This window comes from Octopus sinensis, linkage group LG1 (assembly GCF_006345805.1).
Source record: "Octopus sinensis linkage group LG1, ASM634580v1, whole genome shotgun sequence".
Lineage (NCBI taxonomy): Eukaryota > Metazoa > Mollusca > Cephalopoda > Octopoda > Octopodidae > Octopus > Octopus sinensis.
In genome coordinates this window covers 71494270-71566358 of record NC_042997.1, presented here as the reverse complement: position 1 = coordinate 71566358, position 72089 = coordinate 71494270, and the positions used below count along the sequence as shown (strand labels likewise).

Genomic DNA, 72089 nt, shown 5'->3' with positions numbered 1-72089 from the left:
GATATCAGATGGACGTGAGATGTGTGCTAAAAATAACAGCTAAATCCTTAAATCATTTTTGTTTTTGTGTAATCGTATGAATTCTTGTCTGTGGAACACAAATTTGTAAAAATTTTCTGAAAATACAAAAAAGAAAAAAAAAATCGAGGGGTTATATGGAGTGCTTAAACCAGAATTCTGTCCATAGTTCCACTATAGGTAAGTATTGCGACAGTTTGAGAGACAAACGTGTCTATCAGGTTATAAAGTCCCTATTCATTTTCCGTGTTTATGGAAATTACGAAAGTAATGTTCGATCAACTGAATTACTCGCTGATCGAAGTTGCGTTTAAGTCACTGAACATTTCTTAGGCATGTGAACCCTTAACGCAATTCTCAGATGGAATTTGTGTGATATAGTGTGACAAGGCTGGACGTTTAGATTACAGGTAGGTATTACCAAAGTACAAAACTATGAACACCACGAGTGGACAAGGGAACTTCTATGTGGCTACTCAATCTGCAAGAATTGTTTTCCAAATTCTCTCCAATTGCACCTTTAAGTTTAAAGAAGAGAAATATATTGAATAACATAGTTCTAAATATCTTAACGGCGAAAGATAAAATAAAAGGGACGACCACTGTTTGGTACGCCTTTGACCACAGGTTTGCTCGATTAGAGCTGGCTCGCAGTTAAATAACAACGACAACTATATTCAAAATACCTAACTTTAAAAAAAGTTTACGAAAACTAAACATTACACTAATTTATAAGTTATGTTATTTTAACATCTCGAAAGCACAAAAAAGTAAAACAACACAAAAGTTAGTATTAAAGGCATCCAACCAAATAGTTTAAGAGAAGAAAAAAATATTAGGAAAGAGATTTTAAAAATACATGGAAGCAATTATTCGAATATATATATATATATAAACATGAAGTTTAGAGCAAATATATAAACGCAAGTATATATCTAAAATGTCAAGAGAGAGAGAGCGGAGGAGGAAGTCAATAAACACTACAGTGAGTATACCTAATGACATCGACTATAGTTGCGGTAGTTTAATAAGTTATCTTACATCTATAACTTTATAATGTATCCAAGTGTCAGCCAAATGTCAATCAATATTAAAGTTTTGTTCTTAATTGGAGATAAAGTGATAACGTCACGCAGCTTCCCATTTTGGTTTGTTGATGAAATCTTCAGAAAAGTTTCAAAACTCCGGAAATATCAGTTTTAAGTTTTAATTTCAACTGTTTCGAAATATTTTTGTAATGTTATTGTAAAACATAATTGTCTTGCTGGACTTACAAACTTTTGAAAAGAATAAAAGTTATGCTTTAAAAATATATAAAACCAATTAGTCGGAAACATCCGGAAGTTTTCGTTTTAAAGGGAGGTTACTTGTCTCAAGACATCACGAAGCTTCATACTACAGCAGGTTTTACTACTGGTTTCTTTATTAAATTTTGTTTATTAATTGAATTTTCATTAAGTGTTTACTCATCAAGTCATTTATTCATTCGTTTTGTTATCCTCTTACAATAAACTAACGATCATTTGATGGTTCTTTCTAAAATGTTTGTGTTCAATTTTGCTCTTAAGTTTGTGAGAGTTATTTCCCCTCCTGAAACTTTTCTTTTAGAACATTGTTATTTTGTAAGATTTTGCTGGCAAATTCTTAAATTAGCTTAAACATTTATTTACATGAAAGAAAATTACTGGAGAACTTTTCTTCCAAATCTTTCCGTTAAAACTATATTGAAACCATTTGTGAAGAATTTTTTTTTTTTTACTACAGCAACTGGTCGCGCACCACAAGGTTCAACGGAACCTATTGAAGCAAGCCAGCACACCCGCAGCATTACCACGGGCGAGGCTAAGGCGTTGGGAAAGCCAAGCGCCTTCATGGGCATCACCTAACTCCTCGGTGAGACGAGTTGCCAACGTTGACAAGAACTTCGCAGTTAGTAGCTCATTCCCTCCGAACGTCTCAAATGCCACAGGTTGGAAGAGATAGTTTACTGTCAAGTCCCGACACTTCGTTATGTTTTTGAGAAGTATACATCTCACTGTAAGAAGTCATTTAGTGTTAAAATTTTGATGGGGACGATATTAAACAATGAAAGGCTGCAGATTAAAAGATACATAAATTCATATCCTGCCACAACACGAAATTGTGATTGTGACAAAGACAACCAACAAAACCCATTTGTTTGCTTTTGTTTTAATTTTGTAGTTTGTGGAATATAGAATAGTAGTATCGGTTGAGCAGTGAACAAAATGCTGAGCAGTATTTCATTACTACTATTATGTTCTGAGTTCAAATACTGTCAGCATCGACTTGCTTCGCTTCTTAACAGATCGACAAATTAAATATCAGTTAAATGGATGGTTTGATTAAATTCAAGTCTCAGTCTACTGCAGACACACCGTTCGATTGCAAACATTTTATTCTACATCCTTCAGCTTACCAAGGCTGAAAGGTGTTATATTAGTTAGTGGCTAGATATATGTGATAAACTAAATATGAGATGAGTTTTTCTGTTTTTTTTTATTATTGTTAAAACTCTCATACGTCGCCTTCAATCAGAATTAAACTGTACCATGATGACTTGGTATTCCTAGATAGTTAAATGAACTGGGGCAATATGGAAACACAGTGACTGCCTGCAATGAAGTTGAACTCATGATCTATGAGCATGTAACTCAATTTTTTATCCACTCGGCTATTTCATCTCAGATTTTCCAGTTGAATAATGGTTTCTGATTTAGGGTCAGTTTTGAATGGTGGGGTTAATTGATGCCATCGATCCTTGGACTTGACTGGTTTCATTACTTTATCGATCCCCCACGAAACGGTGGAAAGCAAAGTTGACTTCGGCAGGATTTGAACTCAGAAGGTAAAGATCGAATGTCACAAGAAACATTAACGATGCGTTAACGATTTTGTCAGCTCGTCGTCTTTGCTTGTTAGATAATTAGGAAATATATCTCATGTAGACAAGCGTCAACATCTGTGAGAGATCGTTCTCTCATATGCTCAATGCTGTAAATTGTAGAAGATAATCAGTAGCAATAGAAGTTTGTAAAAGTATAGGACTTATTGCGTTTTATTTAAAAATTTAGCCATTTTTATTTGTATTGATTTTATTTATTATGTAGCAAAATTATTTGTTGAAAGTCTCGTTAGACTTTTCCAAATATGTTAAAACTTAAATAATATTAGAACACCAATATACTGCGAAGTATATAAGTATTTAGAAATTACTTATATAAAAAATACATTTAAGAAATCTGGAATCTCACAATCACATATTGATAGAGTGATTTTTGTCGGTGCGTAATGAACTTATGATAGACTATTGCTAAGTAGCTATCAGACTTAATTGGCAACTGGAACCAAGACTCAGATTCAATGGAAGAGTTAACCATGACAAAATAGTGTCTCAAGACTAATACTAAGTCCTGAAGTAGTTTCATATTGTTAGGTGTCTTGCTCGATGAGTTATGAATTCAGTGAAGAAAACTCGACTAGAAAAACAAAATACTTGCTGATTGTGCAATGTTTCTATTCTTTAATATGATTTTCCTCAACTATAATTTGAATCATACTTAGGATGCATGAAAGGAATATGACTGTGCGCCAGTTCTTAGCAGGTACTTCATTTTGTCTATCTTGGAAGTTTGAAAGGCAAAGTTGGCTACGACAGGATTTGAACAGAAGTTGAAGGGCCGTAACAAGAATAAAAGAAGAAATGCACTCACATATTCAAATCCTTCCTATTCGTTAAAGTTTTCGTTTAGAACATATATTTCTTCTGTTAAGAAACAGAAAGGAAGTAGTTGTGTATCTACTTGTTAAAGTTATTCCTTTGTGTGAGGTCTATAATCCATTTGGTCATGTTTATACACCTTGAATTATTTGTTGAAGCACTTTTTCGCTTTATCTGTCTCACAAATGTCACCCCACACGAGAGCAGTCTTAGATTTAAATTATTCACTGAATGCTAATCATGTGATATATTATGAATCCTTCAACCATGCATGATACCTATTTACATTGAGATGAAATGGTTATTTGAGAGTGAAATGTCATCTATATGAACAGAACACAATTCTAATAAAGAGGGTTAGGGTCCGCGCTTCGGGCGATCAATTAGGCCAGAAAACTAGCCTTTGTGTGTAGGAGTAAATTTCTAAATAACTGAGATGAGTTAAGCATTATCTTTAGAGATATGTCAGTTATCTAAGAGCGCTCTCACTCCCAGAATAGAACTAAAGGTTACTGTTTCGAATCCAATTTGACACTTTGTATGTATTCTGGAGTAAGATACCCGATAATAATCGGAGATCAAACCAATTGAAACTTCGTGTCAGTGTAAATATCGAAGACTATTATTTCTGTCCAAAGTTACTTGCCGGGCAAGTTTCTGTTTTATGAAAGAACAGTAGTTGTCAACGTAATGAAAGTGTCCCCTCTTCAAGCCACCGATATTGTCTAAGAAAAGGCAAAGACCCATTTAATCTGGACGTAGTGTCATCGCAGATATTGCTGTAAGGAGGCAAAGAACCAACTGGTATTGCCCTACGTTCTGATAGACTACCTTGAACCAACACTTTATACATCAACATTGAAGAGATGAAAAACAAAATTGGCCTCGACAGAATTTGAGCGCAAAGCGTTGAGAGCTGAAATTAATACCGCGATGCATTTTGCCTCTCATTGTATCGGCTTTGCCAATTTGTTGTGAAATAGCAGAGTCATTTAAATATCGTATAAAATACATTGTGGTATTTGTTCCGGACCTTCAAATTCCATAGAAGTCAACCATGTCTTTCATTTCCAAAGGTCAAGTTAACAGTCCTAAAAATCACAAGCTGATTAAAACATAAATTGATCATATTTAAAAATTCATTGCAAAAACAAAACAAACGTCAGCTACCGCTGTGAGCAGGATTTGAACCTGCGCGGGCATTACCCATTGGATTTCGAGTCCAACGCCTTAACCACTCGGCCATCACAGCAAGATTAATAGAAGCCCAAAATATATTATTGATAAAAAGAAAGAGAGACAGTATTTCTAAAAAGGTGCAGCATAACTTTATTTTCAGTGAATAATTTATCTGATTTCTATGACAGCTGTCAGTACTTGTAACTAATAAAAAGTCTTCCTCTATTTCTGCAAACTTATATTTGAAACAATAAATGGATGATTCATTAATCAAGGAATACTTTTTATAACCAAGACAAGAAATACTATGATTACGTTAATATAAAACCTATGGCACGGGTATAGCTGGATGATTGAAGAAATCCTACTCACGATTATGAGATCCTGGATTCGATCCTACTACGCGATATGTTGCGTAATGTCTTCTACCATCGTCTGGAGTCAACTTAAATCTCAAAAGAGAAATCTTAGTAGACAAAAATGCTGGGTCCCGTCTGTTGGGCTGTACCGGTAATTTAATGGTCGAACATTGACACGTCACTAGCGTAGCACATCACTAGCGTCTACCCCGGCACTCTTATGAAGGACGTACCACTTTTAGGTCTGCTGTTGGTAATATGTATTTTTGTGGGGGCCCGGGGATGGCAAACTGAAATGCCTCCACGGGTGGCACACACTCTAACTACGCTAGTGTGACACAAACTGTATCATGTTAACTCTACCTGAATATTATGTTAAAGATAAAAATATCGGTAGAATACTCAACCACAATAACTCAATTAAGAAGGTGGTTCCATTGATTGAACATTTGTACTTTATAAAACATGACATAACAATTTGATACAAATACATTGGTGCACAAAGATTTTTGATTAAAGAAGAAAACAGATGGATTGATTTGCCCGAAATTTTACAGAAACACTCAAATAGTAATTTTAATAAAGGTTTTTTTTTATTAATTGATGCTACACAGCCCAAATTACAATATACAACTTAAGAAATATTGTTTTTGCCTTTCTTGGCAACTAAGCAAAATTGTCAATCATTCGGTGAATATTTTTGCCAGAAAATGTTAGAATAATTTAATTCAGTATTTTCAAATTTTGGCCACAAGACCACGAAGTTCGGGAAAGGAAGTAAGTCGATTGCATCGACCCAAGTGCTCAACTTTTACTTATCTTACCGACCCTGAAAGGATGAAATGCAAAGTCGACCTCGGTAGCATTTGAACTCGGAATATAAAGCAGAACGAAATGCCGTTAAGCATTTTGCCCGGCGTGCTAACGAGTCTACAAGCTCACCATCTTATTTTTACTCAGTATTTGGTAGTACTTCACAGTTTAGTAAACCCATTATCCTCTTTAGATTATATTTTCATTCGTTTGAAGCTGCTGAAGAAGTACTTTATAAAACATGACATAACAAGAAAAACTGTCAAGATATCAGCGAATTTGTTGAAGATCATTCTTGTAATCAATTGCAACAAAATTTGCTTCATTTGCACGTGAACTTTAAAGGTGTATGGTTCGTGACAAACTTTATTTTTTATCTTTGAAAGATCCATAGTAACATAATAATGTGGTACAACAAGTTTTTAGTACTAAATCATCTAAGCATCAGTGTTTATTATAATATAACAAAGGAAATAATGTTGTCTTGGTAATGAAAGAGTGATTCTGTTTCCACTAACCATTAACCAGATAGATATGCGATGGTAGTCTTAGGCAGTTTGATCCAGCAGCACTTCCGTTGCTTACTCAGTAAAACTTGTAATCAACAAGGCACCATTTTGCTGTTCATGTAACTCTAACTTCCATAAATTAAAAAAATATCATGTGACTTGGATATTTTCATGTAACTTTTCATGCATCTTTCACAACGTCTTTAATATTTTCTTCATTTCGCCACTTAATAGAGACGTGTAACTGTCCTTCTCCCCGTTATACCAGCAGTTTCTCTCTAGAAGTATCTGCCAAGGCCGCTTGAATTTGACACCAAAATCGCATGTAGCATTCAATTATGCAGTCATTCGTGGATCTTGACCACATATCAAATCAATAATGTCTATGAGATGTGAGATAAATGTGCTATCACGTTTTTACGTCTTCGTACATACAAGCCAGTGGAAGTTAATTAATATTCACATTATCGTTATTTTCATCACTTGAAGTATTTTCAGATTCAGAGGAGACCAGGCTCTGTAGAGACTCGATGTTTTTGTTTTTGAGATAGTCTAATTGTCCACTGTCAACAAAACTGTTCACGATGATAGTTTTTGGAAGTTGTATGGATCATAGATATATTGCTTTCTCCATTATCACTCTTTAATTGTTCATCTGAAATAGGTGACGGTGAGTATTAAAAAAACAAAGATGACAAAACAAAAAGAACTCCGCCTGCTACAATTTTTCGGTATTGATGTAAAAGTCACAATCTGACCGGCATTAACAGTCCTTATATGTTTCTTTGCAATCAGTCTCTCTGTCATCTAACGTTTTGCACATTTGATACATGGACGATGAGACCGTGTGCGTACTTCTTTCTTTTTTATTTTTACATGATTTAATGTACTCAGTTTAGATTTAGTGTCCAACAAGAACAGAGCATGCTCTGAAAGAGTGCTCCAAATAACACTGGTCGACGCCACTGTAGATTAAATGTATTTCAGAGTGAATGTAATCACTTTTCCATCGCTAGAAGTCGTGTGATGTTATATCAATAACTAAATGCCGAAAAATTAGAGCGGAAACGAATAAAGTGCAACAAGGAAGTTAACTGGGGTTAAGGGAATACATTTTCTGCTCTAGGGGTGAAAAAAATAAGGAAATCTAATGAGGACAAAATTAAGAAACATAGGCGCAGGCGTGGCAATGTGGTAAGAAGCTTGCTTCCAAACCACATCGTCTCGGGCTCAGTCCCACAGTGTGAAACCTTGGGCAAGTGTTTTATGCTATAGCCTCGAGCCAACCAAAGCCTTGTAAATCGATTTTGTAAACGGAAACTGTAAGCAGCTCTTTGCATAAGTATGTATGTATGTATGCATGTGTGTGTGTGTGTGTATGTATGTATGTATGTATGTATGTATGTGTGTGTGTGCGTGCGTGTGTGTGTGTGCGTGCGTGTGTGTGTGTGCGCGCATGCGTGTACGAGGTGTGCTGAAAAGTTCCTGGTTTAGGGTAAAAGAAAATACAGGAGGATCAGTTAACTAGGATTTTATTCAACATATTCCCTGCTCAGATTCACACTATTATTGCAGCGGTCCTTCAGTTTTTCTAAGCCCTGTAAAAGAACTTAGAAGGTTGGGTTGCCGGGTAGGCCTTTCGCAATACCTTTAAAGCCTGGAACTTTTCAGCACGCCCTCGTATAAGTGTGCGATTTTTGTGTCTGTATTTGTTTTCCCCACTACCACTTTATAACCAGTGCTGGTGTGTTTACGTCCCCGTAACTTAGCGACTAGGCAAAAACGACCGATAGAATAAATACGTGGCTTCAAAAAATAAGTTCTGGGGTCCATTTGTTCGACTAAAACCCTTCAAGGTGATGCCCCAACATGGCCACAGTTAAATGACTGCAACAAGTAAAAGATAGAAGATAAACTTTTTTTTACGAAAAACATCTGTTGCTTATAATTAGCCTGTAATTTGTCATCATTAATTCATTTACGTCGGCATTGTTCTATTTCTTTCTTCTTGCTTTGATCAAATCACATTGCTATTTTGCCGGAATTTGAGAAGGCAGCTGCTTCTGTCCTTCCCTGTTTGTACCTTCATGTACAGAGCAAATTAATTACTGAATTATTATTGATCTAATTCTCGGATTTCTGGTTCAGTAAATATTTTCCCATTTAATGTACGACAGATGCGAATCCGATATTTCATACGCTTTTACTTCATTTCAGTCTGTGTAATTTCGTGTCAAATATTACCTGACCATCGTTAGCCCAGCATGATCTTTTCGAACACACTTTGATTATAATAATCAGTCAATGAATAGAAATTACTTGCAAGTTAATCTGTCGTCTCAGCTGAAATATTGAGAGTTCGTATTTTTCTCAACGGTACTACATTTTGTTCAAGTCAGAGCTTTAAAAAGATAGAGTTAATTCTCATTCCTTAAATCCAAGAGATTGAGGCTGGTTAGTATTAAAAGTCTTTTCAAGCACTTCTCGAGTGAGTTGGAAAACAATAAAAGATGAAGTTTAGGATTGAGTTGAATTTTTGAAGTTGAGTGGACGAAGTGAAGGAAACTCGGAGTGGAAAGTATAGCACGATGTATGTATTACAAGTGGGGAGAAAGCTGATTAGGGTTTTTAATGGACACAAGTAAGAATAGAAAGAGGAGCTAGTACAGTTATCAGTTACAGAGCAAAGAGAGAGAGAGAGAGAGAGAGAGAGAGAGAGAGAGGGGGGGGGAGAGAGAGAGAGGGGGGGGGAGAGAGAGAGCAAGAGAGAGATAAAAGAAAGAGACAGAGAGTGAAAAAGAAAGAAAGAAAGAGAAAGAGGAGAGCGAGGAATGATAAAGCAGAATAAGCAAATATTTAATGCATGGAAAGATAGATATTTTGAGAAAAAACATCGCTTGTTTCCCCCGCGTGTACGGATTACAAATACGGACGTATCATAAGGAAATCTTCATCATACTATTGAATATATTATTTATTGATGTTAAAAATATTTGTATTCAACATAGCATAATTTGTCAAGTTCGATCGAATCAAATAAAGAGTCCATTTCTATTTTAGCGACATCAATTACACATCACTAAATAACAATGAACATAATAAATTAGTCCCCTCGAGTCCCCTCGAAGTGCAAGAAGAAATTGCCGCCAAAGTTCCATACCACTTTTAAAAGGGATGGATAAATTTAATCTCGAAAGAATAGAGTGATATTATTTGTCTTTGGTAGTTTTGGCACGATCAGGTTTGACTCGGAATACATATTGCTAATGTCCCCACTTTTTTTTTAAATGGGCGTCGCATGTTCTAAGTCTTTCATGCTCAACATTGAAAAACACAGGGACTACTCGAAATGGCTTCTATGTGGTTATCTAACCAGTTAGAAATAGCAACTAAACTTTCTCAAATCATACCCCACAGCCAAGGGAAGACAAATTATTTAACTCAAAATTCAGCACAGTTTGCGCCTGAAATAATTAATGACATTCCTCTAGTTTACATCTAGAAAAAAAAAAAACAAAGAAAAAACAGCTCCGCCTGTACCCATCTCACAAAAATCTACCAAGATGGTAGAGAACAAGCCTGGTACTTTAAACATAGAGCTAATTAGAACATGGTATTTTACTCCTTGCATAATCACTCAGTATCACTCCATATCTCAGCTGGTATAATGTCCTTTCGCAGTACTTAATTTCACTCGAAACGATTCGCGATAGCCAGTTCGTGTATGCACTGAAGTCCAGTACATCTTAGTCCACCGCCCTCCCCAAAAAGTCAGGTCAAGTTTCACTGATTTAAATAGCAAAAATATCACCTAAACATAATGAATCTAGTATCGTTTCGGCAGCAAATCTTTCCAAAGTAATTTTTATTTTATGTTTACATCAGAAGGGAAAGGAGACTCCGACCGTGAGGAGAAGGTATCCTCAAAACGAAAACCAGATCCCGAATGCTTACAATAGCGTGCACTCCGCTAAAGTTACCAAGGTGACAGGTGGTTTTAAATTGGGCGACATTTTGAACCAAACCTACATTCACGCGAAGAACATATTAATCAACTTATGTGAAACAGCTGGGGGTGGGGGAGGGGCATCAAAGTCACATATACGAAGGTCCCATTGAAATATATTCGGAGGCATGAAAATTACATTTCAAAGTAAATGATACTATAAAATCAAATGACTGCGAAGTAAATTAATCACACCGTTGACAGAAACTGAACTCGTGTGAATAGCCCATCGGTGCGCATTTTTACGAGGAAATAATTGTTTTACTTGACCAAACACAAATGTTATTTCGTAAAGCCTCTCAATCTGAATAATCTTACAAAGGCGGTGCTTTATTTTGTTAGTTACTATACTAGAATTTAATTATAGAAAATAAAAAAGATATTACGCTGCAGACAGGATTCGAACCTGTGCGGGAATAACCCATTGGATTTCGAGTCCAACGCCTTAACCACTCGGCCACCACAGCTCAGTGGCTGAAAAATGTGTCTTACTATAGTAAAGTAGTTAGTATCTGTTGCACAAGTCAGACTTTATCACGTGCGTGTGTGAGACGCGCGCGTATGTCTATCAGTGTGTGTGTGCGTGTGCGTGTGTGTGTGTGTGTGTGTGTGTGTGTGTGTGTGTATACTATATCGGAGCATGGCAAAGAGGTTGATACATCCGCTTCTAAATCACGAAGTTTCAAGTTCAATCCTATTGTGCAGTAATTTAATAAACTGTTTTCGTCTATAGCCTCGTAACTGAATTTGAAGACAGACCAGTAGTTCCCAACCATTTTTTACTTATGGACTCCTTTAATTCCTTGTTTACTCCACTGGACACTCATAGCCATTCGGGTTTTTAAAAACTCCTGTTATATTTTTATAATTAGATATTATTTGGAATTGCAAAATAAAAAAAATTGTTAAAATACTTTGTGTATTGTACAAGTATAACCAATTTGTTGCACATAAATTTTACCAACAAAATCTTACACGAACCCCTAATAGTCATATGGATCCTTAAGGGTCATATGGGCCTCTAAGAGTCTTATGGACCACCGTGCCTATACACAATCCGTGTGTATAGGCACTGCGGAACTGCAGTACCGACTATTTCCACACGATATTATTGATAAGGTTCAATATAATGAGTCCCTTTTTCTTTATTTCTTTCTTTATACTTGTACATTGTATAATCCTTAAGCTTAATGTCAGTAACCATCCCCTAGTTTATGAAAAAGATACACTAGTCCTTGTATAGAACTGTGCGCTTCACAGTTCCAGCGAGGCGGTGTTTGGCTGTTGTGTGCATGCTCACATGTCCGAGATCGGAAGCCGCACGCTAGGGAGAGACAGTACTGTTGTTCACGCAGTGCCGACCCTGGTGTGCTGGTGAAAGGTAGTGTTTCTTTTTGACTCCATGTGTGTTGTGCTTAAAAAACTTGTTTATATTCTTGAATGTGATAAAGTGTAGAATTATATTATTATCCTGCTTCCAGCTACAGTGATGCTGCCAGCATTTGAAAAATAGGGTAGATTTACCCCCCCCCCTCCATTTTATGATTTAGTGGGGATTTTTGAAAACCAAGGGGTAATTCGCGGAAGTGTTCAGTGAACAAATTAAACACACTACCCGGCAGTGGCTAAAACGCGAACCGATCAAGTTTATGCATAAATTTCCTTTTTATATGTTTGTTTTACACAATATTAAAACAGCAGCTGAAAATTTTCTGAAGCAGCACCCCCACTAATTTTATCTACGAGCCGCCACTGAATGGGATAGACCAATAATTAAAATGGCTAATATTCTTTTCTACTCTAGACATAAAGTCCGAAATTTTGGGGGAGGGGGCTAGTCGATTAGATCGACCCCAGTACACAACTGGCACTTAATTTATAGACCCTGAAAGGATGAAAGGCAAAGTCGACCTCGGCGGAATTTGAACCCAGGACGTAAAGAGAGACGAAATACCTATTTCTTTACTACCCACAAGGGGCTAAACACAGAGAGGACAAACAAGGACAGACAAACGGATTAAGTCGATTATATCGACCCCAGTGCGTAACTGGCACTTAATTTATCAACCCTGAAAGGATAAAAGGCAAAGTCAACCTCGGCGGAATTTGAACTCAGAACACAAAGACAGACGAAATACCACTAAGCATCTCGACCGGCGTGCTAACATTTCTGCCAGCTCGCCGCCTTAAAATGGCTGCTACTGTCACACATATTTTGACTGAAGAATAGGTTAACAACTATAATTAAGGTGGCATGCTGGCATAATATATAGACTGTCAGGTAGGATACTTTGAGGTATCCATTTCTCTGCGCTCAGAGCTCAAATCCCACCGAGGTATCTTTGCCTGTTATCTCGTTGGGTTTATTAAAAAAATAGGGCAAATTTTGTAGAAGGTTCTTCTTTTTCTCTGAAAAAACAAAAGACAAAAAAATAAACTGTCAGGTGAGGTCAAATTTGGAGAATGATGAACTCAAGCAGGTTTAGATTCTCAAAGTACGTTATATCTCCCGATTACATTTCTATGACTACACATGGAATATTCAGCCACTTACACAGTAATTAGTTACTAACACTGCAATAAGTTCATCTCCAATAACTATTAACCTTTTACAAAGCTGAAATGCTACAACACAGACATACTTCACTGCATCCCAAGACAGATCATATATGTAACGGTTGTCATATATGTAACGGTTAAAATTGATGTGTAAACAATATTGTGATATGTTGGAGGCACCTGGTGTGACGATAGAAATGTGTTGTTATAATTGGATGTTGTCAGATGTGAAAGATAGACAATGCATGAATTTTTAATAAAGTATTTATTTACCGTTACGTTTGAAATACCTTGCCTCGACGGGCAAGTTGTGATACATCCAAAAGCATGCGAAGTAAAATTTGAGTTTGGGTTCTCTTCATTGTTGAGTAGTAGTTGCTGAGACAGATGGAATGATGTTGTAAGAGAACAGAATTAGAGCTAGTGAGAGAGTGTGGGACGTTGTCTTTCTTTTTCCCTCTGGCTGTTTTGTCTGCCTGCTTCCATGATTCTAGTGGTCGATTCACTAACTGATGTTAGCTCTCTCTCAACTCGCGAGTTTGTTACCAAGGTGACTAACTGATTTTTGCTTGGGGTATGCTTGCTTATATAAAGATCCAGAAGGATAGATATATCATTGAGAACAATAGATTTAGTCGGTGGTCTTGTTATCTATTCTAGCTTTTGGTGAAGTAGAAGAGATTAGAAAGGGTCAAGTGGTGAAGACAATATTTCGGCCTAGCTAAAGGCATCTGGAAAATGTAAAACTGCTGTCAGAGAAAAACCATTGTTCCATCGTGGGAAAAGTTCTGTAGCAGTGTTAATTTAATCCACTTCATGCATGCAAGATTCGCTACACACACACACATACATACACGCACACACACATATATATATATATGTAGCGAATCTTGCATATATATAGTTTTTTATTCTTTTACTTCTTTCAGTTATTTGACTGCTGCCATACTGGAGCACCACTTTTAGTCGAACAAATCGACTACAGGACTTATTTTTGTAAGCCTAGTACTTATTCTATCGGCCTCTTTTGCCAAACCGCTAAGTTTCAGGGACATAAACACACTAACATCGGTTGCCAAGCGATGGCGGGGGTGGGGTGGACAAACACACACACATACACACGCACACATATATATACACGACAGGATTCTTTCACTTTCCGTCTATTAAGTCCACTCACAAGGCTTTGGTCGGCCCTAGGCTATAGCAAAAGACACTTGCCCTAGGTGCCACACAGTGGGACTGAACCCATATATTTATATATGTGTATGTATGTATGTATGTATGTATGTATGTATGTATGTGTGCGTGTGTGCGTGCGCGTGTAAGTGCAACCAGTATTGGCTTGTTTACGTCCCCGTAGCTTAGACGTTCGAAAAAAGAGACCGATAAAATAACTACCAGATTTTAAAGATAAGTACAGTGAGCTGTTCATCTAAAAACTTTCAACAATGACAACGCACGGGGACACCGCCCATTTGATTTCAAATTCATTGCCTCCACCTCCCGGTCACTACAGAAACTGCGATAAGCAGGCGATATCTATAACTAAGTGAATATCATTAAGGCCGATCATTTGCGGTCATATGCTTACGGAATAGATCTTACCGGTGTTATTGATAATTACTTATTAAAAAAAAATACATATATATATATATAAATATAGCAGTACCTATTCATAGCTGCTGTGGTGGCCGAGTGGTTAAGGCGTTGGACTTGAAATCCAATGGGCAATCCTCGCGCAGGTTCGAATCCTGCCCACAGCGTATCTTTTAAAGTGTGTTTTTATATTTATTAATATCACTTACCTAGTTCGTAACCTTTTTTTATTAGAAGATGGAACGCAAAAGGTACAGTATAATTGCTGGAAACCACAACCCCAAATCAGACAACTAACATATATAATAAAAGGAAACCACTGTATTTACTTGCGTAGGGGTATGTAAACTGCATGTAAACTCAATGTTGTTACAGTATGTCAACTTTATCTTCTTTCAGATTAACTGTATAATCTCTCTATATAAAATCCTCGATGTGTATGTGTGTGGTTCCTCTATGTACGGCCAAGCCACTGGATCAATTTGTACCAAATTTGGCATGAAGGTTTTTCATTACACGGGGAAGGTTTTCGGGGGTGGTCAAATTTTGGCCCTTGCTCATTTAGGGGGCTGTAGCCGCCTCACTGTACGACCCTTCCGATTATTTTTTCGGCGGTATAATTTCACTTTTCATAACGCTATAGTTTCACATTTATTCTTACCGTGTGTGTGTGTGTGTGTGTGTGTGTGTGTGTGTGTGTGTGTGTGTGTGTGTGTGTGTGTGTGTGTGTGTGTTTCCTCTATGCACGGCCAAACCACTGGATCAACCTGTACCAAATTTGGCTGTATGGAAAATACGTCGGTTTTGCTTTTTCGCTTTTTAATTGTGATAATGAAACAAGAGGTTTAAAGAAAAAGAAACAATACGGTTTCTAAATAATGAAAGGTATTCGTTCATACGAACACTTGCCTATACACTGTAGGATATCTTTCAGTTTATACGATAAACTTTATAAATTTCAAAGTTCAATATTCCTGTGACGTAAGTTAGAGATATCAACATGAGTTATTAAAATAATTGTTCGTGGAATGAACTTGATAAAATTAGCTGGAGTACACTCAATCTTTCATATTTAAATCAAATGTGACTAGTTCTACTTGGATATTGGTCCTACCTCAGATTCGAATCGAATCTACAATTTTCCCCTAGCCATACGGCCTATTGTTCTACACAGCCAAACCGCTGGATCAATCAATATCTATAAAGCTGAAATGCGAAAAAGTTGTTTGATTGCTTGGTTGTTTGTCTCATTTTGGGATGGGAACGGTTTAAAATGGGGTCAGATGGCGCCAAAATTTACAGGGACATGCAAAAAGAGGTGAGGAAGCGACTGGACTAGGCTAGAAACCCCTATCTCAAAACCTGTGGTTACTAGGGCAACAAAATCCAGAATTTGACAAGTGTTTGTCGTTTCACCCATTCAGATATCACCTGTCTTCCTCGATCTCTCTCTTTCCTTCCTTCGCTCCACAACGACGTTTGACAACTTCCACTCTCATTCCCTCTCCGCCTTCGCCGTCTCTCTGTCACTCTTTCTCTCACCACCTCTCTCACTGTACGTCTGTCTGTATCTATAGAGAGAAAGCGTTGACAGCCGCAAAAGTTTAAATATTCCCGCCACAGGTCTTTTAGAACGGTGTAAATTATCATCGCCCACCACCACCACCACCACCGCTCAATCATAACAGATATAATTAATCAGATATATTGTGTTAATTTATATATATATATATATACACACGTATATATATATATATATACACACGTATATATATATACTAGCAGCATAGCCCGGCGTTGCCCGGGTATGTAAGAGCCCCTAGTAGGCAACGACTAATCCCAATCTAGTCCTTTCCCTCTAGGGAACGAAGGCGCATGTGTAGGTTGCAATGTCTTCTCTTCACTCGAATACTTCTGTGTATACGCTGTTCCTAGCTGTCCCTTTGGGCGATAAAAAGGTCGAGTTGTGTCCCCTAGACAGAAAATGTGTTGCATATAAAAAGCTTAGATTCTCGACCCCATGTCGAATTTATCGATTTTGTTCAGAACTGTGGGAACTTTTCAAAATTTTCGCTGCGTTAGTTTTGAATTATGACATTGGGCTATGTGTGTGTCAAGTTTCATCAGAATCAGTTGAAAGCCGTGGTCAGGGTGAGGGTACAACCTGACAGACACACAGACACACACACAGACAAACTGCCGTTTATATATAGAGAGATATATATACACGTATATATATATATATACACGTATATATATATATATATATATATAGGTGTATATGTATATATGTATATGTGTATATATATGTCTATATATATGTGTATATATAGATGTATATGTATAGATGTATATATATCTATAGGTTTATATGTATATATGTAAATGTATGTGTATTTTTTCAATGTGTACAAATAACACGAAAAAATAAATAAATAGTTACCAGGGTAGCAAAGAATTCACATAAGTACCAAGGATGTTACAGCCTACTTATAAATGTAGAAATTCAAGGGTTTAGTAAAATGTTTTTGTATAACAGATAGTGTGTAGTTAAATTCAGGTGTTATTCAAATATTTATACTTCCGAAATATGTTTCGGAGAAAACATTGGTATTATTCCAGGATGTAGAACGATGCGATCTTCTCATCAGGAGCAAAAAGAGAAACAAAATACATCAATAAGCCATTTTCACCGAATGTGATTACTGCGTATATGATGAAGGGAACGCTGGCAAGCTCTTAAAAAAATGTTAATAGATTTAATGTCAAATGCAATTTAGAGAAAGAGGAGGAGAACGAAAGAAATTAGCAGAAAACTAAGAGTGGAGAAATATAGTGCGATAGATGAAAGGAAATAAAGCTTAAAGGTGTGGAAATAGATATATTTAGTGGAAATGAAATGTAAGAAGACAGTTAAAGGTCGAATTTTATAGATTTATAGAAATTACTTATAGGAACTAAAGGTATGTTTTTACTAATGTTTGCAACGATACACGCGTTCTTTAAATGTGTTTACAAGAGAATTATCTGAGAACAGGATGAGAGAGTGTTCTTCGTTACAGAGCGGGCAAGAAGATTTACATTTATCACATGGAAAGGACCTAGAAAGAATATTCCATTCCAAATCAAATTGATTATGTTCCTTCAGAGACCAAATTAATATACTAAGCCTAGCATTGTTGCGTTTATTGCTATTTCTAAATGTACAGTAATGTTTAGATATTCTTTTGGATAACTGAGATGAAGAACTACCTATGTAAAAAAAAAAAAAAAAAAAAAAAAAAAGACGCCAGAATCCGAAGTAATTTTACATTGATAAACAGAGTTTCTAGTCTTAGAATTACTGCTAAAGAAACGAATGCGATTGGAATTTATATCAGAAATATTAATATTATTGTTATTATTGTTCAAAGAATGGTTAGCGTTAATAATATCACTGTTATTATTTTAATTAAGTGGTTTTGTATTAGACAACTTATTGTTATGCGAAGAGATGATTTGTGAAAGGTTTTTGGTGTTTAAAAACCCTATTCTGAATCAGTGTGAATTGATAATAGAATGGTATCTTGAATTTTTCACGAAACTGGTAAGGGAGGTTGGATTTAATCTGCATACCATATGGAATTATCAACCAAACTGTTTTACTGGGACATGCCTTCTTATTAGGGTAATTATCTTTAAAAGTCCTACATGTACTTTTATAACGAAAAGAGGGTCTTAAAGAACGGTTATCTCCCTTACGCTGCAAAATTACAGTTTTCGATTTATTGTTGTTATTCGAACTAAAATTTATATTGTTATTACTGTTATGACGTGTTTTCATGTCCTGGTTAATAGAGGTAGAATTAATGTCAATGGGGTTAATATCGGTAATTTTTCTTTATAGCCTGCTTTAAGTAATTCAGCTTTATCGTTGAAGATATCAACATTAGCAGATAATCTAGGAAGTCTAAGTGAAATATTTCAAGCCTCAAAATTACTGAATGTCTGATTTTGATTTGTAGTGTTGCTGTTATCATTGCTGTTGTTGTCACTGTCCTCATTCTTATTGCTGCTAACGTGAATCTATTTATGAATAATTACTGAAAGAGCTAATATATTTTTAATTAGTTGAGGGTTTACAGTAAGGGAAATATGAATCTTTATATAAGTTGGCTTTAGTTATATCATCGTCGAAAACAATGCTTAGGCCCATGCTTTGGAAAAATTTAACTAACCTGTTTTTAACACTAGTTTTTGGTTAAAAACATTTTATAGGTAGAATAAACAATCGTTACGATATAGACCTCCATTGATGTTTGGGAATTGGTCAGCTAACTCATGAAGGATACATATATATACTGTCCAAATACACATACACACATATATATATATATATATATATATATATATATATATATATATATATATGTATATATATGTAGTTATATATATACATAAACATACATACATATAAATATATATATTAGACCGAATGAGATAGCAAATCCAAGGCTGAGAGGAGTTTTCAGGACATTTATAAGGAAATAGTCTTACAGCTGTTTCTGGAATATTATGGATATCTTTTCATCAGAGACGGTGTGAGAAAATATTTGAGTTGGAATTATGATGGAAAAGATCGGGAATATAGAGGGAAATATGAGAATGAAAGTAGAAATAAGATATGGAAAATTTTCGAAGTAACGCCGACATTTTATTTGCTGCTGACAAAAAACTGCGCTTGCCCGGTGGATTTGAAAAATTATAATGTATAAGCACGGGGCACATGCTGGATTGCCTCGTACTTATATGTTGATGAAAACTTCGCCTAGAAAATTATTTTATTTGCTAATAAAAGTCAGAAACCATGGTCCAGGAGATAGATGGTAAAAGTTTTTATTCTTCATTCCCTTCGAAGTTTATCCCTAATAGCGGTTTGGATTTTGGCTGTTCCTTCTAGCGTGTCAGGAATTCTATGACGGATACCTCTTATGTGTTTAGATGTACACTGTATTTATACATATGTATGTATATTTATATATAGCTTACCATAATCTCTTTGGTTCAAACGCAGGCAACCTACATATTATAGGGTATCATTGATTGGGATGCTTCAAACATTTAGAGCACAGAATTTACTTATGTATTCATTGTTATTAAAATATATGATAACAGAACCATAAACCTATATTTAGTGCGTCGGGCAAAATGCGTAGCAGCATTCTTGAGTTCAAATTCTGCCGAGATTGACTTTGCTTTTCATCTTTACGGGGTCGTAAATAACTCAAGTGCTTACTTTATGAGCATGTTATTTTCAACAGCTGCGTAGACTGCTTTTTCCAGTGCTTCACTTCATGCCAAAATATGTTGCAATTGCCAAACTTAATCTAGTTTGGGACACCTCAGCACAAATAAAATAATAGTGGTCTTCTCCGGTGGCAGGTGTGTTACCTGGATCATCCTAGTTTGAAACAAGTTCATCATATTCACTTTGTCATGATACGGACTCATGTCATTCGTGACCTACAGCGTTAAAGCTGACCTGAACTATTTAGTAAGAGCAAGGCTTAAGCTAATCGTATGGAAAAGTATACAACAAATAACATGAAAGTTCTGAAATGGTTGTTGACCGCAAGATTCAGTATTATTTTGCATCGTTTCGCGGAGTTCTAGCAGATTTATCGTCTGATGGGTCGCAGTCAAAATTCAAACAAAATTTTATATGCTGCCACTGCCATTGTAATCGGCTTCATGACACACGACCATAAAGTTGGATTCGATAGAAGTAATTCAGAAATATCTGAGCTTCAAGACATCAAGCATAAATTACACAGGGAATTTATCGACCTTAATTTCAGTTGAAAGGAACGTTAGAAAGTTTAAATCGATTTTGCAAAGAGAACTAAAGGTAATGACGAACATGTAATGGTTGTTTATATACAGATTTTCAAATAGCTTTTGAGGGAAAAAAAAAATGACTCCAAGACGATTTACAACTTGTTCAAACATGTATTATTTTTCTCTTGCCAACAAATGAGTGCTCCTCTCTTCTCTACATATGTTATACTGGAAGATGTATTTCATTGAACCTTTTTCAAATCTATCCATAATAGGTAAGAACATTCAAGAAAACCATGTTACCGAAAGAAAAAAAAATGGATCATAATCTTAAAGGAAGTCAGAAAATGCTATTAAACAGATCAACCCAGGAAACTACCCACCCCCACACAAATGATTAAACAAAAGCTGACATTATTAAATATGGAAGGAATGCTTGTATGTGTATGACCGTATGTCTTATGTGCTTATGTTTACGTTTGTGAGTGCTTTCGTATGTGCGTATCTTGTTGTTGCATACAAGCGTCCCTTCTCTCAATTTCTCTCCTCTCACAATCACTATTTATATTTTACTCTCTTCTTTCTATCATTTATCTCTCTTTCTCTTTATATCTTCTCTTTGTTATCCTTCCTCTGACTATTTTAGCAACACACACACACACACACGATTTATTATAATAAAGCTAAAGAGAACGAAATATTTATCTTAATATACTCTTTTGTAATGTTTCTATCACGACATAATATTTTTTTTTCTCAAAAGATTTACCTAAGTATTTTTATTCCACATTTTCAATGCTTCAGTAGACATATCACTGAAATTATACGAACTTAAGATACTATTTATTATATCCAGACAGATTGGTAAATGAAGAACGAAATTAATCTACAATCACCAAGCACATTTGAGAGTTTTAAAATTTCACGAAGCACAAATCTTAATAATTAAATCCTGATACCCATTTCAATATTGGCGTATAAATGCATAGTTCAATAGAACACACAAACTTCTATAGGTAGTGTATATGTAAGATTGCATAGCAAAACAAACATATCTATTAAACAAGCTGTACTTAAATGAGCTTTAGGTAAAAGGTACCATTGCAAACCTGCCTGATAATCTGAAAATGCAGGTTTATCTCTTGACTGAACGTCGGCAATAATTCGTGCAACATATAGTTGTCATTTCCACACATCTCACATTACGATGCTCATTGTTGGTGCGTTGGCCATATATGCATACATTAGCTATGACTCGAATAAGCTCACCCTCTCACGTACACCGTTCAAACACAGGAGAATAAGTGAAGTAAACGAGAGTTTACGAAAGGGAAAAAATTATTTATTTATAAGTTTTAACTGTTTGTTAGTGATGGCTATAAATATCAGGTGAATCTGATATTTTCAGAATAGTTTCTCCTCTTGGGGAATAATTAGCTATAACTTGCTGTCTTTGGCTCGAAGTATGGCTTTCACAATGTCAAAATGTGATACCATAATGGTAGTCGTAAGTTCATTTATACCTTAGCACATATGATTTGTTAGTCTTGAAGTAAATCTTCTCAATCTTCGCTAAGCTTTTTATTGAAAAGCCTCAAAATTACTGAATGTCTGATTTTGATTTGTAGTGTAGCTGTTATCATTGCTGTTGTTGACACTGTCCTCATTCTTATTGCTGCTAACGTGAATCTATGAAGTATCAGAGGTTGGTGTGTTTGCCACTGTTATGAAGCCGTTAAACAATTCGTTTGTTTCATTACTGGGCAATGTATCCATATGAGTGTTTAAAGGGTAATCAGCAGGTAATGGCTTATCAACTATAGATCTATAGAAAGATGACTGGGTTGAATTTGACATCTGCACGATTTCTGTGGAGTTAGATTTTGGTGCTTCATTATTTGAACAATGATAATACATGGGGATGTTTGAATGCTCAAATTCATTGTCATTGAAGTTATATTTTCCAGCTACAAAATTACCATCCGTTTGCCCGATTTCCGAATGGCCAAAATAGCTAGATGGATATACACAAAGGTTTGGGTAGCTGAGGTACTGTCTTGGTGGACAAAATAATTGTGGTCCAACTGGTGCAATCTGTTTATGAACAGAACACTCGTTTGCTTGGTATACAGGTAATGAATATGGACACATATGCATAGGTGGTTCCTGCTCCACGTAATTTTTGTTGCTTGCATTAACCACAGGAATTAATCCTTTAGTTTAAAAGAAAAAGAAAATATTAAAAAAAATAATACAAAGAAACAAAAATCTATTTCTCATTCATATTTGTTATCGATATTTTAATCAATAAGCATGATTTGAACTTAAACGGTCGAAAATATCAAAATCCCCACTATAAATTACCTTGAAAGTTTCAAACCGATGAAAACAGATCTAACATAGTTACATGCGAATTGAATATTTCTGTATTATTGGTTGCCTTGACTAATCATACATGCACATACTTTCTACTCAGAATCTTATCCTTCCAAGGCGGCGAGCTGGCAGAATCGTTTGTCGTTGTTTTTGAGTAGAAAGTGTGTACGCTACATGTGAGTTCCGTTATTGTTAACCTGTTATTTCTTGAATTGTTGAATTATTATTATTACTTGAATTTGTTGGAAATTTTATTTGTCTTCCCCATTTATGGGCGAAGTTGCGAAGAACATTACTACGAAGAATAGACAATTGCAAACAGGCAGTTATGCTGCAGTGACTGGCAAAAGCCTGTCAGCGGAGCTACTGCAGGTCCATGAAATAGAAGTCAAAGACAAGGACTTCAAGAAATACAACACCTTGTTGAGAAAGGAGGGAGACAGTCTCAGACTGACGCCTCCCAAAGAAGTTATTGAGAATACGGAAAAGAGAACTATCATCTATAGAACGCTAAACATAGCGTCGGAGAAAGTAGAGATAGCAGCCGTAGAAGCGGTAGAGGGATGTTTGAAAGAGGTGACAGAATCGACTACCTTCTACACCAGAGGACGGAAGTTCGGCACGATAGAGGTGCGCTTCGCAAACGAAAATGAAGCAAAAAAGCACTCCACTGTAGCCTTGAAATCAGCGGAGTGGGCAATACTACCTACTTACTGTAGCAAACGTGCGACCAGAGTAAGGATAGGTAGAATGCCCCCTGAAATTGACGAGGCATGGCTGGTGGCAGCCATACTCTATCATACAGAGGAAGAAGCAGAAGTTTTTAAAATGTCAAAGACTACGGAGATGAACTGATAGGGATACGGGCTAGAATCAATAGTCCATATAAGGCTGCCAGACCTCCACAAGATTGTGGAAGAGCTGGTGTTGCCAGACGAGACCAGATTAAGGATTGTTGTGGAGGTTAGACTTCCAATATGTTTTGCGTGTGGATTAAGGGGACACATGAAGGCCAAGTGTCCCCAGAAACACGAGGAGGAAATAATAGAAACAGAAATCCAAGAAGAGAGTACAGTTGTAGCAGAGGAGAAAATGGACGAGTAATTTAGGGTGGTGAAAAGAAAAAAGAATTTAGAATCACCACCTAAAAGCCCCAAGGAAAAAAAAAAGAAAAAGAAACGAAGAAGAGAAGAAAGAAAAGAAAAATCAAATGAAAAAATCAAGTAAAATGCGAACTCAGGAACCGTTGCCTTCAACCAGTAAGGAAGAAGAAGCACGACAGAAGAATGAAAATGAGACAGCGAATTTGAGACAGAGAAAATTGTGTCAGACGACACAATAAGAATTAACCGCATAATCCAACAGTAGGCCTCTGATATGTCTCATAACCATTACCGCACTTGTCCCCACGAAATTTCAAATCTTTCCTGGGTACCCTGTATCTATCATCGTTCAGGAACCGACCAAATAAGCACTAGATGAGCATTAAAGTTGATAAAGTTGACTGTATCGTGTCATTACATGTCTTCGCCACGTGTTAACTAATGATTTATGTCAATAAATCATTGAAATACTTACGGATTTCTGGATTTAAAATGCCACTTTGTATAGGTTTCGAGTTTGTTGAGACAGTGGTGGTCAGTCGACTGGGAATGGAATGATCTTTGAAGTTTTTCTTGTATTCAAGAAGTGTTATTTCGTCACTCTCTGCAGTTCCAGTCATTTCTAATCGAGGTTCTTTACGGATAGCATATTGTAGATGTGTATCTGAAAGTGTTTGGCACGTTATTTTATATAGCATACTATAAATAGGATTCGAAGAAACAAATAAAAATTAATGCGTTTGATTAACAATGGAAAGCTTATTCAAAGATCGCTCAGAAGAAAGATAATTTTCAGTTTATTACTGGTATTTTATTTTTTACCAATGACAAAGTAACTCCGACAGGATTGGCATGTAAATTCCTAATGAGTATATAGTCTTGTTCAATACTATTTTGGGTATTAGAACCTTTGGTTTGACTTTAATGAACATATAAAGCTTGTATATTAGATGAAAGGCGGTTGGAAGTATACTGTTAATACCTATATTAGGAAATTGGCTGTGCTTTGGAAATTTTTTTCTGCATAACTCATTACGGAATACTGATTTATCAAAATAAAGCGCCGGGTAAAATTATTAGCGGCATTTTGTCTGACTTTATGTTCTGAGTTGAAATACCACCGAGGTCGACTTTGCCTTTCATCCTTTCGATAAAACAAGTAGCAGTTGAACACTTGGGTTGATGTAATCAACTTACGCGCTCCCTCGAAATTGCTGGTCTGGTGTCAAAATTTGAAACCAATTCGTTTTAGTCATTAGTATGTATTATTATATCGATATTTATGTATTTAAAAATACACTTCAGCCGCAACCCGTTTCAATTTTTAATGTAGGAACCAACAAGGGAACTTTTAACTGGTTGTTGATACTTTTAAGGAAAAAATAAAGTGATTCAGATAATTTCTTATTACATTCTAAGATTAGTATAACTAGTATATTCTTCTGCTTATTAGAAAGACAGTGAAGTATAATTCTATATTGTTTTTTATAGAGGAGGGACACATTGGATAATGTAATTCTAGGTATACTATGCCTAAAAAAATTGATCATCATGTTTGGAACACCCGGGTTAACAATTTTTGTTTTAATTTGTTAAAAAATACGATACCGAAAGGTAAAATTGTAATGCCTCAGTAGAGACATCACTGATTACTTTTTGTTGTAATTTTATGAAAAAATAAAGCGATTCATATAATTTTATATCACATTCTGTCAGCCCAGATTAACACTTATTAACAATTATGTACAAGAAAAACTTAAGCGTTTTTGCCTCTGGAATAAAAGCAGCGCTGGTGATGAAAAGCAAACTTATGTTTTATATTCTCAATGTAAGAAATCATTTACTCACATGTTAACCCCTGGAAATATTACTTAAAGGCATTAACCCCCACTCCATACACATATGATTTTGATTTTTCCAGTTTCAGCTTATGAGCTGTGGCCATGCTGGGGCACCGCCATTTTGCTGGGGCACCGCCATATATAAAAATGTCATTAATTATTTTATGGGATACAAAATAATTATAGCATAATTAGTAAAGGATCTCACCATTTGTCTCCAGGTACTTAGAACTTGTAGTTCCATCCATTTCGTAATTAGGTCTCTTGACTGGTGACGTTGCAACATTTGCCGAACTATTATTGGACACACTTTTTGTATCGAGCCGTTGTACTTGTTCTTCATGGCTAGACAAATGGAATTAGTGTGTGTGTATGTATATATATATATATATATATATATATATATATATATATATATATAAGAGAGAGAGAGAGAAAGAGAGAGAGGATAAACAATAAGAAAAAAGAATAAGAATAACGGCTTCTAACTCGTATGCGAAGTAAATTGTTTAACAATGGCTAAAGCTCAAGGGAGGATTTGAACTTAGCACTGAAACATGAGATGATCCTGCATCTATATTCTTAATTCGATATGAATTGTATTTATTCATGGTATTCATTTTCAACTAAATTGGGTAGCATCCACAGAAGTTTTCATATCATGTTCAGAGATATTAACAGTTTGTATCTTTCTGTCTCATAGTTAAAATAGATTGTATAACGTTCATGCGATTATACACTATTAGTTCATTCATTAGTAGACCGACTTCATATTCAGTCAGCTATCTGCAACTCATTAGTGAACTAAGGCTCGTAAAAGATCTGAAACGCAACATGGTAGCAGATGACTTGAAATCCCGATCCATGAACTAGAACGCTAATAACTATTTCGCCGCTGCGCTAGAGCATGTTTATCTTCGTCTTTTTTTCCAACAAACACATTAATAGCTTTTTGTATACTTGTGCGATTTACCTTGATAGATTGAAATCCTTCGACCAAACCCTCCTCCTGAAATAAGACGGCAGAAATTGAACTAGGACATGCATGTCACAAAAGTACTCAGTTTTACTCTTGATAGTTCTTACAGTCGTGACATACGCTATTTACTGACAAGTAAACTGGGCCATTGAGATTTAAGAATCTTTCAGAGCAGAAACCGCACAAGATCAATGGAAAGATACGAACTACCTTCTTTATGAATTATGTCCGATACAGCTGTGGCTTTCAGAGAATGTTATTGGATGTAAGTACAATGAAAAAAAAAGCGACAGGAAACAGCAAAAATACCCAAATTCGGAGACTGGAGTTAGTTTATTCGACGTGTAATCTTGATCTTTATTTGTTTTGATAACTTTTTGCACCGGAGCCGTTGTTTCTCTGGATGATGCCATATTCGGCTGATTACATTTCATTATATTCTCTTTCACTACGTAGTCTTTACTGAGAATATTTGTAATCTGCAATGAAAATAAACGACTTGAATCCATACAAATTTACAAACTACGAAGGCGATTATGCGAATAAGTTCATACAATGTCATTAATGCAGTACTTTTGAACAATGTGCATCCACCTTGCTGCACCATACTCAATACAATTGTGTACCATATTGAATGAGGTACATGGTGAGCTAATCAGTATAAGCAATAGTTACATGAAACAGTTTTAGGATGTACACTTGATACTATTGAAGTTCTTTAAAATATATTTCGTATGTCTTAGAAGTAATGAGAAGAGTGGCTTCCTGGAAATAGCATTGTAGCACCAGATGAGTATCTTTATTGTTTAGATATACAGTCTCTGTGACTACGTTATTCAAATGCATTCGTTAGAAAAGTGTTATTTGAAAGAGTTCTGACTGCTATCTCTAGCAGATCAAACAAGAGCAAAATGTTCCCTCTTTTTTCCAGTCACAGAAGTGATTGGACAGTCATTTCAATGGTGTATCAGCAAACTTGAAGATTGCAGAGTGAAACTATTAGAAGTTCAAGTTTCTAATGCTGGTTTGTTTTTGACTGAGTGCGAATACCCTAAATATTTAGGAATGAAAGAAATGAAATACACGTTAAGTGTTATGAATTTGCCAATGGCATAAAAATATCTTTGGGTAGTTGAACTCCTGATTGATACCAGATAGCAAATTTGTACCCTGTCATTAGAGTTTTATTTGTGGTCAAGATAATATTTTCAGTATCCGGGAACACCTAAATAAATAAATCCAAAAACTGTCACAAGTGTATTTGTAAACTACACGGTAGCAGAGTTATGGAATTCAGAAATATTTTGTTGGCTTACTGGTTTTTTCAAGGAAGTCACATCCAGCAGGGTAGCGTCATGGACCTGAGTAAGATTTATCCTATCGACTCAGCACTAACAAATCTGTATTTCAGCACTTACCGAACTCTGTTAGCGCTATAGTCGAAGGAAACTTGAGCCAGCTGACAATCGAAGCCAAACCAAATTCTAGAATTCATCAGAAGCTACTGCTTGTTCTATCTTCAATCTAAAACATCATATATTTTCCAGAGGTGATGGATACCTCGACACTATTCTAATAGTTTTAGAGTAATAGAAGTAATCGCGTCATTCAGAGAAGTTATTGTTGACAACAAACTAGTCATAATGAAGGCATTAACTTAACAGTAATATACTGAAATTGGTCAATTAGCTGTTTGTTACAACACAAATAGTCTTAACAACTTATTGAAGAGCAGCTTTCATGCATGGGCTGCTACAACTGATGAAGAGAAAAAACACTGAAATGCAGCGAAAGTGAACTCGATTCATTAAAAGATCCCAACCAACCTCAATTTTTTTACCCATGTGTAATATGTAGCAGAAAGGCAGAATAGCCTAATCAGTTATTTTTTAATACATTGCTTCATTAATAATTTGATATATAGAAACATTAATAAAAAAATTTTTAAATAAGCAGATTATGATTTTTTTTTACCTGAGACTGTAATTCTTGTGGTAAGATAGTGTTGACTACTTTTATGTAACTAACACCTAATTCTAAAATGGACGCCATGTCAGTTTTCCTGCCTCTTACGTATGGTAGTAGTACTCTTAATTGACTACAGCTTTCTTTAATGCGTTCTCTGGAAATGAATGAATAAATACGTTAATAAAATCCAAAGCGATGAATTAACGGTTTAGTACTACATACAAATCTAAGACGGTACTGCTCTAATGCATGGATATCAAATTCTTAGATCGTATGCCAAAATAGAACTTTTAGTTGTTTGGTAACGACTCATTTACCAACTTGTTACAACTAAGTAACATACTCACTTCCATCTGTCTTAAGAGTAACTACTAAAACTGCCTGAGCTGGTAACATGTCCATCACATATAGGCAGGTCCACCTGACTCACTTCCATCTTCTCCACTTGTCATCAATAGTGGGTCCCACTACTCAAGGTCCACATTGATTGCTTTGCATAAACCTCCATATGAAGCAAATCATCCTTCTGGAAACTATTTGCCAACATTTCCCGCCAAGGAGACTGAAATGGAACACATTTCAAGCTAAACATCAGCCTGAGCAAACAAGAGCAAGATGTTTCCTCTTTTCAATGGTCATTTCAATGGTGTATCAGCAAACTTGAAGATTGCAGGGTGAAACTATTAGAAGTTCAAGTTCCTAATGCTGGTTTGTTTTGACTGAGTTCGAATACCCTAAATGCACTTTGTCCTACGAAGAAGGCAACGTGAAAAGAGTCATTCTGGAGAATCGTACATTATATGAGGCAAAAAGAAAACTTTCAGTGGTGTTCAGAATTACATATTATTATATATCGTCCAGATTGTTAATGTTTAATCCAATGATAGAGAGGTCGTCTCCAGGCAATATATGGGAAATATTGTTCAGGAAATTAGTTTGAGGTCAAATTTCTCAGTTCATTTCGTTGATGATTCATTTGACAATTATTGTGGTGAAATGGATAAAGGGAAATCTTATTCTAGATATGATGCCAAGTAAATTCTCTAACAAGAAAAACTGGACTTGGCACACTAAACTAATGATTCACACATCAAATTCAACACGTTCAGTTAAGATGTCCTTTAGTATATATTTAAGTCAAAGAATACAGTTAAGGGATTGCATTCGACGCCGACGTTGTACAATGTTTACAACAAAATATGAACCTTCTGGCTGACTGTCTGGTAATGTATTAACTCAACTATCAATGCTCACTCTTAACGAGTAATGATTAAGGATACCACATAAAACTGCAAACAATGTTCTACGTACCGACGTAACTTTTCCTTGGCTGTATGATCATGTCCGTTAGAAATGTTTGGAGATTTCAACTGAGCAGTGACTGTAGTTATATTTGTTTGGTCTAGCCTGATAGCATATTGGTCGTAATCACGGATATGAGGCGGAATTCCTTCATTGCCATCAACACTGAAACCAGTTTGAAAAGAAAAAAAAAAGTGATTACTAATACAGAGTTACATATTTTGAGTAAGTTATAATGGATAATATCCATTCTAGTATTTTAAATCGCACCTATATTATCTACTCTTGAAAGTAGATCCACAGCAAGTTTTAAAATCAAATGTAAAAATGAAGTAATATCACATATGTGATAAAAATGAAGTAATATCACAAAGTATTTAGTTCAGCGCTGTAATGATTGTAACAACTAATAATAATCCTTTTTACTATAACTCACACTTTTGTCTCCTCTTTCCCAGAGTAAGTGATAATTAATAACCAAACTTCAGTTTCCAACTCCTTATCACATCAAGTGCTATTTATAACCTCTGACCTCTCCTGTGCTGCGCTGGAAGAGGAGATCCACCAGACTCTCGACCCGAATGTAGTAGTACTAAAGATGAATCGATTTCGTTTTCTTCCATTCTGGCTGTGACCAGTAATGCTCTAGAAATGCCGTTTGGCAACAGCCATGGCCTCGACCTCTAGGGCCCAACTGTCGTTGCTGTTTGCCTCCTGCTTTTTTTCCCCTTTACCTATTTTGGACAGAAGGCCTTCATATGACCGTCTGCCTTGCACATCCATTCTGATTGACCTCTCTGTTCCCTCAATTTAATACAGTTCAAGGGCGTAGTCTTGTGATAATCGATCTGGACATTGAGTTTCCTGCATACCCTACTCAGCCATGTTGTTGCACTTCCATGCTTACAACCTGTCAATATACTTGCACAATGGCATCAACAAGCCAGATGTCAATGCTTGTGTCAATATCTTTGGCCGTGATCCTTGCATACTTATAGAGTGACACTAGCCTGTGACATGCTAAATCTGCCCCCTCACCTGATTCTCTGACTATACAAATGCTCCATATAACCCGTCCCGATCTAGAGTGAATACATCTTACCACACAGGATTTAATTACTATTGTTGATCGAAAGAAGACAGAAGGGATCGTTACCTCTTAAATCATAATACAGCGTGTCCTGCGCGACAGCCTTCATTTCAAGGGAAAACCAATGTAGTTAATTTAGGCTTCGAGTCATACAGTCACACCCTACCATAAAGCATGTACTAAAATGGCTCATTATTATGCAATTAAGATATTAGTTTCAAATTTTGGCACAATGCCAGCAGTCGTGGGTTAGAACTCCGAAAGAATAAATGGCAAAGTCGACCCCGGCAGAATTGAACAAAGAACGTGAAGTTGAAAGAAATGTCGCTAAGCTTTTTATCCGGTATGCTAACAATTCTGCTACTCGCAGACTTCAGTTAGGGTATTAACGACACAAATGAAGTGGCTAGAGCTAGAATTCGAATCCTGTCAACAAGTTCTCATAAAAAATAAAAGACAATATTTGTTTTTTTAAAGAAACCACTTTAAAGGGCTTTGATACACTTGAAAAAGTGGTGTTTTAGCAGTCTCTAAAGCGTCAAATTGAGTGCCTTACGATACAGGTTTCGGCTCGCTACGCTCTGAGTTCAAATGCCGCTGCGGTCAATTTGTTTTTTATTTTCTAGGGGTCAATAAATAAAGAACAATCCAGATACGAGGGCAATTCTTCTCTCTTACCCTTTCTCTCTGGAAGAAATCGGCTGCAACTCTGGCTATTTTAAAACTACCAGTTTTAAAATACTAGGTTACAACGTATGTTTCAATAGTGCTTCTACGACTCCATCAAACACCATTTCTCTTGAAAGTTATGTGGATAGACGTTTATAGAATAATAGAAGCATGATTGAAGATACCACAAAGCATTTGTACGAATTTTAGGCCAGTACCTTAATAAGAACTATTTCAATTCGATATACTTACTCTGATAGATTGGTAGAATTCTCTGAGCAAGAATTAGTATCACTTGAGCAAGTCTCTTCAGTCACTTGTTCCGCTTTAAGGAAATATACATTTTTTAAAGTATGTTACAACTTGAATATATCAACAAATACATGAAATAAAAATAAAAGAAATACTTATGTATACTTTCTTTCTTCAAACAATAACGATTGTTTCATTGACTTGAATAGAAGTTCAGTTCAATTAAACATTCGTCATTTATATAATATTTGAAGGCAATGAACCATAGAATCATTCTAGGGATGGACAAAATGTCTTGCGAATTATAGTTGCTTCCTTTTACGTTCCGAGTTCAAATTCCGATTTATTCTTCGAGATTCGATGAAATAAATAAGTACTGGTTTTGATATACTTGAGCATTTTCTCGCAACAAAGTGTGACTGCGCATATCAGAAATAAATCACTTGTATTATATTTAAATGAGTGAAAATCCAAGCCCAGATTAATTCCTATAAAGACACACACAACTAACCTGGATTCAGTTGAACAGATGTCAATTTGCTGTATTTATTTTTGACAATGGACTTAGTGACCGGCTGAACAACGGTTTCATCAATACCATGGAGTTTAAGATCAACTGAAAAAAAAATGAAATAATGAAGTTTCGATTAATTAGGCCATAGCTTCAAATTAACAAATATTAATAAAATAAACGAACATAATTTCCTCAGTTCCTATTTTTTACGGAAATTGTTTTCTTTTGATTTGCTTATGTATCAAACAAAGGGATTTACATGAAATACTTTTCTTTGCACAGTCACACCTTATATATTATCTTTCAATTACATCTGATAGAGATGGCCAAGAATTCAAACAATAAAGTCAAAAGTTCTGGTGGAGGTACCTGACTTTTATTCACCCGATAAAGTTTCGGATTAATTCAAAGAACTGAGCAAAACAAGTGGGTCAAACTTTATTGTTGAATCATCCTTTTGACTCTCACAGACAAACAATTGAAAAAGCTGCGATGAACATCAGTTTTGGTGGAACTTTTTAAGTGTCTGAATAACAAATCTGAAGTTATGCAATATTATATTTATTTCTTTACTACCCACAAAGGGCTAAACACAGAGGGGACAAACAAGGACAGACAAACGGATTAAGTTATTTCTTTATTACCCACTAGGGGCGAACATAGATGGGACAATACAATCTGATGATGGGGTCAGACACACGAATGGGTTTTACAAAAAAGCGAATTTTAAAAATTTACAGAAATTTACAAAGATAGCAAGAAATCGAATGTTGGAACAGACCGGAAGACATTACGGGTGGAGTGGGTGCGGGTTTAGCTCTGACCCCACGAGCCCCGCCTCCCCACTGATACTTTTGGTTTCGTTTGGTTTTACATTTATGTTGTATCATTCACTCGCAACTTTCGTGCTACATCTTTCCATCGTTCTTCATACACTCTCTTAGTCAGGCATATTCTCTCCAGCCCTATCTTCCTTTTCAGGTGAAAGATGAAATAATTCATCAAACCAGGGCCGGAGATGAACTTGCTGACTGTAGACCTTTCATTCTCGTCTTCCATATCACCTCTTTCGCAATTGCTACTACAACGAGAAAACGAAACTTACCTTCATTCGCGAGGAAATCCGGTGGGTCAATTTTTGTAATCGACTCAGTCGACAGCTGTACTCTTCGTGTACTTGACAACAGCTGTTCGGCATAAACCCACACCTCAGACACGTCCGGACAATGAACAATAGCGTGCGGGACGTTTTCCCTGTCCCGCCCGCATCTTGGACATATCGGATTGTCTCGGCCACCGTGCCTTGCAAGTTTATCCCGAACAGGTAGAGCTCCTCTGTAGCATTGCCATGCCAGAGACTTCTGGAAGTTGTCCAGTGTCTTCGGCTTGAACGTACGTCGGAACAGACTGGCCAGCTGATTATCGTCGAGACCTAGGGTTTCCCCCAAGGTATCTTCACATTCCGCCTCTACCAACCCTCTATAGAAGAATGTGGTGGAACCCCCACCGCAGGCGTTACCCGAGCGACGGACTAGCAGGAGAGCCTTGTGACACTCCGTGTACCAAGTACCAAGTTTCGATCTACGATTCAGCCAGGTTTCCCATCCACCGAAACTAGTGAACTTGGGAAACATCAGTTTTGCTAGCGGAGACCACACCCGTTCACCATCCAGATAGAGCCACAGATGTCTTAACCTCAGCGCATGTCTGCGCATCATCAGCCAAGGCATCCCTAGCCCACCCTTTAACGGTTGTTGACAGCAAGTAGAGCGTTTCACAAGTGGTTTCCCGCCCTTCCACAAGAAGTAGAAGAGCTGTCTTTCCAACTTGATCAACCACGAATCAGGGCAAGGAACGACGGAAAGGCGGTAGGTGATAACCGATGCGATAAACACATTGGCCACCTCCGCCCTCCCTTTCAGGGATAGCCAACGCCAAGACCAGGTCTTGGCTACTGCAGCCACCTTGCTCGTTACTTCGCCCCAATTCTTCTCTATTTGGAGGTCTGATTTTGAACGGCTTCGACAAGAAGCCGTTCACCCGAACTACCGAGTCGATGTTATCATAAATTTGGATAATCCACCTGAGGAAGCCAAGGCTCAGCCCGAACTGTGCCAGAGCAGATACCAGGTAACGATGGTCGACTCTATCAAATGCTTTAGATTGGTCTAAATGGACCAGAGCCCCACCCTTGCCAGAATCGTTATTAAACCCCTCTATAGTGTACCGCATTAGATGGAGATTATCCTGAATGGTTCTGCCCGGAACGGCACATATCTGTGCCTCCCCGATCAGACCATCCGCGACACGCGCCAATCTTTTCGATAACACTTTGGCCAAAATCTTCAACTCTGTGTTTAGCAGAGTGATGGGCCTGAAATTATCAATGCACTCCCCCTTGCTCGGGTCCTTTGTGACGAGTGTCACTACTCCCCGGCGCACAGATCTGGGTATGAGCCCGTTCTGCTGCCAGTTCGTATAGACCTCCGCCAGTAGGTGCCCGAACAAGTCTGGCATACTCTTATATAACTCATAGGGTAGACCATCCAAACCCGGCGCCTTGCCCGCGCCGCAGTCCGCCATTGCCTCAACCACCTCCTCAGGCGTGATTGGCCCTTCACAGCCCTCCGCATCTCGCCCCGATAAGCGCGGCAGCCCATCGAGTAGGTCCGTATAGGCCCTCCTCCTGTCCAGTCCGCCGCACTCACCGAAAAGCTGAGCGAAGTGCTCCTGAAAGGCCTCACACATCTCCTCGGGTTCGTTTATCAACTAACCTTGTTGGTTCGTCAAAGATCGAATCGTGGCATCGTTACCACGCTTGGCTTCCACCACTCGGGCCCATCTCACGGCGTTGATTCCTTCACATCCTATTGCGCGGATCCTAGCCCTGACAATGCAGCCCATGTGTTTGGCCTCGAGGTGCTGGTTTAACACCAGTCTCTTGGACGCCACCTGAGCCGCAGAGCCAGTTTTCAAGGCTTCCTCTAATTCCTTAACTAGAGTAGTTTCCCTCCTAGCCTCTCTAGCCACTACTCCTATGCTATATCTAATTGACTCGAACTTGATGGCTCGTTTGAGGGCGTACCACCATTTATTATTAATGATGGTACCAGATAGTGCCCTCTGAATTATAGTCCTAATCCGGTCTTTGTACTCCTTAATCGCCAAAAGGGACGTATTAAGTTTCCAGTAACCGGATCCTCTATTTTTAACCTTATCTATGTCAAGCTTACAGGTGACCATTTTATGATCACTGTAGCTGATCGGGTAAAACTGTGGACACTTAGCTATTTTTCTGTCTACTTTTCTAATTAGTATTCTATCTAAATATGACCTGGAAGATCCGTCGCTGTTTGACCATGTCCACAATGGAGCGTTCGGAAATTCCAGCCTATAAGGATCTGCTAGCTCAAAGCGGCTTAGCAGTTCCATGAAGCCACTGTTACCTTTTCTATCTGAACGCGAGCCAACACAATCTACATCCGCTTTGCAAATTGTGTTAAAGTCTCCTAGCACAACTAATGAATGCGAAGTACTAAGAAAGTTTTCTAGTTCACGAAAATAATCACTTTGCCCTGTATGGGTGGGTGCGTAAATTGCAACCAGTCTGATAACTTTACCGTTACTGAACGTCAAATCCATGACGACCAGCCTACCTTCTGGATCTGCAAAAATTAACTTTTTCTCAGAAACCCGGTTTCTTTTTATTAGGAACAACACCCCACTTCCGCCAGTAGGACTGCCAGGAGAGAAAAAACTCTCGTAGCCGTCAAACAGCGGGAGTAGACCTCTTGGCCCCTCTAACCGGGTTTCTGTAGCAACAGTAACATCTAAATTACGCGACCTGATATCGTGCAGGAAGCGACCTTGCTTCCAGCCTGCTCCCAGGCCGCGCACATTCAAACAACCAACATAAATGTAATCCATTACTTACCTTTATATCAGTGGTTCGGTTTTCTCTTTCTCTTCTTTGTTTAACTCTTTTTCAGGGCCTCGTGGGGGAGTCTGACGTAGGCCCTCGAATATATGTGGAGATGTCACATCCATTCTAAGTGGGCCTACGTCATGGAAGAATTCGGATTTTATCCGTCCGTAATCCTTCCGGCCTATCCTGTAAACTACATAGTCGTTCTTTTTCCCTATTCTCTCCACTTTGGCCATAGCTGCCAGTACGTTTCCAAGTCTGTTATTTGATGCCTTAACGGCCATATACGAGTTCATCGACTCTCTTTTCTTTTTTAAGTTCACTCTGGGAGGGGTGGTTTCACAAACGGATTAAGTTGATTATATCGACCCAGTGCGTAACTGGTACTTAATTTATCGACCCCGAAAGGATGAAAGGCAAAGTCAACCTCGGCAGAATCATGCAATATTATATTACACGAAAAATGAAATCAGAAGGACGTTTGTATCAGTGACATTTATCAATTAATTTGCAGAATCAATCATATAATCCATGATTTTGAAGACAAAGAGTGTTGGGATTTATTCCAGTTTTCATCACTTCAAGTGACTGAGAGTAATTTTACTTTTCAGGTCATTTAACGCAAATTTTATTAATGAGAGAAGATGAATTAACACAAGAGCCTATAGAAAGATAAGGAAACTATAGCATTTGTAGTAGCTTTTCGGCAAATATTACATATATACCGCGTTCAGATCATGCCGAGGATTGTCGTTGCTTGTCTTATGAGGTCAATGAAAATAAGTACCTTACTTGTGCTAGTATCAATTATTCTAAGCAATCAGATTTCCTTAACCTATTATACCAATACCGGAACTCATTTGTACAGTGTTCGATTGGTGGCGCATGTTTAAAACAAGATGGATTGGGCTATTTGAGAAGCATGAGGGATGAATACTTGAAGCGTCTTTATCAAGGAACTGGTACAGAGATGACGGCTCATGTAATTCAATAATAAATATAATAAACTTTAGAAAAACTTACCATCAATTTCAGTGGGAGAGACTCCGATAACAATAGCATTTTTGTTATATTTACTGACATATCTAAACAACAAGAGATATTTTCTACATCAAAACGAAATTAACAACAACGGACAAAATACAACTGTTTTCAAACAAAAATAGCAGACTTTTATCTTATAACTTTCTGATATTCTTTTCCTATGCAACAGTGCGCTATGTACAGTTGATAATTAAACTTTCGAGATATGATTGTAGCAAAGAATGCACTAAATCTTTTAGATATTTTGGAGAAAGATCTGCAAGACAATCCTGTACTGGAAGTTAAACAGCTTCCTAAGTATTTTCTTGAAAAATTGATGAAATTATACTAAGAGAATCGACTGGATACATTAATGGATAAACTTAAGTATGTAGGTGGTTTGATTGATAATGAATAGCTACTGTAGAAATTTTGTGTTTAGATAATCTTCACAAAAAAATCTTAGCGATGCAGTAGGGGGTATTATAAGGAAAATGTCCAAATTAAAAAGTAACGCTGTAAGTCTCGTAACTAATGCTATCATTTCATAAGGTTTTGGTGAATTGCCTATAAGAACCGAGTCTAACTCCATGTCTTAGCGATTTTCATTCAGCCAGTCTATGATTAATATACCACGATATTTAAGATTACAGTTAATTTTTGTATTAGTTTGAGAAGCAAGTGCTACATCCTCAAGACACTAAGTTGCATGAAGTGAATTATATGTTCTTCCTTACAAGCTTCTACTTTACAAACGAGAGGAGTACTTTTACAATGTTTTGATGAAAGACACCGCCACGTGCTCTACAGACCAATCAATAATGAACGACTAAACCAAACCACTCAGCAGCATTACATAAAATCTATATTACACAAATAAAGCAAACTAGACAAAATTTAGGAAAATATTTTCCTGAAAACGACTTACCTAATGGAAGTTGTAAGACTAAGTAATTCTTGATTGACTGGTGAGTTTACTAGAAGCCATATCAAGCTATAGGCTTGCCTGTTGCACATCTCATACGCACTTTCATCATCCATACATACTTGCACTTGATGACCAATAGTGAGCCGGGCTATTATTTCAGTTAGTTCTGTACACCATTTCAAGCTGCCTATCACTAAAGAGACACCGGCTGAGCACAACGGAGTTGATTGTGATGATGATGAGGCAGTTGAAATTGGTGAGCAATCTGAGGTTTTCCGTTGAGTAGCCGCAAGTGTTGAGATTGGAGAAAGTGACTGAGCTGAAAGTGGTGATTGTGAAGTTGAATTATTAAGGCAACTGGGACACTTATCTTTGAATGGTCCTGAATCACACAATACTTCTGTGCTTGTTTGAATCAAATCTGACGAAGAATCATCTGAAGTTTCAGGACTGGAATAATCGGCACAAGTATGATTTTTTTCATTGCCATCGTTGACCTAAACAAGAAAGTGCATAATAAATGACTTCTAGTTTAAATTGATTAAGTTCTTTTAGCGAAAACAGTGTGTGGCACGTTAAGCATTAGCTGAAAAGCTATGAACGAAAACTCTTGTATCTCGTAATCAGAACAAGATCTCAAATCCAATGTTATAATATTCTAAGAGACGAGACTGTAGTTACGTCCCCGTTCGTTAACACTGCCTCCCAGGAGGCCTTTAACTTAAGGTGTTGCAATAGTCGGGGCAGTACATAGCTGTACTTATCAAGGCATCTTTAGAAGGCACAATCGTCGTCAGTTAAGTTTGTCTGTTGATCGTAGATACCCGAAAACGCCAGTGACCGGATGAAAATGATTTACCCTCCAGTTGCGATGCTGCTGACATTTGCATTGTACATATCTCCCGTTTCCCGTGCTATGACAAACGAATGCTTTTGTGGAAACTGGCCGAAAGTTAGCAAGAAGATCAGGCAAAAACGGCTGCGATTAACTGGTTGTTGTGCGCACTGCCCTGAATTGGGAGCATCCAAATTAGTCTTGTAGAATCCACTTCATGGGGATGTAAGAAGAGGAAAACGTCGTCACACATCAACAATTTGATTGCAGACACTAGCCTGGAATGTATCCAAGACCTCGAGGCAGTGAGGTAGGGCAAAGAAATATGGCGGCTGGACTTTGTTGCTGCATCCCGGGTTGGAATCCGGTCATAATAGTAAATATTGCATTCTCTTGGGAAGGACGGTAGTATATAGCAAATAACTTTTTCCACTTTGCGAATCGACAGAATCCTCACCAGAACCAAGCGCCACCGCCATTGAAGGTTGTTGGAAGATAACTGTCTTATTTATACAACCTATGCTGCTACAAAATACCAACCAACAACTTTTCAGCTGGTGTCTGATACTGCTTTCCTTCGTTGTTATTACTACTACATCCCTCATTCCATCGAACATTTATATTAAAGGATAGACAGGGCGGTGAGCTGGCAGTATCGTTAGCACGCCGGGCGAAATGTTTAGCGGTATTTCGTCTGCCGTTACGTTCTGAGTTCGAATTCCGCCGAGGTCGACTTTGCCTTTCATCCTTTCGGGGTCGATTAAATAAGTACCAGTTATGCACTGGGGTTGATATAATCGACTTAATCCGTTTGTCTGTCCTTGTTTGTCCCGTCTGTGTTTAGCCCCCTGTAGGCAATAAAGAAATAAAGGATAGACGATATTTTCGTAGCCAGAAGACATATATATTAAGTTTTCCAATAGAATTCATTACCGTTATAACTATTCGAATATCAAGAATTAATTAAAACCAAGAAAAATAAGGAAATAATTAATCTGAGTGTTCGTAAACTAGTGATTAAAAAGTCACCGATAGAATAAATACCAGACGTACAAAAAATTATGCGATCAAATCGTTCTTCAAGGTGGTACTTCAGCATGGCTGCAGTCTAATGACTGAAACAAGTAAACGATTAAAAAATGTATATTATAACTAATTAAAAATAGACTGAGAAAAATAAAATGCAGATATTTTGGGTACGGAAAAGTTTAGCGTTTAAGGGAGATAATTATAATTATAATTCTAAGTTTTCTCCCTTGATATTATTTTTTGCCAGTATTAAACATGATAAAAGTTGATTGTTAGCTGACGACTAAAGTCAACATCTTATAGTTTGTAACTATTTAACCCTAGGCTAACCCTCACTGGACACGCCTATGATCATTGACGTTCCAATTGTGACTGTTTCGTCTTTTCGTATATTTATGACCACATGGTCTTATAAACACTGTGTTTTTAAGGGTATTGGATATGGTTTCAATGAGTGATGATTGCTATCTTTCGTAAGCTGAGTGATTACATAGTGGTTCCTACCTTTGTTACACGTCACGTCAGACTTATAGTATCATCTTTTTATAGTTTGAAGAGTATGAAGAGCTGGAACGCAAATAGAATTACACTCTCAACGCAGTTGTTTGATTTGCTAGAAATAGATCCATAACTTTCTGAAATAGCACTCTACCGTTTATATTTTATTTTGAGAGGGACATTAATTGTTTTAACAGAGATGGCTAGCATGCCTATGATTATAAATCTCCTTGATTACAGATAATCTGGAGTTAAAAAATATCCTCCTTGGTGCCGAGTAGTATTCATTAATTCTCAATGGCTCCATCCACCTAGTTGTTGATAAGTAAAAATATACAGCTGTAATCTGTATATCATTGATTGCACACATTTCTTCTTTATGCACTACTGAGCTGAAATTCTCTCACCAATATACCGATATGGAATGATGCAAGAATTTGGAAAGTCCTCAATGATGTTTCAACAATGATATAGAAAACATTCCTTTTCAATTCATATACACTTCGGTGTTGTTTTCTAGTCTTTTATCATTAAAATTAATAATGAAGTTGAAGGCGTGAGGCTTAGTGATTAGGATATTCGCTTCACGATCATAAGGACGCGAGTTCAGTTCCCGGTGGCGCCTTATTCCCGTTGCTCTAGTCCGCTCATTTGGTGAAAATGAGTAGTACAGGTATTTCAAAGGGCCAGCCTTATCACATACTGTGACACGCTGAATATCCCCGAGAACTACATTAAGAGTATGTGTGTCTGTGGAGTGCTCAGCCACACGCATGTTAATTTCACGAGGACGCTGTTTCGTTGATCAGATCAACAAGAACACTAGTCGTCGCAATCATCGGAGTGCTATTAATAATTGAGGTTCACTACAGGTATATTTTTAGTGCCATTTTTTGATTCACTACATTCAATACGTTAAGAATCACTTAACAAATATAACAGCGGTGGGATATCTAGACAGGGTCACAGCATTGATACGGTGTTGCATTTTTCAGCCTACCCAATTGTATAAGTGATTCGGCCGAGTTTACAATCGATATTTTAAAGGTTGTTCGCCTGATAATACTTTGAAGGATGACTCGTGAATTCAGCAGTAAAGCTCATGAAACATTTTGAGCAAGCTGTACTGTGACCATAGAGAATTAAATTTTCTTGACAATGTTACAATACAATCTGGTGCTGTTGGAACGACACTGAGAACTTTATTTGTTGCAATATTTGAATGGCGCTCTCAAAACCGGTGATGAACATCGGTCTTTCCAATCTTTGCGTTTTAGAAGCATATAACAGACTTTCAGATTGTAAATGAGTCAACACATCAGACAATCGAGAGGAAAGTCGAAGATTCATCTATACACCAGCTGTGCGGCCAACAACTTAATTATAAAATGATCCAATACATCTAAATATAGATGAATACAGTAGTATCTAGGAATAAGCTCCGTAGGTTGCACTGGTAATAAGGTGGTGTTAAATTTCAGACTTAAAGCTTCATGAGGAAAACTGTCAACGTTCCTCGACAACAAATTTAAACGACAGTTTCAAGTTTACTCAAACGGACTTTGAGATTAGTCGCACGTCTATTCATAGGGTTTAGCTGGTAGAATTACAGACGACAGCTAATTTTATACTGGGCTAAAAGCATGAATGGTTGTAGGCTTCCAGCGGACCAATCACCGGCTCACTATATTTCTAAAAGTGCAAGGGACCAGAAACTGTAACTCGACGGAAAAAAAAAAACTGCTCGGGATATTGTTTTCTAAAGTATTGGTTTTTCAGTCTCCTCGTTGAAATATACATAACCGTTATATATACTGTATCTTGTGTGTACAAAAAGATATACGACTGATACTGTTAAGTTTAGAGCACTACGTAGATTATCATCATTCAATCTGATCCTAGTATAGTAGTTGAGCAACCAACCTACTTAGTAGTATTACTAGTTATGCAGAGCAAATGTAGAACAGGTTTATATTATTCTTTCCTACGTACGTTTCACCATTGTCGCTGTTTGGAACAAATGATAGAGTGTTTTTTTGCAATGCCAACTTGGCGACGAACTGGTAGAGTTGTAAAGGGCGTCGGTTAGTATACTGCGCAGTATATATATATATATATTATATATATATATATATATATATATATATATATATATATATATATCTCAGCACATTGAGTTCAATTCTTGGAGTTCACCTTGCTTGCTGAGTCTATGATTAAGATGATACCGCCAACTGGACTCTCGAAGGAAGGTGAGGCATGTTTTCACTGCACGGTTGCAGTAGTAAAAGAATGCATGTGGCGAACAAGAATGGAAGGAGTCGCGATAGGATCCTTTGTCTCGGGCCCCGGCTTGCTCACTTACTTCAGATATCATCTGAAGAGCAAAATGGGGCCGGAAAAGAGGATCTTACCACGGGGTGTGTATGAGAAAAGATGGAAGGAAGTGGAAAAAAAGGTGGGTGTCAGAAACCCAGCTTAACTATGGAGGGAGGAGAGGAAACAAAAGCTGCGGGGCCTTATAAATTGCCGGGGTTTAAAACTTCGGTAAGATCGAAAGTTTATGTAATGTTATGATATTCTATTGGTCATGTAAAGGACAATTTACAGACGAATTTTTATAATGAATAATCCAAATGTTATGGAAAATTTTTAATCGAACCTCCTAACTGTTTTTTGCATGTATGTCCTGTATTTGTCCTTCTATGTAACGATTGTATAATCATAATAAAGAAATATGGAGTTCACCTTGCTTTTCATTCTGTCGGAGTTGATAAAAAACCATGTTGGTGGATTGGTGAGAAGTGTAAGAACATTTGACAGGTTGCTTTGCGGTATTTGTTATGCTGATTTCAAATTCGGCCATAGTCTACTTGCATGGTAGATTTATCACCCAGTTTAACTAAACTACACCGTCCATTCTGTTGCGAATTTTTTTTATCAGATATCAAGTTTGAGGACCCCTCCTTTTTGCCCTCTGTGACATGTGAAAATTCGTAGTGCGTCCCAGCAAATTACACTGAATGATACAAATCTGGCTGTAAATAAGTACCAGTAGAAAGTGTTGCTTAATATAAGGAACACAAACCGCTTATGACGGCTAATGATTACAAATGGGTAATACTTCTGCGGAGAACCCCAACACCGAGAAAAAAAGAAAAAAGTAGACAATGTGTTTCACTCTATAATAGAAACGGAATTATTGATGTAACAACACTCCTAAAAGTTTGACGTTTATCAAAGTATATTGTGCCAAAATAGCGTTCACATGTACAAATTCTACGTGTCTTCAGAAAGACAAGGCACTTTGGATATTGTAGTCTGAGCACATTTTATGAAAATGAAACCACCATGCACATAAAAACCAAAAAGATAGTTAAAATATCTTCTTTGTATATAATGGTGGCAAGTTTTACATCATCTGAAGTCATTAGTTGAACTATTAGCCCTCTTGCATTCTGGGGGTGGGTGGGTGGTGGAGTATCGGAGCGTTTGAACGACATTAGACTCCAACAAATGCCCATAAAGTAAATGCATCTATCTAGGCCTCGATCGTAGCCTGTTAACCTGTACCTGACGGCCGCGATTGTGGCCCGTCGCGCTTTTTGTGTTAAGTACCAACTGGAGTGGGCATGGGTGGAATGCTTTTGATCATAGGTTTGTTCAATCAGGTTTATTATCTGTAGCTATCACAAGTTTTGAAATTTTAAAATAAAGTGAAAATTTTCAAATTTCAAATATTAGCATAATTTTTCACATTGAATCTGATTGTTATACACTTATTCCAGAAAAATTTTAGGAAAACGTTAGAGATTTAAAGTTTGATCATTACTCCAGCAAAAAAAAAAAAAAAATTGGAATCTGGTATTTTCTACGTGATAGCTGCCTATTTATTACAGAATGAAATCAAAAACATTACAACGATGAATTTTTATTTAATAAAATAAAAGCAAAACATTACAACGACAAAAGTTGAAGTTTTAAGGACTGAAATAATGTGAAAAGATCGAACAGATATGTAAATAATTCCAAAAGGAAAAAACGAAATTTTGCGAAAAATTACAAAAAAATGTACGTTAGTGTTTAAGGTTAAAGTTAGGGTGTAGGGTAAGGGTTCAAACGATTGAATAGGCAAGTAAATTATTTAAAAAAGAAAAATTACAGAAAAAAGAAACTATATTATAGTGTAGTAATAGTTCAGTTCTTGTAAACAAAGTACATTTTTTGTAACGACAATTCAAAAACGGAAGTTCAGAAAATAGTCACTCGTCAAAGAAAATACGCAGGCAAAAAAAATACACGTGGTGGTAGTTTTAAGCGCTTTAGGTGCTTATAGTAACAGCTTGCTTGTTACAATGGAAACCGGCATCAATGTGCCCGTAGCTTTCGACTAAAATTACTCAAAATTTGCAAACTTTGAAAGCCATTGACTTTTTATTCATTCATTTATGGTAAAAATGAATTTCATCTTCAGAATTAGTATAGAAAACTTTATCAGTACTCTCGATTTGAAAACAAGTGGAACAAAAAGGGGAAAAAAAAAAAAAAGAAAACGTGACAGCAAAGATAGCAGATTTGATATAGAACACTGGGTAGGTTTCGAAATTCAGAAGTGTGACATCCATTCTCCTGCCCCCTAAATGCCGCTAAGTGGTAAACATTTAATCGGGAATTGAAAATGCTTCGCTTTACCTTCTTCCTTGGAGCCCACCTTTAACTCTACATCATTATTGTAAAAACTTAAGTAAAACTGCTACACGTATATTTCAAATTCAGCGTAACTAAAAAGTGTGCCCTGCATACCTTGTTTCCTCATGTATTTCTTAAACACTTTTTAAAAGAAATTTTCCATAGATACGTTTTCTATGGGATGCACTACGATTAAGGTTTTTAAATTTTATGAAGATAAATTTGAATATATCTCCGGAAAATTTTACGGAACAATAGCATTTTAAAGGAAGTCATAGGGAAACAAAGATGTGGGGTATACGCTTATGCAGTTAAGGCTCCATTCGTTGAAGACTGGCTGTTAGCGTGAGAAGATAACCTTACAAAATATCATTAATACATTTTAATACAAAATGCCAAAAGTACTACAATTTATAAGATTAAAAGAACACCCAAAACCATTCCTGTCTTTCAATACATGGCAATATAGCAAGACATAAGAAAAAAAAATGGTTTGCATATATAATGTACTCATAAAAGTAAATATAAGAGAATTGTTGAAAGCAAACTTGAATTTTACGGGTAGTTTAATAAACCTTTGATTTTCTGAAGCATACTTTAAAAACTATAATACAGGACATGGTATTTAAGTTTTAAATTTAGCAAATTACACCTAAAAGAGATGTATTCAGGGAAGGCTATAAAACAATGAATAAAAGGTGAATAAGTGGAAACTGAAATGAAATTACTAGCCCATTCGACACAATTTTTTTTTCTATACGGTCGTTACATAGTTAAGAGCAAAAGACAACACCTACCACTTGATCGAAACCAATTTCAAACTCGCATACAATATCATCAATATCCATCGAAGTAAAATCAATTTCCTTTCGACTATTGAAGGTTCTAGATATTAATTGCGGTTATATATATAAAGCAGTGACATTGAAGTCTAGAAATACAATCATTACTGACAAATGTAGTATTTATGAAAGTACAACCCAATTTAAGTCACGTGATAATTTACCGCTGAATTTTGAAAAGAAAAACAGGTGTCAAATTTCCGTTTCTTCAGCAATATTACAAAAAAAAAAAAAGTATGTATGTATTGCAATAAAATATTTAGTGAATAAAAAAATAATTCAAGAAAGAGATAAATATATTTTTTAATTAAAGTAATTTATCTATGGTTGCGGTATTGAAAACAATAGAACATTGCTTAGGCAGAAAGTTATCTTTGTCTATGGACAGAAGAATCTGTTCTTTGTATTATTCAATGATAAATACTTCCAAATGATAAATACCGCTTTGGTAGAAATTGAACACAGACTGTAGAATTACGAAATAAATTAAAGTTATGTATTTAGTTTGTAATTTTTCCGACAATTAATCGCTCTCAAAAACACTTATGGAGCAATTCCTGTTAACCACGAAGAGCAAGAATAAAGGGGATATTCGACGTGGGTCACTGCATTTGCTTGAGGTAGTTAATTCTTACATTAGTCACACTCTACAACTTTTTTCTCTATTTGATTACGTGCTAAAAACCTGCGGTTTTACGGTAGAGTGTATTAATTAGGAAAGAGTGATGTCTGTTTTACTCAAGTGAAATTAGTGACCTAAATGGCTTAGAATTTCTTTATTGTCCATAAAGGACTGAACATAGATGGGGACTATAGAATCGGGGAACTTAAAAATAATAAAAGCGGATGAAATAAGACGAAGAAAATTTTAAAAAATAATGAGTCATGAAAAGATATTACAATGCGGTGCAATGCCCACTCGATTCCCGAAATCGGGTGGTTACATTTCGTCCAATGGTTTTTCCAAAAATTACTACTGAATCCACAAAATCTTACAATACAAAAATTCCACAGAATCTCGAAATACATTTCGCTAACAGAGTCCTTCTTTTTTAACACTTTTAGATAAGTTCTATTTTGTGCATCAGGTGATCGTAATGATCCACGTGATCTGGACGCTCTACCAATCGGCACATCCAGTGGTCTATCACGTTCTCTCCGGCGGCCTCGATAAACCCATCGACACTGTCCTCATGGATTAGAGCACCCGTTTCATCTTTTTCAAACTCGGTTCCCATCCTAACCCATGAATGTCCTTTTGTTCTCTTTATTATTTCGATCATTTCAGGGCAGGTCCTGTGTATTACAAATGCTCCATAGAATCTGTAATGCCAGTTCCATCCTGTAATTTCTCTTGTCTTCCTTTTAGGACTGGTTGCTTCTTTGTTCTCCTCCCTTGGTTTATCTCTTTCTCTCTTCTTGCCTTCCTTATTTTCTTTTTCTTTCAGTGTGCTGATTTTCTCTTTCTCTTGTATTTTTAGTTCTTTATCTGTTGTCTCTCTACCTTGTGTCTTTTGTTCTTTTTCTGTTGTTCCTTTTTCCTTGTTTTCTTTTTCCTTCAGTGTACTGCCTTTTCCTTTCTCTTGTCTCTGTTCTCTCTTTAGTTCTTTTTCTATTGTTTCTCTACCTTGTATCTTTTGTTCCTTTTCTGTTGTTTCTTTTTCCTTCAGCGTACTGCCTTTTCCTTTCTCTTGTCGCCTTTCTGTTGTTTCTTTTTCCTTGTCTTCTTTCTCCTTTAGTGCGCTGTTTTTCCCTTTCTCCTGCTCTTTTTCCCCCCTCTCTCTCTGTTCCTCTTCTGTTGTCTCTCCACTCTGTGTCTTATTTTGCTCCTTTTCTGCTATTTCTTTCTCCACTGTAAATTCATATAATGGGCACTCCGCCTTTATATGGCCTCTCGCTCCACACAAGTAACAATTCGGTCTTCTTTCTACAATTACGCTAATTGTTGATCCGTTTTCCTCTTCTATTTGAAAGGGAACTCGTTCAATATCTTCTATTGTGGCCATCAGCCGCAACTCGACACTGAATTCCTTCCAGTTCACAATATTGGTTTCTGTAATAGACCCCAGTTCTGGTTCGTCTTCAGCCGACCCTAGAATGGCTGTCACCAGCCATTCCGTTTTTATCTCCGGCGGTATGTTTGGGATCTTAATCCTTTTGCCTCGTCTTCCTTTGTATGTTGGTAGCATTGTGAAATCTTCCGCTCTTAGGACAGCGGAAGATAGCGAGGCCGCCTCTTCACTTGTGGCAAACCTCACTTCTACCGTACCATACTTCTTCCCTCTACTTACGTATGTCGCTTTATCCATTATCTCTCCAAGACACTTTTCTATATCTTCTACCGATATTCGTGTTAATTTCCTCGAGTTTCTATCCTGTATCCTGTATGTAATCGTTTTGTTGTTCCTCTCCTTCGTTGTTTCTGCTGGAGGGATCAGCTTGACGCTTTCACCCTCCCTTTTTACGTATTTTTCATATTTCTTCATTTCTTCCGTCTTAAACGTTACATTTCTTTTCACAAGCGACGCGCTATTTCTCGTTGCGGTAACCCTCGCATATGTCTCCATGACGGAGGGTCAACGTTCTTTCTAAAAAAAAGTAACTACAAGTAGCGGCAAGCGCCTCGCGCGATTCGATCTTATTATGTCTTTCTCTACAATTTTTCACACTCTTTCTCACAAAAAATAACGTCTTGACACTGACAGCATCCAGTAACCTGGTTTCCATTTGTCTTAAATAAAAGCGCGTACAAATCCTGAACACGAGCAAGTTAAGAATTTTTTTTATCGTAAAAAGTAAATTATAATGCCGAGCTGAGAATCCGTGGAAATATGCTCGTGCGAAGCATGTCCGTGCAAACTGCTTCTGTAAGAAGTATAAGTACATCGTGCAGGATAACAGAGATAAATCGCATATTACATTGTTGCCATGGAAATCAGATAATATTTAAAGTATTTAGACCAGTGGTTCTCAACTGGGATCCACATGACCTTTGGGGTTCCTTATAAGATTTTGTTGTTAAAAATTATGTGCACTAAATTGGCTATGCTTCTACAATACACAAAACATTTAAACAATTTTTAAAGGCAATTCCTAATAATATTTTAGTTATAGAAATATAATAGGTTTTTTAAAAACTTCTGATGGTTATAAGGCTCCTATTGGAGTTAAATAGGAATCAAAGGGGTCCACAGCCAAAGAATGGTTGAAAACCACTGATTTACTCAGAGAAATGACTGTCATTAAATGCTCTGCAGTATTTAGTTTTAAATTTTTCTCTAGGTTTTGCGTTCAAATATGGTCAAGTTTAACTTCATTGTTTTTGCTCCAACAGAAACAAATAAATGAATGTGATTGAATTTCCAACTGACAATATTACTACCACTATATATAAGGCGGCGAGCTGACAGAATCGTTAGCACGCCGAGCAAAATGCTTAGCGGCATTTCGTTCGTCTCTACATTCTAAGTTAAAATTTCACCCGTTCGATATAATCAACTTTCCCCTCCTCCTCTAAAATTGCTCCAAAATTTAAGAAAAAAATAATGCTTTAATGCAGTACTAGGCAGTGGCTCTCATGGCTTTTATCTTAACTGATTGGCAGTGTTATCATGTACATCGTTTTGTCTTTGTATAAAAGATGGGCTACAGCAAATGTTCTGCTCAATACCACAGATTTGCTTGTCAGTTGTTTGACCATAACCAATTGAGCATGTCCCTTAGTAGCTGACGATATGTGCATCTTTGATCACGAGCAGAAGGGGAACATCACAGCCATGTGTAGAGAGGAAATCTTTGGAGTTTGGATAATTCACCTTTGGAAATGTGGGTGTTTCGTTTAACATCCTCAAACAACCCTTATTCCGGCACCTTTTGAGCTACTTGTGGATGGGCTCGACTTGAAGAAAATTCTAACTAGGCTTCACCTGAAAGGTCATGTGCTGTTTATCTTGATATGAGATCACCGTGTCGCTCACATATGGTTGTGATGCATGTGCCTGGTGTACCCTTATCAGATGGTTAGTCATGATGGGTATACTGGGTTTCGTATATTTTACTCCAGTGCCACTTTGATGGCAGGCACTACTCTCTCACTCAATAATAATAATAATAATAATAATAGTAATAATAATGATAATAATAATAAAAGATTCAAATTTAGGCACAATTATTCATCAATTATTATTATTATTATTATTATTATTATTATTATTATTATTATTATTATTTTCCTTAGCATCTTCTTTCGATTCTGTTTCTATTTCTTGCCGAGTGTCTTCCTGACACCTAGGGCAGAGAAACGAACTGTATACATTATTACCCATGAAAACGAACACACCAGATTGTTCATTTATAGAGTCAGGCGATAGAGTAAAGGGGAAGACAGAGAGAAACAGAAAAATTAAAAATAGAAAAGTAAACATAAAATAAAGAGGAAAAAGAAAAGAAAATTCACAGCGACAATGTTCTTCTCAGTACGTGTGACGTACCAGTTAAGACAAACTTTTGCACTTCCTGCATGAATGGTAAGTCAGAGATGATTGTTAAATAATTTTCAGTTCCTTTTTTTGATAATTCCAAGTGCTCCTGCAATCACTGGTATTGTAACCGTCTTGAGATGCCACATCTTTTCGATTTCGATTAGCAGATCTTTAGTAGATTTGAACTTATCAAATTCTTTTGCCGAGATGTTATGGTCACAGGGTATGCTTTTGTCTTTCACAACAATATCTGGTTTATTTGCTCTAATTTTTTTAACACCCACAAGTAGCTAAACACAGTCAGGACAAACAAGGACAGACAAACGGATTGAGTCGATTATATCGACCCCAGTGCGTAACTTGTACTTATTTAATCGACCTTGAAAGGATGAAAGGCAAAGTCGACCTCGGCGGAATTTGAACTCAGAACGTAGCGGCAGACGAAATACCGCTAAGCATTTCGCCCGGCGTGTTAATGTTTCTGCCAGCTCGCCGCCTTATCCATTGTATATATTAGTCAACTCTATCATGTATTGATTTGTACTCTACGGGTGCTAAAACCTTACATCCAGAGATTAAGTGATCGACTGTTTCTATCCTATCGTTGCAGTATCGGCACTTTGGGTATACAGCATTTTTCATCACATTGACTTGATAGTTCTGGGTCAATAAGCTCTGATCTTGGGCAGCCAAGATAAAGCCTTTAGCATTGAGCTCCGTAGCCACTGATGTGTGTGCTTCTGGTCTACATTAGCTTGTTTGCTACAGGCCACATATTTGCCATGCAGAGATTTTTGTTCCCAACTATCAGCCAACTGTTCAAGCGCATTTTGATTTGCTATTGATTTCATCTTCTTTGCAACTACATTTGCTGCACCTCCCTCTACTGTTCAGCCTGGGTATTATGCATTAACTCACCTGAAAATTTTTTGCTCTCCTTCATAACAGAATGTAGCTTCTTATGTCTTTCATGGTTTTCAACGAGCTTTAGTATCCAGTCGTTAGATGTTTCAAGATATTTTGCTAGTCAAATTGTGGTTTTGTAGGAAATTTCACATTGGATCAAGCCTCGACCTCCTTGAGTTCGGGTAGGTAAAGATGATCTGCGTCTGCCTTTGGGTGGTGCATCTTATTGCAAATCAGCAGCTTACGGATTTTCCTGCCAATTTTCCTTATTTCGCGCATATTCTAGTTCAACATACTGAAACTAAATAACCGAAACTGCTGAGGAATTTATAGCTAACATCTTGTTACATGCATTTAACTTGGATTTTAGGACTGCTCGAACTCTCCTGTAACACTCCTACCTAATCTTCTTTTACATACTTGCATGTTGAATGCCATAACACTCATTTATTTCGAGGTACTTGTAAGTTTGTTCCTGCTCGAGTTCTTTTATGACTGTGTCAACATCCAACACCACTGAATGTGAGGTCTTCAGTTTCCCTTTCTGGAAAGTGGCCTTTATTATTATTATTATTATTATTATTATTATTATTATTATTATTATTATCATTATTATTATTATTATCATCATCATTATTATTATTATCATCATCATTATTATTATTATTATTATTATTATTATTATTATTATTATTATTATTATATTATTATTATTATCATCATCATCATCATCATTATTATTATTATTTGCGGCGAGCTGCAGAATCATTTGCGCGCTGGACGAAATGCTTAGCGGTATTTCGCCCGTCGCTACTTTCTGAGTTCGACTTTACCTTTCATCCCTTCGGGGTCGATAAAATAAGTACCAGTTAAACACTAGTATCGATGTAATCGACTCATCCCCTTTCCCAAAATTGCTGTCCTTGTGGCAAAATTTGAAACAACAACAACAACAACAACAACAATAATAATAATAATAAAAAAATAAATAAAATAATAATAATAATAGCACGCCGGGAAAAAAGCATAGCGGTATTTAGTCCGTCACTACGTTCTGAGTTCAAATTCTGTCGAGGTCGACTTTGTCTTTCATCCTTTCGGGTTCGATAAACTAAGTACCAGCTGAGTACTGGGGCCGATATAATCGAATATCTCCCCCACCCAAATGTCATGCTTTGTGCCTATAGTACAATGGTTCCCAACCTTTTTGTGATCGTGTACTTCGTGGAGGTTTCGTACACCTGGTTCTAGAAAAACTCAGTTCGATCAGATATCAATTTAATCACAAGTAGAAAACACAAATGAACTAACAATAAAGAACACAACTCAGTTTAATGCGAGAGCTGAATCTGTTTCTTCTCCACTAGCTGGTCAAATCAAGGCATAACCTTGCTTACGGCGCATCGGAAATCATGGCCGGGCGCAGCAAGACGGCTCCGACTTGATGGCCAGTAAATCTGAGAACCCCTGCTCACACTCCCACGTAGAGGGAAAAATCAGTTGCTGGGGAACAGCTTGACGGGCTAGCGTCGGATACGAGAAAGCTATGCTTAGCCAGAAGTTTATAGGAGAGCATTCTTTGTGCTTCGTCTTTGCTGTTTCGTGAGCCTGGATAGTTGTCAGTCCATCTTGTTCCCTGGCCCCGACAGGCAGTTCGGCTGGTTCAACAGAGAATGATTTGGCGCAACATGTCACGTCCGGGAAGTAAGATATCAACTCAGTCTTGTGCAGTGAGAAGTGACGGACGATTTCTTGGGCAAATTCATATTGAAAACAGCCCAAACTAAAAATCGCATGTTACGCCGAAAGTGCTCGCGTACCACATGTTGGGAACCACTGCTATAGTAGAAAGGATTATTATTATTATTATTATTATCATCATCATCATTATTATTATTATTATTATTATTAAGGCGGCGAGCTGGCAGAAACGTTAGAACATGGTGCGAAATGCGTAGCCGTATTTCGTCTGTCGCACATGTGTTCGTGAAGTAAGAATTGCTGTTTCGTGGTGTTAATATTGTTAACAACTGTTGTTTCTTGGTAAACTGTTGAATAACTTAACTGTTGGAGTTTTCAATTGAAAACACTTAGTGCTTGTGGTAGCACGCATTGTTCATTCCCCCTTTGAGGGGAAGAATGTCGTCTAGCATGGAGCCTACCGTTGGAGCAGAAATACTTGTTTCTCCTGTTGAGAGGAGGAAATACATGTCCGGCGAGGAGCCAAATACAGACAAGGAAATAGGGGTTTCCCCCGCTACAAGAAGGAATAGCAGAGAGGATAAAATATTTGATATTTTTGGAGATGTGTCTGAGAGCTCGTCAGAACTTTCACCAGAAGAGTTTCCGACTTTGCCAGAGAACAAAGGCATTGTGTCGAAGAGAATAATTGATGTGCCTAGCATCCAGATAGAACCAAAAAATGGAAAAAAAAGTTTTGCGTTGGCTGCTGGGGGTGGAACCCAGATACTGTCGACGAATAAAAGCGAAATTATGAAATACAGCAAAATGATGGAAATAACTGACAACGGTGTGAAAATTGAACCTCCGCAAAAGTTATTACAGGAAGAAAAGCAAAAAACAATAATTTTCAAAATATATTGTCTACAAAAAAGAAAAATTGAAAGAATGTCAGAAGAGAAAATAGAAAAGTGCTTAAAGCCAATATTGGGCGACGTAGTATTTCTGAGAAGAGGAAAAAAATTCGGAACGGTGGAAGTAAGGTTCACCAATAAAGAAATAGCACACAAGAACTCAGTTGAAACGCTGAAAACAAACGACGTGGAGTTAATTCCCTATTATATGGGGATGAGGACGTCGCGAATAAAAATTACAAGGGTCCCGCCAGAGGTCGAACCTATGTGGTTGTTGGCGGCAGTCCTAATCAAAGAGGTAGAAAAAATTACTCTCCTCCAGGCTACCGCTACGGAAAACCCACGCTGGGATGGTCAAACAATTAATCTTCTCATTCAAGCGGACCCTAAAATAATTCAAACAATTCCTGAGACAATTGAGGTAGGGGAGGAGAACCTCGTGGTGTTTGTTGAGGGCCGAAAACCTCGATGTTTTTTATGTGGTCAGTTAGGCCACATTCGAAGGAACTGCAAGGAAAATGAAGAGGAGGAAGAGGAGAAAAAAGACAAAGAGGAAGAAGATAAAGAAGAAACAGATGAGAAAAAACAACAAACAAAAGAAAAATACAACCAGCAACCCAACCGAGAGCGGCGACTACTACAGAACAACGACCAAAAAAGACTGCCAGAAGAGAAAAAGAAGAAAAAGGCATAATAGCTGTATACACTAAAGATACTGAGCTCATGAGAGACATTCAACTCATAAAGACTGTAAAAAAAATTGATAACCTTTCAGAGGAATTTATCAATTACGACATATATGAAGTCTCAAATAAGACTTATAGAATTCTACAAAATAAGTACAGAAAGACTGTATCTTCATTGAGATTATATTTTAACAAGTCGATATTTCAGGGATTACCAGCTTCGATCCCGCGAGAAAAGGAAAAGATGGAGATTCCCCCTCCACCTGATAACTCTGTGTCGGTGGTGAGACGGGATTTTGACAAATCTATTTCCCAAGACCGTCCACCTCCGACCCTGGATCAAAAAAAGGTGGAGGGTAAGTGATGGCTATTCACATTGGTTGTTTAAATGTTCATGGCCTGTTGTCAAGCTGGAAGCAAGGTCGCTTTCTGAATGACATCAGGTCGAGAAATTTGGATGTAATTGTTGCAACGGAAACCCGGGTGAAGGGGCCAAGAGATCTGCTCCCCCTCCTGAACGGCTACGAGAAATACGTTTCTCCGAGTCGGGCGGGAGGTGGGGGTGGGGTGTTGGTCCTACTAAAAAGAAACCGGGTAGCCGAGAAAAAGTTGGTTTATTCTGACCCAGAAGGCAGGCTGGTCGTTCTCGACTTGACATTCAGTTGTGGCAAGACAATCAGGCTGGTCGCTATTTACGCACCAAACATTATTGGCCCGCAAACTGAATATTTTCGTGGCCTAGGAAAGTTCCTAGCCACGTCGCATTCACTAGTAGTGTTAGGAGACTCTAATACAATATGTGCAGCACACACAGATTGTGTTGGCTCAAACTCGAACATGAACAGAAAATGTAACCCAGGCTTTCGGGATCTGCTAAGTCAATTTCAGCTAGCAGATCCATATAGGTTGGAGCACCCGAACACTCCACAGTGGACGTGGTCAAATAGTGACGGGTCTACCAGAACATATCTAGATAGGATTTTAATTAGAGAAAAAGATAAGTCCATAGTTGAGTGTCCACAGTTTTTTCTAGTCAGCTACAGTGACCACAAGATGGTTACCTGTAAACTGACGGTAGATAAGTTGCATAGACAGGGATCTGGCTACTGGAAACTCAATACGTCCCTTTTGGCGATTGAGGAGTACAGAAAGCGGATCAAGATGTTAATACAGAGGGCATTAACAGGTACCATCATTAATAACAAATGGTGGTACGCCCTAAAAAGAGCCATCAAATATGAGTCTATTAGGTTTAGCATAAGTTTAGCTAAGAAGGGACGTAAAATAGGAGATGGTCTAGTTAAGGAACTAGAAGAAGCCTGGAGGACTGGTAATACAGACCAAGCGAGGGTGAAAAGACTGGAGTTAAACCAGCATCTTGAAGCCCACCACATGGGAAGTATTACCAGAGCTAAGTTACGTGCAATGAAAAGTGAAGGAATCAAAGCCGCTGGATGGGCCCGAGTGGTGGAAGCTCGGCAAGGAAATAGTTCCTCTATTCGGTCTTTGACGAATCAAAATGGTGTCTTGATAAACGAACCCGAGAAAATGTGTGAGGTCTTTCGGGAGTACTTCGCCCAGCTGTTCGGGGGTGACGGCGGTCCTGGTGGTGGGAGAGCCCTCGAGGACTTTCTTACCGGGCTGCCGTGCCTCTCGGGGTCGGATGCGGAGTCTTGCGAAGGGCCAATCACACCTGAGGAGGTGATGGAGGCTTTGGCCGATTGTAAAGCGGGTAAGTCACCGGGACTTGATGGTCTTCCGTACGAGCTGTATAATTGTATGCCAGACTTGTTCGGGCAACTACTGACTGACGTGTACGCGAACTGGAAACAGAATGGGTTTATCCCCAGATCTGTGCGCCGGGGAGTAGTGACGTTGGTCAGAAAGGACCCGGACAAGGGGGACGTTCTAGAGAATTTCAGGCCCATCACTCTGTTAAACGCAGAAGTGAAGATTTTGGCCAAGGTTCTAGCAAAAAGGTTGGCGCGTGTCGCGAATGGTATAGTCGGGGAGGCACAGACATGTGCCATCCCAGGCAGAACCATTCAGGATACCCTCCATCTTATTCGCTATACCATAGAGAGGTTTGGTAATAAATCTGGCAAAGGTGGGGCGTTGGTGCATTTGGACCAGTCTAAAGCTTTTGATAGGGTTGACCATCGATACCTAGCGACTGTACTTGCGCGGTTTGGCTTGGGCCTTGGCTTCCTCAGGTGGTTTATCGCTTTGTACCACAACATTGACTCGATAGTTCGGGTGAACGGTTTCCTTTTGAAGCCGTTCTGCATCAGACGCTCGGTTCGTCAAGGATGTCCGCTTTCACCACTTTTATATGTGATGGCTCTCGAGCCATTACTGCAAAGGTTGAGTGGCATCCCGAGAGAACCAGGACTAGAGGAGTTTGTTACGGCTTTCGCGGATGATATCACTATCAGTGTAACCACAGTGACACGCCTACGTGAAGTAGGTAAGACTATTGAGGCTTACGAGGAGGTAGCAGGAGCAAAGATTAACCGGGAAAAGTCGGTCGGCTTGCAGCTCGGCACCTGGGTTGGCAAGTCGATGCCATCAGACAGTGTTGTTAGGCGCTGGACGGAGGGACCGGTTAAGTTGCTGGGAGTCTGGTTTGGACCAGGCCTCCAGATAGAGAAGAACTGGACGGAGGTATTGAGCAGGGTGGCTGCAGTAGTCAAGACCTGGTCTTGGCGGTGGCTATCCCTGAAAGGGAGGGCAGAAGTGGCCAATGTGTTTATCGCATCGGTCATTACCTACCGCCTGACCGTCGTGCCCTGTCCGGATTCGTGGTTGATCAGGTTGGAGAGACAGCTCTTTCGCTTTTTGTGGAAGGGCAGATCGCCACTTGTGAAACGCTCTGTCTGCTGTCAAAAGCCTTTAAATGGAGGTTTAGGGATGCCTTGGTTAATGATGCACAGACATGCGTTGAGGTTGAGGCACCTCTGGATTCTCCTGGATAGTGAACGGGTGTGGTCTCCGCTGGCCAGACAAATGTTCCCTGAGTTCAAGAGTTTTTGCGAACAGGAAGCCTGGTGTTCTCGTAGACCGAGGTCGAGTGAGTGGCATAAAGAGTGCCGTAAGGCCCTCTTGCTGTTCCGGCGCTCGGGCAACGCCAGCGGTGGGGGTTCCACACGGATTTTATATAGTGGGTTGGTAGAGTCTGAATGCGACGATGGCCTGGGGTCGACTCTAGGTCTCGGATTTATTCAACTGGACAGCTTGTTTCATCGTACATTCGGGTTGAGAACGTTGGACAACTTCCAAAAGTCCTTAACCTGGCAATGCTACAGAGGTGCCTTGCCCGTTTGGGATAAGCTCGCAAGACATGGTAAACGTCAGTCGCCGACCTGTCCAAGATGCGGGGGGGACAGGGAAACCGTCCCTCACGCTATTGTTCAGTGTCCGGAGATAACTGAAATGTGGGCTTATGTGGGCTTATGCTGAACATCTGTTGTCCGGCGAAGGAAGAGTACGGCTGTCGACTGAGTCAATTATAAAAATTGACCCACCGGGAGTTCTAACGAACGAAGGTAAGAATTGTTTTCTCATGGTTGTAGCAATAGCAAAAGAGGCTGTATGGAAGACTAGGATAAAAGGAATTAAGACAGGCAACTTTATCTCTGGTGACAATTTACGATCCTTTTTTTCTTTTCATTTGAAGAGAAGAGGTGTCTGTCAGAGTGTACGTTCCAAAAGAGATGGAAGTATGTTGCACGAGTGTTGTGCGTGCAAGGAACCGTGTGAATAGACGAGAAAAAAAAATAAATAAAAGGAAAAATAAAAAGGTATCAGCGGTAGATCGGTGCTTGTGGGATCGGAGCGTAACTTGATCATCGCTTCATTTGTATTGTTTTTGTACTGTGTATTCCATTCGATTTTTATGTATTGTATTTTATTTTTGATGTCACATTTATGTAAAATCATATCGATTCACTGATCCCATCAGTTGTACTGTCCATATCTATGTTTGGCCCCCGGTGGGCAATAAAGAAATTCGTATTTCGTCTGCCGTTACGTTCTGAGTTCAAATTCCGCCGAGGTCGTCTTCGTCTTTCATTCTTTCGGGGTCGATAAATTGAGTACCAGTGAAACACTGGAGTCGATATAATCGACTATCCCCCTTCCCAAATTTCCGGCTTTGTGCCTATAATAGAAAGGACTATCTCACACACACACACACACACACACACACACACACACACACAGAGGTTAAACAGAAATGAAAAGCCAAACCGTTTGGCATGACTTGACAAAGACATTTAATTTAGATATTATATATGTGTGAGTGTGTGTGTGCTTGTGTGTAATTCTCACTCTCTCTATACATCTCTCTCTCTCTCTCTCTCTCTCTCTATATATATATATATTATATATATATATATATATACATATATATGTATGTATATATATATATGTATATATATATATATATATATATATATATATATATATATAATATATATATATATATATATGCATACATATATATAGGATTCAGTCTTACTGCATGGCATCTTGGGCAAGTGTCTTCTACTATAACCTCCGGCCGACCAAAGCCTTGTGAGTAGATTTGGTAGACGAAAACTGAAGGAAGCCCGTCGTATATATATATATATATATATATATATATATATATATATATATATATATATATATACGTATGTATGTGTGTATGTATGTATGTATTTGTGTCTGTGTTTGTCCCCCACCAGCGCTTGACACACCGATGTTGGTGTGTTTATGTCCCCGTAAACTAGCGGTTCGGCAATAGAGACCGATAGAATAAGTACTAGGCTTACAAAAAAATAAGTTCTGAGGTCCATTTGTTCGACCAAAATCGGTGCTCCAGCATGACCGCAGTCATATGACTGAAACAACTAAAGGATTAAAAGAATATATTTATTTATATACGCTCACGCACGTATTTGTGTGTGAAGAACGGCGTCTACTGAATGACTGGGTGGTCCACAAGTTTTTGTCACCGACAGATTTTAGATTCCCCTTTGATGTTGCATGTTTATGTTAGATATGAACAATATTAGTAGACCCGTCAACAGCCGCTATCGCCATAATGACTACATCAGTAACAACAATAACAAAATCTAGACAGTCATCGATTCTTCTTTATGAACGAGTTAAGATATCAATCGACTCCCGTATAATGGGACGTGGAGCAACAAATGAACAAGAAAAGAATGGTTTATTATAACTCCCACCGTGTAAGAAAGTGAGGCTGATTGTAGTGGTTCTAGGGTGTTGGTGATAGTAGTAGTAGTAGTAGTAGTAGTAGTAGTAGTAGTAGTAGTAGTAGTAGTAGTAGTAGTGATTGTTTGTGGGAGTTGTGGTAGTGGCGGCGTTGTAAATATAATAGTGGCAAGAGAAAGTGATAGTTGTAGTTGTAATAGAGGTAGTCAACGCTGTAAAGAAATGCGTTGCAATTTTAGGGGTCGGAATGATAGTGTTAGCGTTGGGAGAGGTAATGACGATGAGGATATGTAGTAAAAAAATGGCGGAGACGGGTAAATTTCACTTAGATCGTATACCTTGTTAACTCACCTCGAAAACTTATTCAGGAAAGCGTAGCATCTGATCCAGGAAGTGATTTCTTCTGTGAAATGATATTAAAATTAGAATTATAAACTTGGTCCTTGAGGCTCCAGGGTTCCAGCATATTTTTTTGAGTTTTCATCATACGGCAGAAAAAAAAACTGCGTATATCAGTTGAGGTTATGGCCATTTCCCTTCTTTGTTTTGAAAAACAAATGGTGTATTGTTGATCTTCCTATGATGTGAATCATACTTTCAGTACTAATTCCTCAGACACTGCATCGGTTGTCACGTTTAAGTATTCCTATTAATTTTATGAATCAGGTGATATTTTGTTATTTTCTGTCACTGAATTGCAGAAGAACACTCTTCAAAGTGATAACTACGAGGGGCGTTCAATAAGTAATGCCCCTGACCCACTTCCCATAGCAGTAGAGCAACGAAACTTGGCACAGTTATTAGTCTTTTTCTACATAGGAACCACCCAGAGTTACGCATTTCTCCCATTGTTTGATGCAGCTCTGGAGACCGTTTTTGTAGAAGACCCCAGCTTGGTCCTCCAACCTGAACGTGACTTCAGAAATCAAGGCTGCATCATCTGGGAAACGCTTTCCTTTCAAAAACAACTTCATGACTGGGAAGAGGTGAAAATCAGAGGGTGCAAGGTCAGGAAAGTAGGGGGATGGGGGAGGAGTTCATAGCCATACGCCTGTGCTTCTGATCTGGCGACAAGCGTGTTGTGGACCGGAGCGTTGTCCTGCAGGAGGAGGATGCCTTTGCTGATCTTGCCCCGCCTCTTGATTTTGATAACTTCTCTTAATTTCCTCAGAAGTGAAGCATAATAGGCTCCTGCAATTGTGGTACCCTTTGCCAAGAAATCTGTCATCACTACTCCGTCCTGGTCCCAGAAGACTGTGAGCATGACCTTGCCAGCGGAGGGCTGCACCCTTGCCTTCTTTGGAGGGGGTGAGTCACGGTGCTTCCATTGCATTGACTGGGCTTTGGTCTCTGGATCATCGTGATGGACCCAGGTTTCATCCTGTGTAATCAGTCTTTTGAAAAATTTTGACTCATCTTCTTGGCACATCTCCAAATTCACCCTCGAGCACTCGACGCGTTCTTGCTTCTGGAAAGGCGTGAGCAACCTGGGAATCCATCTGGCAGACACCTTTTGCATATGCAAATGGTCATGAATGATAGTTTCCACAGACCCAGTACTAATCTTGACCTCATGGGCTATTTGGCGAATAATTATGCGTCGATCTTCCAAAATGGCAGCCTCAACTTGATGGACAGATGCCTCATCAATGGCAGTAGGGGGGGGCGACCAGATCTGGGAGCTGTTTCCACAGAGTTCCGACCATGTTTGAATTCACGATGCCAGCGTTTTACAAGGTCCTATGATGGGGCATCATCACCATATGTTACTTTCATTTCATCAAAAGTCTCCCGTGGTGTGCGTCCTTTCAAATACAAAAACCGGATCACTGCTCGACACTCAACAGGCTCCATTTCACACTTGACTCGGTTCAAACACCTGTAAATCAGAAACCACAATTAATTCAGAGCTGTAACTTGCCACTTACTCAATAGAGATATAAATGATTACACATGCTAGATCAAACAACTGCAAGTGGGTCAGAGGCATTACTTATTGAACATCCCTCGTAATACAACGTTTGTTGATCCAAGGTAAACTATTTGGTTTTCTTTGTTACTTTCATTTTGAAGTCCTTCCAAAAGAGAGCCATGCATGGTCTTCTGCTGATAGAAAGGGCGCCGTTGATGATCTGTTGCGTAAGAGTTGTGCAATTTTTCTACGTGATAAATTGTAAAGGTGCTCCTCAGAAAGAATTTTCTGTCCCGGTCATCTTTCCGTGAAGCACCTTTCCAATTTTCAAGACGCTATTTGTCTCAGGTGCAGATTCAGTTCAGTCAACAGACACTGTCGAAATGATATAATGCGAGTCTATGTTAAACCCTTGTCTCCTTTTCATTTTAGATACAGAATATGGACATTTCTGAATGTAGTTAGTAGTTTTTAGGTTTCATTATCGAATGCCCGGATTTCATGAAACCGATTGATTTAAACGTTGGTATGAGTACTGATTTAGCAAACACATTTTAAGCAATTGATTAATTGTAAACGGATAGCTCGGAACACCATGTGTTTACGCTTTCTATATTACGAGTACTTCAAGGAATATATTTCTGTCCATCACCTGCAGGATTCTTCGCAAGATACTGGAGAAATAGCGAAGTCATTGGCAATACTGTTGCTAGAGCGGCTCGTAGATCTATCTTGGACAAATTCCATCCCTATATTCTCTGAAAATATTGTAATCACGTTAAGAGCCTTCATATTATCCACATTCTTTTGTTTATTCATTCAGGAATGTGTCAGGTTGGTGTTTGTCTCCTATGAACCAATTATCAGGTCTCTTTTGGACCCCATCATCCGAAAAAAAAACAAAGCAAAAAATGAAAAAAAACCCATACGATTCATTGAAATTATAAATAGTATCTTTGCGGTCTGCGGTACCATATTCAATCGATGACAGTGCAACCACTTCAGGATGGTGGATGATGCAAGTTTGTGCCTGGTTTTGATTATGAATTCTGAAACATCAAGAAGTAGAAGGGTCTTGAGCACTCACGACGAGAGTACAAAATTGAATGCTTCTTTTAATCCAGCTATAATGCAAACTAGTCTTCAATGTGCGACAACTAAGTTTAGCTTGTAAGGTCTAGTGGTGGTGATCACCATGAAGGTGGAGTCTATTGAAGGGCGCAAGTTGCTAATGCATGTAGTAGTGCACGAATGGTGAAATGATGATCCTTGTACCCAAAAGTAACCGGAAACGTTCTCTGTGGGACAAGCCCGTTGTAGTTCAGGTTTCTGCCACAAGAAGCCACTTGATGCAACCCTCAGGCATCAGTCTGCCGACCGGCGGCGTTCTGTGGGTTCATACTGCCACATGGTGATTCTTTGTTTTGCAGTGCTTCTTTGTTTTGCGATGGCTGTAATGAAGGAATAGCGTGCTTCCGCGAAATTCTGTTTTCTGCTGGGGAAAACGGCGGCCGAAACAATCGTCATGCTTCAAACAGTTTACAAAGACGCTGTCATGAACAAGACACAAGTTTATGAGTGGTTTTCGCGCTTTAGGAATGGACACTTGTCACTTGAGGGCCAACCTCGCTCAGGGCGACTGTCGACTTCCCGAACGAATGAAAACATCACGAAAATTCATGAACTGATCTTGGAGGACCGTCGCCGAAAAACTGACGGATGTGTTGATATGGTTGGTGTTCCTGGAGCTCTTTCCAACGAATTTTAGGTGAGAAATTGTAAATGAAAATAGTTGCAGCAACATTTGTGCCTCGCTTGCTCACGGAAGATCAAAAGCAGTCATGACTGAATGCTTGGCATGAAATTAAAGAACAGTTGGAAGTTGATCCAGATCTTCTTCGAAAGGTCACCACTGGTGACGGAGCTGGCGCTACGGCTACGACCCAGAAATGAAATAGCAATCAAGTCGGTGGAAGCATCCAATGTCACCACGCCTCCAAAAAGCGCATCAAAAAGCGTCCAATGTCAAGACGATGCTGATTTCTTTCATCAAGGCAAAAGGAATTGTCCACACAGAATTTGTTCCTCCTGGTCAAATTGCTAACAAGATATTTTACTTAGCAGTTCTGAAGCGTCTGTGAGACACGGTGAAACGAAACGCGCCTACCTGTGGTAAAGTGGTGAGTGGTGGTTTCATCACGTCAATGCGCCTATGCACACAGCCTTGAATGTGAGACAGTTTTTGACCAAAAATGGCATGACCCAGCTTACCCATCCTCCTTATTCACCCGATCTTGTTCCCTGTGGCTCTTTTTCTTCACCCGAATGAAAAAAGTACTTAAGGGAAAACATTTTGCAGATGTGGAAGACATGAAGAAAAACAAAAAACGACGGAAGCATTTTAAAAGCATCACTTCGCAAGATCCCCAGGACTGCTTCGAACAGTGGAAAACACATCTGGATCGAGGCATTGCTTCAAATGGAAAATACTTTGAAGTTATTAAAAGTGTAAACATGTAAAACTAAGGACTTCGACGCCGGGGCACCAAAAAGCAATACCACCATCAACAACAACAATTACACTCCTGGAATATACGGCGCAGTACATCTAGGTACGGATGAATTGCATGCCTTACAGTTACCACCGAAATTCACGACATATAAGAAGGTCAGAAAAACTGATTGTCTGTCTGAGATTGAAAACACATTTTTAAAAATAAGATGGAGATTAGAACAACAACAACAGCACAAACATACGAAACCAAAAGAGCAACAAAAGCAGTAATAGTGGCAATAACAATAGTGACAATAACTACAACATCCCCCACACAAACAACTATAACAACAACACAAACATACGAAATCAAAACAACAACAAAAACAACAACAACAACAACAATATCAATGATAATAAGAAAAAGTGTGACAATAACAATGACAACCTTAACACCCCACACGCAAACAATAATACCAACCACAACATCACCCACACCGCCACCAGCACCAGCACCACTTTCAACACCATCAACATCCACAATAACAACAACAACAGCAACGACCTCAACAACAACAATAATAACATCAACAATGAACACAACACCAGCAGCAACAACAACGCTGGCAACCATAACAAGAACAACTACAACAATAGTAACACCGATAGTACCCTAGAGTCTATAACCTCGTCTTCTATAACCTCAACGGCAAGACTGACAGTGAGAGAGAGGCAAAGATTTCTTTAGCTAGAAATAGACTCCGACACATCTTTGACCGATATAACATGCCAAAGGCCAACATGGAGGCACACACAACCGACTTGACATACGCATTTTGAACCAAGCACCCGAAGGACTCATCACTCAGACAAATACAGGAGTACGTACTCATAAATGAAACGTTCCCCCGAACTAAATAAGAAATACAAGTAGAAGGTAGTGATACCCCAATACCCACAGAATATACATAAATAAGTACATTTGCTAACTGGCTGTTATGTAGGCAAATATATACATATATATATATGGTGATTGTCTACTTATGCAGAGTTTGAGCTCCTCCTGTACTTACACCTCAGAACCATCATGGTATTTGTTGTGGCTTATACACATACATTCATATATACATACACACACACATACATATATATAGGTAATATAGGTAGGTAAATGGATATGTAAGTACACACACACACACACACACACACAAGGAGACAGAGGTGCACACACAAATCATGACTATGCAGAATACATACATACATACATAGATACATACATATATGGATACACACACATACATACATGCATATGAGCATACACAAGCACACATGCACGCTGACATACACACATGCGCACAGACAAAAAAAGAACGCAGCTCCAATAACGGACAGTCAACATCCACTGGCAAGGTTGCAAAATGCAACGAAAATTTTGGAAGAAAAATGTATAAATAATAATAAATGAGTAGAAATCGAACAGGTGAGTATATTAGATAATAGGGCATTAAGACAATAAGACTCTCCTCAGACACAACATAAGTGAATAAAATACTATTGCAAAATTCCGATTTCTTTTGAGCGGCCCTTTGTATATGGAGCTAGGGATGTCTAAATGGCATTTAAATCGTTTGAATTCTCCGATTTTTTAGGTCTGTCCTGTCAGCCTCCTCCTCCTCCTCCTCCTCCTCCTCATCATCATCATCATCATCATCATCATCATCATCATCATCGACGACCACTACGACGATGACAGCAACAACAACTTACTAAGTACTGTTTAGAATTAAAGAATTGTGTTCATTGAAAAAGCTATCAAAATATTATGAGACAAACAGGTACTCGTTCTCTGGTTCAAGTCTGACTCGGTTATCCATTTTCTTTGTTGGTAAGTACCAATATACAACTGAATTCCAAGTCCACCGACTATATCTGATACAAGGACAACATGAATAACATAAGAATGCATGTATTCCTTCATCTATATTTTATTACATAGAAAAATACGAGCAAGAGAAATAATATTCTTAAGATTATAAACCTGGAAAATTACAGGACAAGTTATGACACTTGGAAAAGCTCAGGACAACTTATTACATCTGGTAAAGTACAGAATAAGAAAATTTATACTTAAAATATTGCAGCTGAGGATAAAATTTCAAATAAAATTTTTAAATTTAGAAAATATTAGCTTTTATTAAAATTAAAATTTTTTATTACTTGTTATTACTTGTTACTTCTATTAAAAAAAACTCAAAATATTTTTTGCCCCTTAAAAAATTAATTTTCTTAATTATTAATTAATAATTAGAAATTTGAAAATAGGTTATAAAAGTAATAATAGTACATAATAAATAATATAAAAATAATAGTAGTATATAATTAGTTAGTACAATAAATAGAATGATACAAAATTAGTAAAATCTATCTATAACAACAAATACACAGTAAAATTTGCTTGAGTTATTGTTTAAGCTATTGCCAAATCTTCACATTTTTAGTCTTGACCCAATGCCTGTTTTTTACATAATGAATTTGCCTACCATATATACTATTCTACTTTGCATAAAACTTACGCTATATTGGTACTTTTATTTTTGTATTTTATGTTATATATTTTATTTTATATCTAAGTATTCTAGTGTGTCAATATTTTAATAAAATAATGGTACCTTTTTCAATTATATTCTTACTTTGTAAATTAAAATCAAATAATTCTTAATTTTCAAATTTTAACCTTAGCTGCTATATTTTAAATATATAAAAGTGAGGTTGTGTGGTGTCTGTCTCCTACGATTTAGATTCCTAACTACTCCCACATTTTGCGGTGCAGTTTAACCAAAAGCGGGTATCTTATAGTCGTGATTCATATCGAGCCCTTCTGGGTATTAGCGCGCGTCTACGATGAGTCTACGATTAGTCTACGATTAGTCTACGATTTAAAAAAAATTTACCATAATTTTTTCCCATTGTTAATGCATTTTTGGCATATATAAAGGAAGTAACTCTCTAAAAATGTATTATTAAATCTCAGAACGTAAAAAGCTACAGTAACACCCCCCTTTGTGGTTAGCCATATTGAGATGGCTATTATACTTTACATATCTAAAAATGCTTATATAGTTAATTCCCTTACAAACCCGAGCAACGCCGGGCGATACTGCTAGTTTTAAATAAAAATTTTCTTGTTCTGTACGAGATGTAATAAGTTGTCCTGAACTTTTCCAAGTGTAATAACTTGTCCTGTAATTTTCCAATTTATTTTAAGACTATTATTTCTTTTGCTCGCATTTTTCATGTAATCCATGATTTTTCAGGTTATGCTATTATGCTAATTAATAACGTGTAGTTGATAATTTTTTCCTTACCTCAATGACGCCGGTGACATATATTAAAAGTCCCTTTCTAGAACTATTTTCATAAAAAAGTATAGAACTATATTGTCACCCCCAAAATTTGAGAAACAAACACTCATGACTGTTTTCCTTTAAAACTTCATTGCATGAAATTGATACCATGTAATTCCTCGAATTGGGCTCTATCTTCAAAGCTTAATTAAAATATAGTTTTTTAAAATGAAAAAATTAATTAAATTTAAATCCAATTTTTTGTCTTATATCTTTTATATATTTTACCTCACAACTTTTTTGATACAATTTTTTGTCGTATGGGACCAAAACTATGAAATTCTTCATGCTTTCTTCTATTAGTGAAGCTAAGATAAATATATTTTGCTTTTAGAATAAAACAGTTATTTAGATTTAAACTTGATTGGTGGCGTTACTTACTCTCCTATAACGTTGCTACAAAGTTTGATGTAAACTTTTAATATTTTTATGCCAAAATTGTAGCTAGGGACCACTCCTCTTCAAAATTGTTAACAGTTTTCAATCTGGTTAAGAACTGAATTAGCAACAAGCTCTGAAAGATGCTGCATGTGAGTAAATTGCGGCCTTACGAATATTATTCAACTACTACCGTAGTTGAATGATACGTTCCCTCGGTGCAACAACACTTCCGGTCTTTAATGCATTTTTTTCTCTCCTGACTAGATTTGGAAGAGATATTTCACCCCTTCATGTCTGTCTGTTATTATTTCGTCTCATATTATTGCCTTTCACTTCTCATCTATCTCAAAATAACTCAAAGAATTCCTTGTTTGAATTTGTGTCCGTTTGCTTTTTATTGGTTATGCTAAACAGAGACTGGATGCATATACTTACACTCCTTACTATATGCATGGAAAACAAAACTCCGCCCTCACACAGAAAATTTCCAGGAATTCGTAGGTTCGTCGGTTTATTTGAGTATTTTTGTTTTGATTTTCATTTGTGGGTTTTTTTGTTTGTTTTGTATTTTGCTCTCCCATATATTTTGTTCTATTGGTACGTCTAACACGTGGAAGTTGAAATGACTATTTTTAATGGCGTCTGCATCATCATCATCATCATCATCATCATCAATAGCAGCAGCATATTTATTTTCATCATTACTATGTTAGCATCATTCTACTCACCCAAATTATCATATTCATTGTTATCACCTACTCAACCACCAACACCACCTTCACCTCCACCACATCCCCCCACCACCTCACCCCCAATACCAGCAACAACTATCGTCATCTTCACCACCACCACCACCATCATTCTTCTTCTCCTCCTCCTCCTCCTCATTATTATTATTATTATTATTTTCTTTACGACAGATAAAAACTCAATCGTTAACGCAAATTATCAAAACTGGCCAAGATAAAAATAAAATTAAACAGCAACAACAAAAACAAACGACACCATAACAGAACCTCTCACAACCCTCTCCATATAAATATACTGAAAAGAATGAAAAACAAACAAAAGATTGTAAAAAATAACACCCCATTCTTCAGACCATCTTCCATCCCACCCACCAATCACCATCATCACCACCATCAACACCACCATCATCTCTACCATCAGCACCACCACCACCACCATCACCACCACTACCATAACAAGCAACACCACTAGCATCATCATAACAACAAAAACTGCCCCCTCTTCCCAACAAAATCCAGCAAAAACAAAAACAAGAAAAAACAACCCCAAAATGCTAACCCGTACAAACAGAGACTATGTGAAAGTACTAGATGCCTGATAGAAGAAATAAATTATTATCGTATAACAAAACACATTCACCTACTTACGTTGGTGTATTTATTTATGTAAATATGCAATGGGGAGAAGGTGGAGGGGAACAAGAAAGACATGGAGGGTGCCAGGTTAAAGAGGATGCGGAGATGGGGTTGTATCAGTAAAAGAAGTATAAATAAAGAAAAAAATAAAGTTGAATATTAACAAAACGAGCATCATGAATACTTGGTTATGTGTTATATCACAGAATTCTTTTGGTCAGATATTTACTATATGCGTTTGCGTACTACATATACGTACATGTATGCATACCAATATACATCCACCCATCCATATACATATATATGTGTGTGTGTGTGTGTGTATGTATATATATATATATATATATATATATATATTATATATATTATGTATGCATTCGCACATTTACATAGGCGCAAACATTATATACACACGTTACACACACAAACACACACACACACATATACATCAATGAGTCTTTCTTTTTCCTATCTATTTATATGGACGTATATATTATATATTATATATATATATATTATATATATATATATATATATACATATATATATATATATATATATATATATACATATATATAACATATATAATATATATATATTATATATATATATATTATATATATATATATATATATATATATTTACATAAAAATGTATTCATATGTAGCTATATACAAACATGGACATTCAACAATCACACAAACACACGCACATACACAAGCATAGCCATACATACGTACGTACATACATACACATGCGCATGCACACACACACACACACACACACATGAATAGACTCACACATTGATAAAGGCCATAAAAATGTGCAAACAGGTACATATACATAAATTACAAATGCTGCAGGCTTTCATGCATAAATACCATCAGCAAAGATATGCGAAATAAGTGTGTTGAGTACATTGGTATAAAAACCCAAGTTCAATTATACAGAAATATAATGTGTGTGTGTGTGTGTGTGTGTGCGCGCGCGTGTGTGTGTGTATGAGTATGTGTGTGCGTGTGTGTGTGTGCGTGTGTCTGTGTGTGAGGGTGTGCGTGTGTGCGTGCGTGCGCGTGTTGTGACAGCAGTAGCACATGTTGATCCGCCATGATGTAAAATACCTAAAAGAGCTAATCAAGATACTGATGAACTTAAAACACGAATGCACTTATATATATATATATATATATATTTTATAAAACGTAAGATAACAAAAGAAAGAAGAGACCTCAATATTATGTAAATAGAGGATTTATCTATACAATATGTTACATTACTCGGTAGTCAATAAAACTCTGAGTTTCAGATGCCGAAGTGGAAATCCACAACACCATCTCTTCGGTTATCTGGCTATTTGAAAACGTTATGAAAAAATACCGTTAAATGAAGGGAAATTACTCTGTTATAACTCTGCTTTGCCTGCGTACTTATACATCGCTCGCATTTTTCGTCATAAAAATTATTAAAAATACATAAAAATATATAAAAATATATAAAATCTTCTTGGGACGAAGATTTTATATTTTTATATATTTTTATGTATTTTTATATAATTTTTATGACGAAAAATGCGAGCGATTATAAGTACGCAGGCAAAGCAGAGTTTAACAGAGTAATTTCCCTTCATTTTTAACGGTATTTTTTCATAACGTTTTCAAATAGCCAGATAACCGAAGAGATGGTGTTGTGGATTTCCACTTCGCATCTGAAACTCAGAGTTTTATCTTGACTACCGAGTATGTAACATATTGTATATATATATATATATTATATATATATATATATGACCGCGTGTGCACCGTTGGCGAGTTTTTTTCTCCGTCTTCCCTTCTTTGGATCTTTCCTTTTCCTATGTTTCTGACGAAGAGCTCCGCTCGAAACATTAAACCCTCCTTCTTTCCTTCTTTCCTGAGCGTCCAATAACACTATACTTCTTCCACGTCCTTGCGTTGTTGTGTTTTCTCTTTGTGTTTTCATGTTTGGATTAACTATATATATATATATATGTATATATTATATATATATATATATATATATATATCTATATAATATATATATATTATATATATAATATATATACATACATACATACATACATACATACATACATACATACATACATACTACATAACATATATATATATATTATATATAATATATTATAT

The 72089-nt window shown here is 37.4% G+C and overlaps 2 protein-coding genes and 3 non-coding genes across 6 annotated transcripts in view; 1 reads left to right on the top strand and 4 right to left on the bottom strand.

Moving 5' to 3' along the window:
• Positions 1–1362, bottom strand: part of LOC115212741 (nephrocystin-3) — an 85168-nt gene extending 83806 nt beyond the window's left edge. Inside the window, exon 1 of one of the 2 annotated variants that reach the window (XM_029781399.2) lies at positions 1014–1362. The gene's annotated coding sequence lies outside the window, so the exon portion shown is untranslated. The remainder of the gene's footprint in view (positions 1–1013) is intronic. The other variant, XM_029781406.2, reaches the window with a different exon arrangement.
• Positions 1363–4927: 3565 nt separating this feature from the next.
• Trnas-cga lies at positions 4928–5009 on the bottom strand. Its single transcript has one exon. It is a non-coding gene; the product is annotated as a tRNA-Ser (tRNA).
• Positions 5010–11008: 5999 nt separating this feature from the next.
• On the bottom strand, positions 11009–11090 carry Trnas-cga. Its single transcript has one exon. It is a non-coding gene; the product is annotated as a tRNA-Ser (tRNA).
• Positions 11091–14866: 3776 nt separating this feature from the next.
• On the top strand, positions 14867–14948 carry Trnas-uga. Its single transcript has one exon. It is a non-coding gene; the product is annotated as a tRNA-Ser (tRNA).
• Positions 14949–18756: 3808 nt separating this feature from the next.
• LOC115212551 lies at positions 18757–46575 on the bottom strand. The gene is made up of 12 exons (XM_036501847.1): positions 46417–46575; positions 38569–39065; positions 37641–37702; positions 32690–32794; positions 32179–32251; positions 30177–30332; positions 28872–29019; positions 27207–27376; positions 26127–26263; positions 24553–24741; positions 22291–22811; positions 18757–18858 (listed from the first exon to the last, which is right to left on the bottom strand). Exons 1-12 carry the CDS (start codon positions 46465–46467, stop codon positions 18847–18849), a joined length of 2121 nt encoding a protein of 706 aa, XP_036357740.1. The 5' UTR covers positions 46468–46575; the 3' UTR covers positions 18757–18846.
• Between the last annotated feature and the right edge of the window lie 25514 nt (positions 46576–72089).

Bases quoted from the DNA above. Each gene is read 5' to 3' on its own strand.
- LOC115212551 (XM_036501847.1), bottom strand. From the start codon at position 46,467: ATGGATATTGATGATATTGTATGCGAGTTTGAAATTGGTTTCGATCAA. The intron at 27,377-28,871 runs GTAAAAAAAAAT...TTTTCATTGCAG, and splicing joins CACAAGAATTACAGTCTCAG to ATTACAAATATTCTCAGTAA. The intron at 24,742-26,126 runs GTGAGATCCTTT...AAACACTTTCAG, and splicing joins TAAGTACCTGGAGACAAATG to ATACACATCTACAATATGCT.